This window comes from Tenrec ecaudatus, chromosome 7 (genome assembly GCF_050624435.1).
Source record: "Tenrec ecaudatus isolate mTenEca1 chromosome 7, mTenEca1.hap1, whole genome shotgun sequence".
In the NCBI taxonomy this organism is placed as follows: domain Eukaryota; kingdom Metazoa; phylum Chordata; class Mammalia; order Afrosoricida; family Tenrecidae; genus Tenrec; species Tenrec ecaudatus.
In genome coordinates this window covers 111,000,569-111,072,657 of record NC_134536.1, presented here as the reverse complement: position 1 = coordinate 111,072,657, position 72,089 = coordinate 111,000,569, and the positions used below count along the sequence as shown (strand labels likewise).

The window sequence follows — 72,089 nt, the reverse complement described above, 5'->3', positions numbered from 1 at the left end:
TTTTGTTTTTGTTTTTTACATTTTATTAGGGACTCATACAACTCTTATCACCATCCATACATATACATACATCAATTGTATAAAGCACATCCATACATTCCCTGCCCCAATCATTCTAAAAGCATTTGCTCTCCACTTAAGCCCTTTGCATCAGGTCCTCTTTTTTTCCCCCTCCCTCCCCTTTCCCCACTCCCTCATGTGCCCTTGGTAATTTATACATCGTTATTTTGTCATATCTTGCTCTATCCGGAGTCTCCCTTCCCCCCCTTCTCTGTCGTCCCTCTCCCAGGGAGGAGGTCACATGTGGATCCTTGTAATCAGTTCCCCCTTTCCAACCCACTCACCCTCCACTCTCCCAGCATCACCCCTCACACGCTTGGTCTTAAAGGTATCATCCACCCTGGATTCCCTGTGCCTCCAGCCCTCATATGTACCAGTGTACAACCTCTGCCCTATCCAGCCCTGCAAGGTAGAATTCGGATCATGGTAGTTGGGGGGAGGAAGCATCCAGGATCTGGGGGAAAGCTGTGTTCTTCATCGGTACTACCTCACACCCTAATTAACCCATCTCCTCTCCTAAACCCCTCTATGAGGGGATCTCCATTGGCCGACACTTGGGCCTTGGGTCTCCACTCTGCACTTCCCCCTTCATTTAATATGGTATATATATAGATATACATATACACATATATACACATACATACACACACTTATATCGTTTTTTTTGCATGATGCCTTATACCTGGTCCCTTGGCACCTCGTGATCGCACTGGCCGGTGTGCTTCTTCCATGTGGGCTTTTTTGCTTCTGAGATAGATGGCCGCTTGTTCGCCTTCAAGCCTTTAAGACCCCAGACACTATCTCTTTTGATAGCCGGGCACCATCAGCTTTCTTCACCACATTTGCTTATGCACCCATTTGTCTTCAGCGATCCTATCATGGAGGTGTGCAGTCAATGATATGATTTTTTGTTCTTTGATGCCTGACAACTGATCCCTTCGGGACCACTTGATCACACAGGCTGGTGTGTTCTTCCATGTGGACTTTGTTGCTTCTGAGCTAGATGGCCGCTTGTTTATCTTCAAGCCTTTAAGACCCCAGTCACTATCTCTTTTGATAACCGGGCACCATCAGCTTTCTTCACCACATTTACTTGTTCACCCACTTTGGCTCCAGCCGTTGTGTTGGGAGAGTGAGCATCATAGAGTTCCAATTTAATAAGAGAAAATATTCATGCATTGAGGGAGTGCTTGAGTAGAGTCCCAAGGTCCTTCCGCCACCTTAATACTTGACCTATAAATATAGACACATAGATCTATTTCCCCATCCTCCTACATATATATGCATGTACATGTCTTTGTCTAGACCTCCATGAATGCCCTTTGACTCCTAGCTCTTTCCTCCATCTCCCTTGACTTTCCTCCTGCCCTACTACCATGCTTTGTAGCCACCTGGGCTAGATTATAATTTCTTATCTACTTTCACAGTATTACTTTTCAACTTGAAGTCATTTCTCTAATATCTTCATAGAACAGTTATTGTCCTGTTTTATAATAACCATGAAAACTAATGTTCATTATAAACCACAACATTTATTCTCATCTAAATTATTGTATTTAAAGTGTGAATGACTGGAGGTATATACCGTAAGTGCAACAAAGAAAGCCTAATAACACAAATGGCAAAAAATTACATATTCTGCTAACATTCTTTTTTGCATCTAATGGTCAACATTATCTAAGGTTGACTTTTATATTCTTGATAAAATGAGTTAATTATCTTCAAAGGCAAACCTCTTTTAAAACTAATAAAATCTAGTGCTCGCTTCAGCAGCACATATACTGAAACTATTATAATCTATATCAAGGGGGCCACAAGCTATGACTTTTAGTAACTTTTCAGGTCTGGGACTGAACTACTCACCTCTCAACAATTTAAGATCAAAAGGGTGGCTATGGGTGACCGTGGAAGCTCAAAATACATTTGCAGGATCTACACTGGGAATAAACTTGCGGTGATTTCCCTCCAGCCATAACTGAGGGGCGAAAATACCTGGTTATGAGGCAGAGAGTACTGGGGAGACACCAGGGCAGGATAAAGTGATACATCTGACTTGAATGGTTAAAACGTCATCATGTGATCTCCCTTTTGATGAACTTTGTGCTTGATCTGGTTTTGAATGTTTTCTGTGTGGGATTTTTTTTTCTGTTGTATTTGTCATTGTTGGTAGCCTTCTTGACTCCATGTTATGTGTTTTGGTTTTGGTTTTTTCAGGAGGGGTGAAGCTGTAGACACAATGGCCAGACTAAGGGTCCCCGGGTGGATACAGCAGGGAGATGAGACCAGCGGTAATTCAAGGGAAGCCGGTGTCGAGGAGTGCAGGAGGGAAGCAAGGTTCCCAGCCTGATTGAGCTACTGATTGCACAACACTGCTTGACGAATTGAACTGTGGAATGGCATGATGTCTGGCTTTAGATGAGGTCCTAATAAAAATGGTTTGAAAGAGGGAAAATACTAGGTTTTATTCAAAGACAGGGGTTTAGGGTTTTCTGTGTTTCTTTACACATTCCCTTGACAATGGATTACAGAATTGTTGCCGAGACTGGTACCCAGTGGTTCATGGACTTGGTATCCTTGTGCTTGGATGTCAGAGGCCTAGCAGTTTATAGCCTAACCAGTCTGTTTGGCAAGATGTTAACATAGACAGCAAGATGTTGAGGATATACGTAATTGGAACTCCATTCTTCCTAATACTTTATAGAAATTAGGATTTATCTGGCATCCCCACCACTGGAAGTCTTATGAGAAAGAACCCAGATTTAAATGTTTAGCATTGGCATTGATGGTCCCAACACAAACACTGACCACATGGCATGTCAAGCCAGAAAAAGAGCAAACATCGTAGTGCACGTCTTGTCGCCGACTGGCTCGATGGTGAGACTGTCTCCAGGCACACTGAAGTATTTCTGAATAATGGAGAACACACTAAAAGGAGTGTGTGCTCAGCAACTCAAATAGATGGGAGCTCGTGGAATCCTGATTCGGGTATTTAAAATGTGCATTTTGTTTTGTAAACATAGACTATGACTGACCCTTCATTGCCCTTTTCTGACAAATAACTTAAGTTACAACGGACTCAATATCTTTATTCCCTTTTCTATCCTGAAACACAGGAATAAATATAATTTAAGAAATTACCTGGGTCAATTTTTTTTGCCTTCCACCTGAAGTGTACTTAGAAACTGACATGTATATTCTACCACTACGAACTTTTGCACAAAATTGCAAAAGATAGTGGTCCTGTCCAATAAATGTTTGTGTACAAAGAAAACCATTTTCACAATGTACTTCATCTTCCATAGTGTTGTTATTAGAAGTCATCATGCCACTCCCAACATACGAGGGGTACCCCCCAAAAAATGGAGTTTTTCCCCCAAAGCTTGTATTTACATCTTTTTAAAAACAAAACAACTTTATCACCTTCAATTACACCTTCTATTACACTTAATACATTTGTCAAATCTGTGATTCCATTCTGAGAAATATTTTCAAACTCATCTGCTTGGATGACTGACAGCAACTCCCTCATTTCTTTTCTTCGCCTTTTCTATGTCATCAAATTGCTGCCCTTTTGTGTCCTTTTTTTGGACACAGGTGAGTAAGATATGTGGAGCAAGGTCAGGTGAGTAAGATGCGTGGGGCAAAAAAGGCATACTGTGTTTTGCCAAAAACTGGTGCACTAAGATGGCTGTGTGCGCAGGTGAATTGTCGTGGTGGCAAAACCAGTCCCATCTGCCACAAATTGGGTCCTTTCTGTCACACACCGTTATGCCAAAAAATAAATTTTAAAAATGCCACCGTTTCAAAACCTCCAAATAAAAGGATTGGTTAACAGTGTGACCTGGTGGAATTAACTCTAAATGCATGATCCTCCTCACATAAAAAAAATGAGCATCATCTTGATTTTTTATTTCACTTGAGCTTTTGTGGGATGAAGTGACAGTGGTGCCTTCCACTGGCTTGATTGATCTTTGATTTTAGGATGGTAAAAACAGCACCATGTCTTGCTGCCAAAAATGGCCTTGGGGGGAAAGTCAGGATTGCTTCGGAGCTGTTCATTCAAAGCACGCGATGTTTACAGTTGTTGCTCTTTCTGCTGGTTGGTCAGAACCTGAGGCTCAAATTTTGGAGCGAGCCAAATTTCTCATTCCCAAATCTCCCATTAATATTCCTTGAACTGAGAGCCAAGATAGTCCAGATAACTTCCCCATCTCTTCACTGGTCCGTCACCAGTCTTCGAGAGAAGTGCACAAATATTGTTGACAGTTTGGTGTATTCAGGAAATTGACAGACATTCATAAGGTTTGTCACCAAACATCATTTCACATTTTTTAAAATGCGAAAACCACTCATACACTTGAGTTTTCCCCATAGCGCTGTCCTTGTAAGCTGTGTTCAACATCACAACAGTTTCTGTGACATTTTTCATGAGTAGGAAATAAAATTTCACAGCTGCACCCTGTTCTAAATTGGCCATCACCAAAGGCGAGTTTCAAACAACACTGCTTTTAAGAAAAAATTTCACTATGACCAGAGAGAACCTTCCCAGGTGACACCACTGGGTGCACTGACTCAGAATGAGTTGCATGATGCCCACAGAATGGGGGAAAGCTTACTATAAAAGCTTGCCCAATGGAGCTTTTCTCCCTTTTATTTTGAGGTGGAGGGTACCCTATATACAACACAATAAAACACTGCCCAGTCCAATGCCACCTTCATTTGTTGCCGTTTGAACCCATTGCTGCAGCCACTGTCGATTCTTCTCATTGCGTGGCATTCTTTTCTTTGTTGACCCACTCCTTAATGAAGCATAATGTCCATCTTCCAGTACTGCTCCCTCCTGATAGCTTGCCCAAACTGCAAGACTCAGTCTTGCGATCCTTGCCTGAAAAGAATATTCTGTCTATACTTCCTTCAAGACAGATGCTCTAATTTTTCTGGAACACATGGGATATTTAATATTCTTCACCAATATTGTATTTCAAAGGTAAGCAATTCCTTATGTAAGTCATGGATTTTATAATAAATCAAATTGCATAGACAAAATTTTAATGTATTGTTATTGAATATTTTGAAGTGTTTTTGGGGAAAATCGAATAGCAAATTAGATTCCTATTTGAAGATCTCCATTAATTGTATTTGGTGATGTTTATTAAATCTTCCACAATAGTCAGTGTATCTTCATTAATCAAAAAGAGTTCAAAATGGAAAACAGAATTTAAAAATAATAATTTAGAAAACCTACAACGAACGCCCCATTCAAATAGGGAACTAACAACAATGAGCTCAAGAAAGAAAAGATGGAGCCGCCGAGGCTCACTCGGCTCCCAAAGAGAGGCTCTCGCCCGGCCTGGAGCCTGGGGTGCTGTGCCCGCTGACCGCGCCCTGCCCCTTCCTGGCGCCCTGGCCAACGAAATGGCCCTTAAGAAATAGATACTCGGCTGGAACAGTGATGAGACAGTCAATATGTCATAAAGTAAGATGCAGCTGTGGCTTTTCAACCAGACTAGAACATCTTCAGCTTTGGCTGTGAATGGGCATCTGGCAAGTGCAAATGGGGTGTCGGGTAGATGTGGAAAGTATGAATTTCTGTCTGCAAACATGTGCAAGTGTTCTTTCACAGAAATTATCATCATAGTCCTGTTATCTGGGTCAATGTCATGTTCCTCAAAGAAAGCAGATAAGTGGTGAGGAAGTCAGAGAGCATTTCTGAGGCATCTGTGTTCCAAAGGCAAAAGTAGGACACCACAGCCTATTAATGGATTGTGTTCATTCCAGGAGTGCTTTGGTTAAATCAGCAAGCAAATCAAACATGGTATTTTGAAGTATGATTAAACTCCTGAGGCTGCAGCAGAGACTAAGAATATTAATGGCCAGATCTAGAGCTCACATGGTCCTCTGAAGAAGCCATGGGTAGCTGTCCAGATAAAGACACCATCCCAGATAACCATCGAAACAAGTTTAAGGTCATCAATGTGGATGATGATGGAAATGAGTTAGGTTCTGGCATAATGGAGCTTACAGACACAGAACTGATTTTGTGTACACGCAAACGTGACTCGGTAATTGGCACTACCTCTGCCTCTGACACTATGGCTATGACTCATATCTGCTCTCTTTTGAAAGTGGCCAAAGGTGTCAAACGGGACAAGGAATCTTTGCCTTTAAGTGTGCTCATGCAGAAGAATTTATTATGCAAAATAATAGTATAAATGTGGTGGAGGAGCCAGTGGTAGAAAGGACCAACCCTCAGGCAGAATTGGAGGTTCCCAGAACACCTCGAACCTCTACAACTCCAGGGTTTGCTGCTCAGAATTTACCTAATGGATATCCCCGATATCCCTCATTTGGAGATGGCTCATCTCATCCTTCAAGCAGACATCCTTCTGTGGGAAATGCACGCCTGCCTTCATTAGGTAAAGAATCGACACACCCTTTCCTTGTATCAAGTACATACCTATGTCAACACTACAGGTGTTCAAAAAGAGTGAAAAAACCGAACCAGTGTGCATGTCCCATTGGAGGCAAGGGTGTCTGATGCTGAAAGCACTACCCCCAAAGAGGAACGAAGTAGTATTGAAGACAGGGACCCTCAGGTTCCTCTTGAGCCTGAAGGAGTCAAATTTGTTTTAGGACCAACTCCTGTTCAGAAGCAATTAATGGAAAAAGAGAAACTGGAGCAACTTGGAAGAGATCAAGTTAGCGCAAGTGGAGCAAGTAACACAGAATGGGACACTGGATATGACAGTGATGAACGAAGAGATGGACCCTCTGTTAACAAACTAGTGTATGAAAATATAAATGGGCTATCCATCCCTAGTGCCTCAGGGATCAGGAGAGGTCGTCTGACATCCACCAGAACCTCAGATACCCAGAACATCAACAACTCAGCGCAGAGGAGAACTGCATTATTAAATGATGAAAACCTGCCCTCGTTGCCTCCTGTTTGGGAAGCCCGCAAGCTTAGTAGAGATGAAGATGACAACTTAGGACCAAAGACCCCATCTCTGAATGGCTATCATAATCATCTAGATGCAATACATAACTATGTAAATACAGAGAATGTAACCGTGCCAGCCAGCGTCACAGAACGGAGCATGCCAGGTGTCGGGACTGCGCACCAACCATCTTTAACTTTGACATTAGACGCCCGAGTTTGGAACACAGGCAGCTCAATTACATACAAGTTGACTTGGAAGGTGGCAGTGATTCTGACAACCCTCAGACTCCAAAAACGCCTACCGCGTCGCTGCCACAAACCCCTACCAGGCACACCGAGTTGTATGCTGTGATAGACATTGAGAAAACTGCTGCTATGTCAAATTTGCAGAAAGCACTGCCACGAGATGATGGTACATCTAGGAAGACTAGGCATAATAGTACTGATCTTCCCATGTGAGCCTGGAAAGCATTACATTGTTTGCACCTTTGTGAAGTTCTAAAAAATGAAGATGCAAGTGCTTCATTTTCATTTCTAAACACTAACTTTTTATAGACTGATAAAATTTTGTTTCCTGACTATTCCATGTGCTTCTTTAAAGGGAATTAATGTAGAGCAGGTAGTCATTAAAGAACATTAATTTCATTTTAAAAAAAGAAAGAAAAGATGTTTAAAATAGATTGTGGTAATGATTGAACAACATTTTACACTATGATCACACTATTAAATTGCATGATTTGTGAATTAGAGGTCAATAAAACTGTAAAAAATCACAATTTAGAATGTTCAGCATGTGACAATTCTAAATTCTAATACTGGAGCTTTGACATTTGAATCCAGATTAAATATTTAGTTTAGAAACTGTTTCCCCTTAGTATAGCACACTCAGGAAGATTTTTTTGAAATTAACATTACCATCAAAATATCATCAAGAAATCCAGAAAATCTTATCAGTAAGCTATGGCATCCATATAGCATCTATTGAACCTCTAACAATTTTATGTGCTGATGAAGTGTAGATTCACTGCTATCTTAATTATATAACCTTTTCTTCTTAGGTCCTTCCTCTCCTGCTAGCAACTGGAGTTCTCTGAGGATTACACAGATATATGCAAGTTTTCTTAGCACAGACATATCTATGAATAAATTTCAAAAGCATCATTCTTATGTCCTAGTAATTGCTAATCCTCTCAATTTCTCATCTTTGAAATCCTGTAATTTTTAATATTCATGAAGAATAAGCCACTGAAATTCTATAAAAATTAGATTCCCAATTTTAGTATTACTCATGCTTTCTTTTTCTTGATTTACTTAGGAGTCTAAATACAGCACACCCCGAGACTTACGTAGTCTAGCCGCATGGCAGTGCTATGATGAGATGTTGTCTCTGCTGTTGCATTTTTTAAATTTCTGAGAGAAAAAAATATATAAATGTGTCATTAGTTAAGCTCTATCAAGGAGAGAATCAACCATGACCTATGAGATTCCTTCAAATAGTTTGTCAAAAATTGAATTTTTTAAAAATGGATTTTTTTTTCACAAACTTGTTAAGCATCTTCATTTGAGTGCTCTGAGTCGATATCAGATGGATAAAATGAGTGTGTCTCCAAACTACTCGGTCATAAACCGAACTGATAAATGAGCAAGCACGAATTTGAACTCAGGCTTGAGTCCATTGGAACCGATAATTATGAAGCTCAAGTTACCATCCTTAGCCATCTCCGAGTGCAGCAAGGTTGCAGTGAAAGGGGTCAGCCAAGTCAAACAGCATTAACTCTTGCTCATTACAGCGTCCACTGCGCGTCTTTAAAGCTACTGCAGGAGCGAGAAGAAGCTTGCTCACAGGCCTGCATAATTTCAGGCCAGAAACATGGAGAGGCTCAGGGGAAATTTTCAGCCAGTGGGGTCCAGGTGTGGTAAATAATTGCATCCCATTTTTTTTTTTCCTGATGGTTAATTCTGGGAGGATTTCTCTGCTTCTCGGGAAATTAAAAAAAAAAATGGAGCTCTCATTCCTCAGAGTCATGGCTTTGAAAAATGCACCCTAATATTTGCTCTATCTTCTGTCTGGTCTCACTTCCCTCTACCTCTCACTGGCTTCTTTGGATCATTTCTCCCAAATAAACAAAGACTTGACTTTGGGAGCAGTGCAAACTGAGACCCCATGTGTGTGTCATCAAATTAGTGAGTTCCTCGGTGGCGTAACCAGTGAACATGTTAGCTGAAAGGTTCACTGTTAGCTGAAAGGTTGTGGGTTCAAGTTCACCCATATGTGCTTCCGAAGAAAAGCCTGGTAATGTACCTCTGAAAAGTCAGCCATGGAAAACCCTGTGGAGAACACGTCTACTGTTACACACATGGCGTGGTCACAGGGTCAGTCAACTCAATGGCAACTGGTTAGTGGTTTGGGAGTTGTGTTAATGTAGTTTAGGAAGCAAGATCTGGGTCGCCCAGCAGGTAAAGAACCGCGGCCATCTGAGGTGCTGGCAGAGGCAAAGGTAGTACAGAATAGGATGTGGAAGAAGGCAGTTCCACCTGAGTTACAGCCACGTGATCAAAAAGCGAGATTTGTGTCAATATTTCTTCTTTCTACAGTCGTCCTCCAGTACTCGACCGCAGCAGTACTCGGCACAAGCGGATTTCGACTCTAAAAGTCGAGAACCTTTGCATCAGAGCTCGAACTAAACATCAGAATTCGACCCGACGCACGTGAGTTTTGTAAACAAAAGCAGTTCATGTTTCGGTCATTCAGCTTAATTGGCATTGATACGGGTTGTTTAAACCTTTTGCGGCTGTGTTCCAAGCGTTTTGCTCTAATTTTGTTAATTTTTGTGGCTTTCTTTATTGTTTTTAGATAAAAAATATAGGTCCTAAGAAAGGGTTTTTTTAAAAAAAGAATCATGATGAAGTACTGGTTAACCGTGTTATTGACATTGTTGATGATAATTTAGTAAATCCTTTTAGAAAACAGTTAAGGACATGCCACCAGCAGACCATATCGGACAGATTTTTTTTTTTAAGAGAAACTCAGCCAAAAGGAAGGGGATTTTTATGGAAGGGGATTCCCCTTCTAAACATGACCATCTCTCCATCCCTCCTCTCCACATCCGTGTCAACAGATCCAGCTCCTCATCTCAAGGTATGGGCCATACTCTAGTGGTTAAAACATTTTTAATATTGTGTTTATTTAAGTGTATTGCTTAACTATGAACTTAGTTACTTTGAAATTTCTGTGTAATATTTTGTATAAAAGGCAAGGCTAGGGTAAAAACTTGGTGGGATTTTTTTTCAGTTATTTCTTATGGGAAAAATTGATTCAGAACTCCACTGCTCGCATATCGACATTCCTTCTACAACAGACTAGCTTTGGGGTCCGGGATTCTACTATATGTGCTTATTGAACATCTTTGCTTTGTTTTTGTATAATATACCAGAACAAGCAGATTCCATGTATTTTCATTTATATGTATCATAGATGTATGATGTTAGGTGTGTGATTTCATTAATGTCTGGACATTATATATGGCTAAAGAATTGTGTACAAGTGCCAAGTTGACAAGTGGTGGTCGGTGATAGGCTTTTTGTGCCAACTAGGCCAATAGGAACATGTGGGTGGAGTTTAATCAGGTCACAACTTGATTGGAGGAAACCAAAATAGAGACAGCCAACATCCCACCCTCTCTCTCCCTGCCTGGTGATCAGACCAGCGTACTGCTGCTTGAGCTAGTGTGCTACACTACCTGTGGGCCAAACCACGTGGATCATGTCACAGAGCTTATGGTTCCTTTGAGACCTGCTTTGCTGCTGGTGCATACATCGCTTGAACTTGAGGCCGGGCAGATGCTGTCACTGTGCATCGATTGAGTTCCAGATCCCATGAGGGCTTGCTTTGCTAATATCCTGTGCTACTGACCCACCCTGCTGTCTGCTGCTTGGGAAAAGACTCTGCCTGTCTTGCCTGAGGAACTGTCTGCTTCCTTGACCTTGGGTTGGCAGCCCACATAAGTTGAAGGACTTCCAGTGTATGTATTAACTGTTCCACAAAAGTTGAAATGGGCCCTATGTAATGCTGTGTGGATTAATATTCCCTCTTGCTATGTGTGTATGTGTGTGTGTATATATATAAATCATAAGTCTCCTGGGCCCTATGTAATGCTGTGTGGATTAATATTCCCTCTTGCTGTGTGTGTGTGTGTGTGTGTGTGTGTGTGGGTGTATATATATATAAATCATAAGTCTCCTGGTTTTGATTCTCTAGAGAACCCTGCCCAACACAAACCTCAAATAGCAGAGGGAAATCAGAGCACAATGGAAAGCGTGCACAACAGCAAAGTGAATAGTCTGTGAATAATGAGTTAAGCATCCTTGGACCAATCAATCAGCATTTTGTTCCCAGTTTCCTCATCAAAAATGATATAGCTACACAATGTGTAATGACAACCTTCCAAGAACTTAAATCATTTTGAAATCCTTTAAAGAAGCAAGAGATATTTGGTTAAACAACAGGTGCAATCTTTATAATTACTAAATTAGTTTTAACCAGAATGATGAAATAAAGTTAGGTCCTCTTAATGCTTAATGATATGACATGATGATACATTCGTTATAATCAAACAGCTTTTCTGAGGGCATTTACCCTCTTCTTTGTCTACCACAAGAGAACCTAGGAGGCTGTTCGTGCTGTAGTAATTGCCTAAGAGAATCGCCAGTCACCAAAGTAAAGAAATGCCACAATGAGATGACATACTGAAGCCCAGCTTGAGACAAGGTTAAGGTTAACAGGATATTTATTTATTCCTGCTGAGGCAACGCTTGCTGATTATTAGGATGGCAAAGCAGGGTAAGGGGTGGCATTATTCCTGTAACCTCCTTATTTTAATCACGTGTTGTCTAGGGGAATCCTAAGCCAGTTACAGTTTAAAATAGAGAGGAGGCCTAGGGGACAGCCAGTAACCTCGTTGTCATCTACTTCTCATTAATGCACCCCAAGTGACTAAGATGTAGGTCTTAGTTCAAGAAGGAAAACTCTTGATGAACTGGAGAAATTGTAATGGTCCCTTTTAGGCTACAGCTTTGATGATAAATCTAAAATATGTTCCGTGTTATCAGGATTCTACATAGGAATTGTCTTTTCCATTTTGAAATATGGTTGTCTCATAATAATATTTCTTATAACTCATATTTATTGTGTCCCAATTTTGAATTATCTCTGGGATTTATATCTCTATTTCAAGTAACTTTCCCCTGTCCCACATCCATATACATACCCAACTAAATACCAAACATCTCCATTTGAAGACTTTAAATGCATTGACAGCTCACTGCAGTCCAGTCCTGGAGAATCCATCTTTGCTCTGCAAACCACTCCTTCTTGCCTCACATTATTATTTTTTCTGACAATCCTCTTCCGGGAATGGCACCACTCCTCTTTGGTGAGTGTGTGTGTGTGTGTGTGTGTTTCTTGCACAACAACATTGTCGGCCTCTCAGGTTGTTGAGAATGTAGTATCCCAGTTGTAGTATGTGCAGGAATGTGTACATCTGTGGGAACCTGAAGAAATGAGACACTGTCCAACAATCCAACCACCAGAACCAGCTCAGGACACACGTGTCCTCTATAACTACATTAAAGTCCACATTGCCTTCCATCATTGAAAACACATGGTATGAACAACAACAAAAATGTCAGCAGAATAATATTTGGTCACAAATGGCTTAGATGTTCAGCCATCAAGAGTCCTCGCCATATTCATCTTCTCATTATGCATTTAAGCAGCAAGTTCAAATGCTCGGCCTCTGAAATCTGCCTGAAGTCCTTGCACTTCGCACCATCCACACCAAGGCCATTTGAGATGTAAATTATTTTTCATTTATTGTCTAGAAAAAAGTAAAATCCAGTCTAGCTCTGTCTCTATAACCAAACATTTCCAGAAACATCTTCCTAAAATACAAATTGATCTCTATAGTCTTTTCCACATGCCATGCCAGTCACGTCTACTCTTCTTCAGTCTAACCTTTCTTTTCAGGTGAGCCTGTGTTTTCTTCAGTGTGCAAAGGTAGTTGATGGTGAGGATTATAATGAATAATTGAGAATATTGTTGAGATAGTTAAAGTTTATGGTGCCAGCCTGGCCAATAAACTCATGTGGGGTTCATTGAAAGGTGGAGAGATAAATGGCTCAGTGAGCCTCACCTTTCGAGTTCTCGGGTCTCTTGCTTCCTGATGGTCGGACCAGGGTGCAGCTGCCTTAGCCAGTTCCCTATTTCAGCTGGCAAGGCTCACTTTCTGCAAGACATCCCCAAGGTGAAGCTGCGTGGACCTGCACCAGTGCAGCCCTGGGTGCTGGAGCAGCCGTGTGGAGACCCCTGCCAGCGCTGAGACGCTTACACACTCACTGATTCAGCTTTCCTCCTGCAGTCGGCATCATGGGAGTGCTTTGTGAGATGGAGGAGGATTTTGTGGATTGCTATCAGACGTGTGGGTTAATGTTGGACTTGGGAAGTACTGGGGTTGGGATGCTTTCTTGATGTGCACTTACCCTTTATGTAAAATTCTCTCTTATACATATGAGTTTCTGTGGATTGTTTCTCTAAAGTACCCAGACTGACACAATTGTGAAGAATGAGAGTTCCAAAATATGCAAAAGGGCTCATGTGGAACCTATGTACAGATCCAGTTAATTATTCAAACAGACCAGGAGACGCTGTGTGGTTTAAAATTTCCTTCAACTTTCTAACGTCTTGGGAAAAGGTAATGATGTTTTTCACAACTCACATTAAGTGAATTAAACTTTCAGCCCTGGTCATTCTGAAAGGTATAAAATAAGTTATCTACTAGCGTAAATTCTCTGAGGTGGGAGACCCAAGAAAGACGTGCATTCGGGGGTATGTAACCATTAGAAAGTTCTGGTACTCAAAACCTCTTCACAGGTGGGCATAGGCATTAGCATGTCCCATCCTGCCTCTTGCAGCTCTACATGGAAGGAAATAGAAAATTGTGTTGTATAACCTCCCATCCTAAGCCAGGGTCATTATATCATGGGTACACAAAATATACAGTATGTATTTAAGTTTAAAATATGTTAATTCCTCATCACGAATGTAAGCAGTTCAGCTCTTTCGTTCTTTACAGACTATCATTCTGAATGGTGGGATCCTTCCTCAATTTCCCATTCATATATCATCTAAAGGAGCCCTGGTTTGTAGTGATTACAAGTTGGGCCACTGACTTCAAGGTCAGCAGTTGAAAACCACCAACTGCTCTGTGGAAGAGAAACTGGGCTTTCTACTCCTGTAAAGACTTGCAGGGTCAGAAACTCATACCTGCCCTATGAGTTAGGGTTACTATGAGTCAGAATCGACTAAACCGCAGTGAGTTTAGGTTGTTTTTGTTTATTTGTTTTATCTCATGTAAAAAAATAAAAATGATTGACACCATTACAATGTACTATGGAGAATATTTCATCAGTTGACAAATGCGTTGTTTTATATTATGAATGATTCTTAAAAGAAACAAATACTGATTTTCCAATTTTGTTAAAGAGCACTGAAACACGTAAGGTTATTTAAAATACAGAGTGTGCATTTGCAAGCACTTGTTTATTTTATTCAAAAATGCAAGCAGTACTTTCCTCCATAACGGTTTTCTTTATTTTCAGCTAACTCCAAGTCTGCAAATAGACACCATGTTAGTTTAGGACCTTCAAGAAGCAGATAATAGTGTGATTAGTGTGGCAAACATTTTATGAATAGACACTCCTATGGAAGGGAAGGGAAAACAGAATAAAGCTGGGGATCTGTGCGAGCATGACACAATGCTGACAGCTGTGAGGAGAGAGGCGGAGGGGCAGAGCGGGTGGGAAGAGCTGCACCCTGAGAGGCTGCTCTTTGAAGGTCTCAGCAGGACCGACGAGCAGTCCTCAAGAAATGTGCCAGGAAAGGAACCCTGTCTTGACCAGAAACCGCCCAGATATAGTATTTTCAAGAAATCCAAAGGTGTGGCAACTGAAGGTTATCGGTAACTACGGCAAGTTCTCTTGGGGGGAGATGTGACCAGTAGGTGAGCAGGAGTTCCGCTCACACTGCAAATGACCTCACGGCCGAGACGAGAACGCAGCATCTCCTCCTCCGTCGCTGTTGTTAGTTGCGATTAAGCCAATCCCGACTCAGGATGACTGTGCGTGCAGGAAACCGCTCCATCGCATTTTCCAGGCTGAGATCTTCAGCACAGGATCATCCACACCTTCACTCCAGAGGGAATCCACTTATTGGCAGCCAAGCCAAGGTTTACAATAGCACGCACCGGTTTATTAAGAACTCCAACCCTGATCACTGCCAAAGTCAGCCATGGATTTCAGAAGAGAGGGACCACCTACCTCAGCGATGCCAGGGCCCTTTCATCGGCACTTTCAGGACCATATTGGTGGTTGCTGTGTTCTTTGGGTCCTGCTGTGGAACATAACTTCCTGATGGAACTTCTGATCTCATAGCCCTCTCTGCTCGCTCCCTACCTTTACCCCTTTACTCCTTCTTTGCTATCTTTAAAGCGATTTTGCATAGAGATGGTCATCTTTTTCTGAAGCATCCAGAGCTTTCTTAGAAGTGAACTCTCTCTCTCCCTTAGATTTTGTGTTAAGTCCAATGTCCCGAGAAAGTGCCTCTCAAGTCAATGAAATCTTGTTTATCCAAGCTACGTTCTGTCCATTTTGATCACCATTAAAACCCAATGCAGAGCCATTCTCCTGACTCCTGCAGAGCTGTGTTGCCGAAGCTGTAAACTTTGCTCAAAACACTCAGATATTTCTTCTCTTCTCAGGAAACTTCTGATGAGATTTAATCAAACAAGCACCCTGGTGGCGATGTTGGCTTGCTAACCGCAGGTTGACGAATCAAAGCTATCAGCGGCTACTGGGGAAAAAAACAAGGCTATTTGCTCCGGCAGAGATTTACAAAACCTTGGAACCCCTAGACAGGGTCAGTCTGGGTCAAAAGGACCTCAGTAGTAGTGGGTTTAACAGCCTGCCCGCCAGAGGAGCTGCCTTGTTGGAGGAAGGCCGCTACAGTGTCTTTCTGCGTATTCGCTTGGAGAGCCAGTGCATTTGAACGCTTAAGGAATTTGAGGTTTGGGATATACGCCAAGCCAAAATACAGAGTCAAATTCCTCAAAGGCATGATTAAGGACTTAATTGTGTTCTCAGTTCCAATACCTGTGGATGTGCAGGCAGTTCCTGGATTCGAAATTTAAAATATACGTGTACCCTGTAACTATGAACCAGCCCTGTCAAAGCTATTGCAAGGAGACTTCCCCCGGGAAGAACTCGAGGCCCACATTTCTTGATCAGATCTTATGTTTTCCCGGGTCTGCCTGCTGCTCGGTCTCTAGGCTTTGGGGCAGTTGAGTGTGGAGCTACTCAGGGTCAGGTACAGTCCTTTGCTCTTCCCATCATCGGTTCCATTCCAGATTTACATGTGCGTTCCCAAGCCTGGGTGGTGGGTGAGAAGATGCACTCCAATGTGGCTGAAATTCCAGGATAGCAAACTGGTACTAATTTTTGACATGAATCCAACCATTGTTGGTATTATTGCCTACTTATGTCAAAGATATTTTAGAGTATCACTAAGTTATTTTCTAATAGTTTTTAAGCATGGGAAGGTATACAGTATACTATATACTAGGGCAACTATTTGACTAACATTATATAAAAATTATGCCTACGGGTTCTGATTTATACAAAAATCAATTTGATGACAGATTTTCCTAATCTAGGGACTGCCTATAATCTTGTTTGGGATAAGGTTTTATCTTATGCTAATGAGGGCACATCAATTTAGTGTCCCAGTGATAATCCTTTCCAACTTACCAAAAAGAAAAGACAGACACAGAAGCCAGCACTAATTCGGGGAAGCGGATGGCATCAGGGTCCTTTACCAGCCAAAGAACATTGAGACCTACAGGGAAAGTGCTGACAGCTTTTGAATCTGTAGTTCCCAGAACTGTGAGAAAATAAATTTCTGTTCTTTAAAATCACCCACTTGCGATATTTTTGTTACAGAAGCACTGGAACACTATGGTAGACATCTCCCCTATTTACCAAGATTATATTTCAGGCCCCAGGCTTTCCCGACCAAGGTCCTTACTGTCGCACAAGCAGCCCTGTCTTTCCAAAGATTGAAGTGTGACTGGAGCTCTGTGACTAAGCATCAAATCCTGAATGTGTTCTCTCTCTCTCTAGTCTTCTGAAGACGGTGCAGGCCTATTTGTAATTCACTAACTACATCCTTGAGCACCCACACTTAAATCCTTACCAGTGTGTCAACCACCTTCAGATTCAATATCCTTCTGCAAGACAACAGTATAATGTACGAATATCTAGTCAAATTCTATCACTCTTGAGGGCTTTGTTGCCTCCTCTCCACCTGCTCTAATCACCCTAGCAAGAAATTCCCCTCTCCTGGGAAAGCCTTGATGGCCAGACCATAAGGGATACAGGTTAGAAAACATCTCAGACAGACTGATGGTGAGCCTCTAAGTACAATATTCTCTTGGAGGAGCCCCATACTGAGCATAAGTGGCCCACCTCTAAAATCCCCCGCATGCTCTGTCAATACTGGTATCAGTACAGGAATAACTAGCACTGGTTGTGAGTGCCACGGTGAATCCAAAGGTGTGACAGCTGTCCAAGTCGTCAGTCAAATGTGTTGTCTGCATCATATTCTTTGGAAAGGAGAACTTGCAGGGAGCATAACTCCCTGCCACATCCACCATGACAGCCACCATAAAAGTTGACTCTACTTGTTCTACTTCCATAGAGGTCCCTAAAGCAGATGTCTTAAAAGCAAATGTCTCCAGGCAGCCAGCAGCGATCATGTCATTACAATAGTGAAACAGAGCGCACATATTTCTAAAATGAGTACAGACTGTTCAGCTCTAGCTAACGGTAGATCCTGGAAATGCTGTGCTAGTGTGGCCAGCGCTTCCAATTCCTCAAGAGAAGACAGATTTAAAATGTTAGGCTGCGTTGACTAGAGAAACAAATCCAGTGCCATTCATATATGTATAGGAAAGGGATTTATATCAAGAAGTAATTAAATATCAAGAAAGCATCCTAGCCCAATCCAACTCAGGTCCATAAATATAAAACTAAGCCATAAGTCTCTTTTCAAACTCATACAGCAACATGTAATGAAGCAGAATGCAGGAAGATCACATGTCAAAGTCATGAGAATTGAAGGTCAGTTGAAAAAAATGGCAGGGCTCCAGTGCTAGAGGCCAGAGTGAGAAGATGGTTCCCAGGGTTTTCTTTATGAAAAGGCTGCCCCCCAAGGTCGAGGAGGAACCATGAAACTGTGATCTGCTTGGCAACACGTTCATACATCTTCAAGTCAGCATAAAATCATATAGCTATCACAGAAAAGTTAGTAGAAAATTGTTAATTTTAAAATAAGATCAATAACTTAGTCTTCATGCAAGCATTTTTATACATGTTTGTTTTGAAGTCAGTTATAAGATTTTTCACAAATTATTTATTAGTGATAGAGAATCAAAATGTGTATATTTTTATTATTTAAAAAATAATGGTTTTTTTCTGGATAGAATTTCAAAACAATTTTTTTAATTGATAGAAAAATCATATTGGGTTTAAAGCACCTCCAAGAGTTGTTAATGCAAAGGAATTTAAAATAATGAAATTCTAAAATGAGACAAGACATTTTTAGGTGAAAAGAACTTTCCTATTTTAGGGTATTTGTTAAATTTGAACATAGACTGGCAACAGCTTTTCAAAATGTGAGGAAATCTAGTGGGATAAAGGAAGACTGGAAGGGTTTTTAATGCCACGTCGTTTGGCATAAGGTCTATAATGTGGGAGAAAGCCATACTGGAGAGCAGTTCTCCCTGCGTGACTGTGGCTGATGTCAGGGATACTGTGTTAGGTTGGGTTGTCTAGAGAAACAAAACTAGTGACATTCATATATGTATAAGAAAGAAGATTTTATCTAGAAGTAACTTTATATCCATAAGACATATCAACCAGATCCAACTTAATTAAGCCCATGGCTCTGAGTTCCCTTCAAACTCATAGAGCCAAAGACCAATGACTCAGAAAGGTGAAGCAAGAAGCAGGGAGAGCCCAAGCCGGTTGATTCAGAGTTCAAGGGCTCCAAGATCAGTAGGACGACAGCAGGGCAGTAGCTCTGCTCCCAGGGTTGGCTCCCAGAGTCAGCAGCCCACAGGGGGCTTCCCCCAGAGGCAGACACAGTGTCCTAGCAACCTAGAGAGCCAATGGGCAAAAGGAGGAGAAGTTCCCAGTGCCCCAGTTATAGAGAGTCACTGAGTTTTACTGGTGACTCTCTGGGGTGCTTGGGGACACTGTGTAACTCGAAACGCTGGGACGGTGGTCATATGTTTTCCCACATTCTGAGATGCCCTGTGTACACTGAGGACACAGCTGCATAAGATAAGATTAATCCCAAGGACTTGGTTGTTCTTGGAGCAATTTTATCATGATGTTATTGTATCACTATGCAAGCTATGTACCCTTGCCTCATTGTATATAAAGCTGTACTTGAGAAATAAAATTTGCCTTTGGATCCTCAGTCCACTGGCCTCTCTTTTTCTTCAGGTCGTCTCTCACTGCAGGTCCATACTGCTGGACCCTAACACCGGTTATCAAAAGGCCACACCCACAAGGAGGCATCACTAGGCTGTGACCTGATTTACAGGTTGGATTCCACCCTACACTTTCTCCCAGGTGCAAGTTGACATAAAATCTCACTGCTACAGCTACATTACTAGGTGCCGAACTGGAAAGACAAGGAACATATCACAAAAGTGATTTGTTCATAGAAGGAACTCTTTTTTAATAAGCTCAAGAAAACTCTTTCTATTAAGACATTTAAAACAAGAGAGTTAATGAAAACTAATGATAATTGCAACCCAGTACTAATCCAGCTCAACATGTGATTAGATCCAAATAATCAAGCCTCACTGTAGCTTCCTAATAAAGGGGTCTCTTAGAGGAAAAATAATATCTACTTCAGTATCAACGATTCTTCTATGCCATGTCTGACTAACAATAAGAAATCATAAAATTAAACCTATAATCAGAAAAAATTATTAATAAAAGTAGACCCGATGTTAGAAATATCCGGAAAATTACTTTAAAATATCTACCATAAAAATGTTTAAAAATAAAGAACATGACTAACTAAATTGAAGAAAAATGAAAACTTTAATTGAAACATGGAAAATTTTAAAAGACCAGATAGTGGAAATAGTAAATCTGAAATAAAAGGGAGGGGACATTAACATCAAAATAAGCAAAGCAGAAGAGATTATGAGTAAACTTGAAATACATCATAGAATTGGAGAAGATGATTAAAAGTAATTTATAGCAGATGAAGTATTCTGTCACTCACTTTCACTGTTTGCTTAGCTAAGGTAAAAAGAGGAAAGCTGCACTTCATTGCCAGATATTTGGAATAATTAGTCAAATCCAATTAATGTAAAAATCAAAGCAAGCAGCTAAAAAGACCAACTTACTGCCATTGAGTCAATGCCAACTCATAGTGACGTTCTAGGCAAGGGTAGAGCTGCCACCGTGGATTTCCAAGATTGTAGCTCTTTGTGGAGTAGAAAGCCCCATCTTTGTCCCACAAAAGAGGCTGGTGGTTTTGAACTGCTGAACTTGCAGTTACAGTCAAACGCAAAACCTCTGCAACACCAGAGCTCCACACGTAGCCATGATAACATAAGCAAGCAAACAAACAAAAACTTTTGAGAACTTTTGGTAAACACTAGTCCACATACAACTACACTATTTCGAACATCAACTCTGGCACTACCTAGCGTGTAAAACTCTTCCCATCTCAGTCTCCAGATTTATAAAACATGCTGTTGGTGGTGGTTTCCATCTAGTCATGCCAACCGACAATGACCCGATGTTCAACAGAACCGAACACCACCCAGTTCTATGCCGTCCTCAAAACTGCTGTTAGCCGGGAACCCACTGTGGTAGCCCCTGTGTCAATCCATCTCCCTCATCCAGTCTTCCTCCTTTTCTCGGCCCTTCGATTTGACCAAGCATGAGACCCTTTTCCCGAGACTGGTCTCTCCTGAGAGCATGTCTATAGCCAAAGTACGTGAGACAAGTCTCAATCTCCTCACTTCTAAGGAGCACTCTGGTCATACTTCTCGGCTTGAGCAGGCAACATGCAGATCTAGTCACACTGGTTCTAGCTCTGTTTCATAATAGCCTTTCTTTTACTTAGCATTTTAAAAAGTGAACATCTTATCTACCTCCTCTCTTACTTCAGAGCATTGCATGAGCTGAGTAAGGAGAGTTGAGAAATATCCAGAACAAGGAGATAAAAAAAAAAGAAAAGTCAAATACTATTGTATATCTGAACTCTACTGGCTATATAAGAAATCTATTTGCTGGTCAGGTGATTTCCATTCCTTGATAAGCAAGAAAATTGAAAGATAATCTACTAAAAGCATCCCATCTTTAAAAAGAATTGCTATCATTCATCATGACGTGATTTTATTCATGTAACTCAGAGTACTGAAAATTGAGTGGCCTTTCTCAGTCATATTGATTTTTTATAAACAATTTTGTTCAGTCCTTACATCTATAAAAATAAAATAGTGTTGTCATTACGTGTCAAGTTGGCTCCTACTCATATGACAAAACAAACACCACCTACTCTTGCACCACCCTTACCATTGCAGTTAGGTTTGAGCCCCTTGTTGCAGCCACTGGGTCAATCTATCTCACTGGGAGAAGTCCTCCTTTTTGATGATCCTCTAATCTACAAGATGATACCTTTTCCAGGAATGGGTCTCTTATAAGACCATGTACAAAGTAGGTGAGACTAGATCTTGCCATTCTTATTTCTAAGAAGCATTCTCGCCATCTTCTGTCAAGACAGATTTGTTTGTTCTTCTGCCAGCCCATGGTATATTCAATACTTTTTGCCAAATCTATAATCCAAATTCATCCATTCTTCTCAAGTCTTCCTCACCCGTTACCCAGCTTTCACATGCATCTGAAGTGACTGAAAGCACTATGATGTGATTCATTCAGCCTCACGGTCCTCAAATTGACCTCTTTGCACTTTAACTTTTTAAAGGCGTCGTTTGTCGCAGCTTTTCCCAGCGAAACATATCATCTGATTTCTTGACTGTTGCAACCATGACTGATGATTGAGAAGCCGAGTGAAATTCTTTAACAATTTCAATATTTTCTGTGCCTGTCATGATATTTTATTGGTCCATTTGTGAGGATTTTTTTGTCTTCACATTGAGTTGCAATCCGTACCGAACACTGTATTCTTAGATGTTCACAATGAGTGCTTCAAGTCCTCTTGGCTTCTAGGAAGCAAAATTGCATCATATGCACATTGCAGGTTGCTAATGAACCTTCCTCCAATCCTGACACTGCGTTCTTCCTCCGCTTCTGTTCTCTACTCAGCACACCGATTGAATAAGCAGGATGAAAGAATACAACCTGACACACCCCTTTCCTGATTTTCAGCCATGCAATATACCCTTGTTCTGTTTGAACAGCTGCACATTGATCTAGGTACAGGTTGTACATGATCACAATTCAGTGTTTGGGAATTCCCATTCTTCTGTGTTGTTCATAGTGTGTAAGAACCCACACCATTTAATATGTTCCCATAGGCAATAAAGCACCAGTAAACACCTTTCTGATGTGCTCTGCTTTCAGCCAAGATCCATTTGAAGGTAGCAATGATACCCTTCAGTCCACATCCTCTCCTGGATCCAATTTCTGATAGCTCATTGTTGCAACCATTTCTGAATTATCTTCAGCAAATTTGAGTTGCGTGTGATATTCAGGATTCATATTAAGTTTATTTCAATGATTTCAATCAATTTTGTCAGAATAATTGCTTGATCACTTCCATATTCTACTGGATCACCTTTCTTTGTAATAGGCACAAATGTGGATTCCTTCCGTTGATTGGCCAGGTAGCAGTTTCCCGGTTTCTCAGGTTAGCTGAGAGTCCCTCTAGAGCTGCTTCCGTTGGCTGAAACCTTTCAGCTGGCCTCTGTCTACTCCGTGTCTTACTTTTCACCAGTGCTTTCGGTGCAGCCTTCTTCATTCAGTTTCATCAGCCTTCATCATATGCTACTTCTGGAAATGGATGGACATCAATGAGGTCTTTTTGGTCCAGTGACTGTACATTTCTTCCATCTTCTTTTGATGCTTTCTGAATCATTTAATATTTTGTCCAGAAACCCAGCCTACTGCCATCGAGTCGAGTCTGATTCATAGAAACCTTGGCTAGGTTTGAACCACTGACTTTGCAGTTTGCTGTTAGCAGCCCAATACTTGCCCAACAGTGCCCAGAGGTTCATGAATCCTTTAATATTTCAACTCAAGCCTTAAAAGTGTAATGATAACATGACTGAACAGGAAACATCAGTGTGCTCTTATATTTTAAAATAATTGATAACATAAACCAAACTCAGTGCCATCAAGTTAACGCTGATTCACGGTAACCCTTATATCCAAGGGGCCCTACTGGTGCACTGGATTGTGTGTTAGGCTGTTAGCCACAAGGTCAGCAGTTCTAATCCACAGGAGAACAATAAGACTTTGTACGACAGTAAAGATTTACAGCACTTGAAACCCTGGGGTCACTATGAGTCTGAATTGACTTAACAGAGGTGAGTTTGGAGTTTGTGGACCTGAATAGACCTGTGGGGAGGTCACATCTGCCATTTCCACCCTCTTTCTTTACCAACCACTGACACCAAACCCTTTTACATCTTGTCTGCTGGATTCAACAACCCCTGGAAATCATCATACAGAACTGAGACAATACTCGGAATTAAGGGGACTTATTTGGAAAATTAACAAATTACCACCTGTCAGGTCAGACAACATTAAGGTTACAGGGCCAGAAAAGCGACCTGCTGCTCTGCCTCACAGTCTCATCATTTTGATATTGTTTCTCTGTCTGTCTCATGGTCTCCTTGTCTGGGTCTCCTATCTCCTGGCTCCTTTTCTTTGTCCCATTGTCTGTGCTGGAGGCTCTGGTGACCCTGGTCTCAACCTCCCCCACTTCAGACAGAGAACTTAACATGCTCCACTGGTGGCTCTTCTTCCTTGATGATTCTGGGATGTCTCTGCTCCTGTTTCTGAGAGGGCTCCCTTATAGGCTGTGGAATGGCAGCTAAAATGGACCGATCCCCTCTATTAGTATTTTAAGTACCCTATTTGCATATCCCCACACAATCATTTGGTGAGAGTTATAGAGACATGGATAAAACTCACAATCAAACTCATTGCCAACAAGTCAACTCCAACTCAAAGCAACTGTAAATGACAGAGACTGGCTCTGTGGGCCTCTGAGATTCTAAATCTTCGTGAGAGTAGATACACGTCATCTTTCTCCCAAGGAGGTTTTGGTGGTTTCAAACTGCTGACCTTGCAATTAGCACCAGGGCTTCTCAAGTGTATTAGCACCATATTTAGAGATTTTGCTTCACTAAAGAACCCTTAAATCACTAAGGAAGTCCTGTTGGTGCAATAGTTAAGGATTCAAATTCAAATCTGTTAACCAATAGGTCAGCAACGTAAACACACCAGCTCCTCCACCCATCAGAGAAAAGATCAGGGGTCTCTGTCCCCCTCCAGAGCACAGCCTCAGAAACCCTGTGGGCCAGTCCTACTCTATCACGCGGGTCCTGGCAGTGGGATCCACTGGATGACAGCCAACAGTATCAGATCACTACAGACTTTGGACTCCACTATAGGAGAGGGTTTTATTGTAAGATGTCATCATTTACAAACTATTCGAAATCATAGCCTCACCTATATCTGAACTTGTGAGAACATTGAAAGGTATATTAAAAGATTTTGTTTTAAAAGTTTCTTAAAGGATTTTGACACTTAAATACTTCCTCTCTTCTGATATATTAACCCCTAAATACCCATAATTGTTCTATAATACCAATCCTCATCTTTTAGCTCCTGGCAGGAAGAGGGATCTAAAATTCCAGTCAATTAATTATGAGGTGAAGAGGTCGAGAATGGAGAAAGTGTTCTTAATCCTTCTTAGCTTCAGCACATTCCCATTTCTCCAATATTAGTAAAAATAAATTTTTCCCTCTTTCTTTTTATATTTTTATTTTTTAGTCATTTTATTAGGGACTCATACAACTCTTATCACAGTCCATACATACATCAGTTGTGTAAAGCACATTTGTACATTCATTGCCCTCATTATTCTTAAAACATTTGCTCTCTACTTAAGCCCCTGGCATCAGGTCCTCATTTTTCCCCTCCCTCCCTGCTCCCCACTGCTTCATGAACCCTTGATAATTTATAATTTATTATTTTGTCATATCTTTCCCTGTCCGACATCTCCCTTCACCCACTTTTCTGCTGTCTGTCCCCCAGGGAGGAGGTCACATGTAGATCCTTGTAATTGGTTCCCCCTTTCCAATCCACCCTCCCTATACCCTCTCAGTATTGCCACTCACACCCCTGGTCCTGAAGGGATCATCCACCCCGGGTTCCCTGTGTTTCCAGTTCCTATCTGTACCAGTGTACATCCTCTGGTCTAGCCAGACTTACAAGGTAGAATTGGGATCATGATATTCGGTAGGGGTGGGGGGGAAGTATTTAGGAACTAGAGGAAAATGGTATTTTTCATCATTGCTACATCGCACCCTGGCTGGCTCGTCTCTTCCTGAGACCCTTCTAAGGGAATATCCAGTGGCCTACAAATGGGGTTTGAGTCTCCACTCCACACTCCCCTCCTCAGTCACTATGGTAAGATTTTTTTGTTCTGATGATGCCTGATACCTGATCCCTTTGATACCTCATGATCATACAGGCTGGTGCGCTTCTTCCATGTGGGCTTTGTTGCTTCTGAGCTAGATGGAAAAATAAATTTTGAAAAAGCACTCTAATAAAATGGTTTAAGATATCCAAGTAAGTGTAAAACAAATGCCCTCTGCCATGTACACATGATTTTTTTCCTTAGTCCATAAAAGATGAATATTTTATATAGGAAGTAATTTTCCTCATCCAGAATCAGCAGTTGTTTTTGTTTCAAATAGCACTTTATTTATTTATTTTCATGTTTAAAGTGTTTCTTAATGAAGTTAACAAATTAATGCCAGTGAGAAAAACTCAGGGTTCAGTTCTTTATCAGGGCCTGTAACAAAGGTCTGTCACGTGTGCTAATAAATGCCTGAAAAGGATACCCTTTGCCATAATCCTCAACCAAAAGGCATTCAGTTTAAGCGCTGTGGATCAGCAAATTCAACTTCCTGAATTAAGTGCCCAGAGGTAGCCCACTGCAGTCAGCCTCAGCCGAGAGGCACTCAGCTCCACTTCCACGGGCCAGCAGGCATCCCACTCCACAAGCCAGTCTCCGCACAAAAGCACTCAGCTTTACTTGCTTTGTGGGTTGGGAAAGAGCCCATCACTTGTTTTCAGTCTCTGGCTCCTGGTTCTCCTGCTCCCCTGATGTTGTAGCTGTCATCTGGATCCAGGAGGTTCGCTGTGCAGGGATCTCAAGTCCAGAGGATGTGCTCCACTCCTGGCTCTTAGCAAGTTTTTCTTAACAAAGTGTTTTCTGGTTTGGGGGCTCTTTTCCCCCTCTTCCTTTTCTTTTTCACTTAGAAAGAGGTGAGAGTGGTGGAGGAGGTGGTGGCCAGGGTTTTTCTGAACTACCACATCTGTAGGAGGTTCCACCAACCCCGGGATTCAAATAGTTGACATAAGAATGAGTAAATTCAAACGCAGGAGGCTGAGTGAGCTGCGCGCCCTGGAGTGTGGCACATCCACAGTATGTTAGTGATTAGCATGTGGGCTTCACGATGCCAAGCGGCCCCGTAGGGCCTTTACTGACTTCCCTGTGTGGAACTCAAGTTCTACAAGTGCTCTGTGAGAAAGGAAAGCCAATGGTATTGGAGCTGTGCCCAACGTACCTGGGCCATTATAGGCAGAGGAGAAAAGAAGTTTATGGAAGAAGATTTAGTCGTTTTGGGCATCACTGCCAGCTGATCAAACATTGTTCCCCCAGCCTCTTCTGGGGTGCCCTTCTTCAAGTAGAAATGGAAGAGGAGAAAGAACTGGCCGAGCCACACTTCAGTTGTGGGGAGATCCCTGTGTGACAACCACATCTTGGATCACCTGGAATTTGTTCCCAGAACGAGCTAAAAGCAGTGAGGATGAGTGCCTGTGTGAATGGTGACTGTGATGATGAGGATGATGATGATGATGATGATGATGACGATGATGATGACAATGACGACGATGATTAGACGAATGAATCCTGTGCCTTTCTTTGTGCGCTCCATTCTTTGCAATACTGCCATCAACAGAATTTTGCGTCGCAGATGTCGCATTTCTTTATCTCCTCTGGCTTTGAAGAGGCGACTTTCTCTCCTCCTGTGCCTGGGGTTCTCATGATGAGAGCCCTTTTGTCAGACTTTTCTAGAAAAAGAGTGCTCCGGGCTTCCAGAGCCCTCTGAGGGCATGTTCAGAATGACAGAGGCCTGGCTGTCACCAGGGGACAAAAGACGCTGGGCAGCATATGTGTACTGTGACCCTTCCTGGGCAGCAAGGTGTTCGCTCAGAGACTCTAGCTGATGGCGCCCTCTCACTACTCTGCTGCTGGGACAGAAAGGAGTTTGAATCATCCTGTTGCAAGGCTACGCAACTCTCATGGGTGCTACAGTCTCCCTAGTCCGAAGGCCCTGAGCAGGTTCCTATTTCAGACAAAGCTGAGCACTTGGCCCACACGCACCCTGCCCCATCCCCACACTGTCCAAGTTGCTGGCTGACTCTTCAGTGGTTAAAGGGAAAACACAGCGTTCATGGTAGAAGAAGCTGACATGCTCCTTGAACCTACAAGAGCTCTAGGAAATCAGAGTGGGGATTGTCTGCTCCAAAATAGATGCATCGGCTCCTCGGTCATCTGTTTTTTGTTTTTTTTTTCTTGGCAGCTTGTGTTCCCTCCAATTCCAAATGTGTTTGGGGCCTACTGGGCATCATGGCCAGAATCTTTAGATATCCATGTGTCGGTTCTCTGTGTTGTCATGAAGTAAGAAGTCTGTGATTAAGAACACTTAATCACATGTGCTTGCCGATGATCAAGTTCAAAACCTAAAGTCTCCAGAATAATATTTTCTAATATCACCAGATCTTGAGCTAGTTGTAAGTAAGCCTCCCTCTGAGAATCAGGAAATGATTCTTTTTTCCCTCAATAGTTTTATTGGCATCTAATTCATATACCATACAATGCAAAAGTTCAATTGCATCAAGAAGAGGTGTGAAATCATCACTATAATCAGTTTTAGACATTTTCTTGTACTCATTGTTACTAGCTCCCCATTTCCCCAACTTCCCCTGTCAGACCCCCAAGAGACCTTTAATCTAGTTAATGTCTCTATAGATTTACCTAGGCTGGATTTTCATATATTGAAAAACATTTGAAAACAAACAAATGACAGAAACAACTAAACTAACAAAAATAACAAAGTAAAACAAATACAAAACCTCAATCAAAAAGAAAGAAGAAATATCAAAAAGTAGAACAAAATTAAATATATCATAAGGAAGGTCAAATGATAGGGTGCTAAATTTTAACCTAACTGGCCAGAGGGGATTCACCAGAGGCTTAATCCATGTATGATTTCACTCACTTGTATTCCCTAACAGTTTTATTGGCATATAATTTACATATCATACAATCGAATAATTCAATCATATCAAGGGGAGTTGTACAATCACCGCCACATCTATCTTAGAGCCCCGCTCCCTCCCCATGGTTAAATCAACTTTAAATGCTGAGTTGTGCAACCATAATCAGTTCTTATGTTCCCCCACCCCACCTTCATTATTTACTCCTGAAATCCCCTTTCTCTCCCTATCACCCTTCCTTCCCTCACCCTAGCATTCCTGACAACACCTGTCTCTGTTATTATCAGTATACACCCACTTCTGTCTTCACAGCTGGGAAACCCAACAGAAAACATTGAAAAACAAAGCTCACTAAGGTGGGAAGGATAAGATCATGCTAGTATAAAGACAAAAATACAAATAATACATAAGGGGGAGAAGAACCCATTCATACTCAAAAAGCCAAGGCAGAAATTCCAGTCATGGAACAGCTAAGAGGCACTTGCACCAAGTCCAAATTCAGGCCATGTCTATAGGGAGGTCAACTGGCCAAGAATCGAGTTCAGTCCAGCATAATAAGATTACAGTGGTCTCTGCCTGATCGTAAGGCTGTTTGTCCTTCTTGCCTTTGGCTTAGGCAGATCTGCCAGCAGCCCAGGCTGACCCGATATTCTGAAGAGGGTTTAGGGCTCCCACTGTCCTCCTTAACTTTCTCCAAATTAGTTCCGATACTGTTCTCTGCACCATATTCTAATTTTGTCATTGTTATCTTTGGATCATACTAGCTGATGTGCATTCTCCATGTGGACTTAGTTGACTCCTTGCTTAGATGGCTGCTTGTTTGAATACAAGCCTTTAAGAGCCCAGACACCATTCTGATTGATGGCCAGGCACATCTGCTCTCTTCATCACACTTTGCTGTAGCACTCTCATCTTCAGTGATCACTTCATGAAGGTGGAGTATTGAGCAGGGCCATGATGGGAGAATTACTTGTTCTGAAATCGCCTCTGCCCCCAAATCTGTATTATGTTTTCTCGCCCCATGTCCTGAAGCAGACTGGCCACTTGCTGGTGATAAGAGAGTTATTTTTCAGGGTCTGAGACAAACGAGGGATGGGCTGTGTTCTAATTGTTCCTGGGTAAAGCACCGTCAGCTGCTTTGTTCTTCCACTCTCCTTCCAAAGGGTTGGAGACATGGCTTGGGCACAAATAAGCAAACTTTTTAAACTCACCGAGCTAAATTCTATCTAAGATCATTTCTAGGACTATGATATTCCATCCTCTGGAATATGAAAAAACATAACAATGATGTTTGCTACTGTTCACCTATAGATTTTTTGACTAAAGAATTATCCATTTTTCCCCTCAAAATCACTTGGGAGTTAATACAGGTATCATATTCCATCATTCAATCACGTCAAGCAATAGTGTGCAATTGCCACCACAGCCAGTTTCAAACATTAGTTTCCTTCCTGAACTCCTAGATATAAGGCCCCTTTTCCATCCCCCCCCCCCCAACCACCACCACTGTACTCCCAGAAACCCTTACTCTCTTGGATGTCTCTAGAGAGTCATCCACCCTGGTTCTTTAATGAGGAGCTGTTGGCAAAAAACAAACGGTCCTTAGGGTGTGTTTTCAGCTTGTGATGCATCATGTTCAACCAGTTTCTATAGTGCAGGGCTGACAAAGCTCATGTTGATCATTTCAAGGAAGTAAAGGCCTAATTCGAGCTCCATCAGTAGCCAGCAGGAGTTTTGGAGAAAGCGAAGATGACGTCTCTGGAACTAAGTTGTTTAAAATTCTAATGTCGCTAAGCCACATTAGCTACTTCTCTGTTTTCTGCTTTCCTTCTCCCTTCTAGATCTTCCCTGAGGAAAATATAAAACTACATATTCCCAGTATTTGCATTCCAAAGAGCCAGTAAATTCCATCAGTTTTTTGAATGTCCAGGTTTTTTAATATTGTGTTTGTAATATTTGCCTACCTAAAACAGGTACACATTTCCCACATTCCAAACCTTTCAACAGGTTGGAGACCATGACTAGTTTTAGAGGAAAAGAGAAGCCCACCTCTTTTTCCTAAACAGATGCCACGTTTTTCATCATATTGTTCAATGTACGATATTATAATACTTTTTACATGTTTTACTTATTAAAAGAAAACATGGTGAGCAGGGTATTTTTGCAAAGCATGGTTTCAAAAATCACAGAAGAGATGAACGTCTGGGAGTTTAACTTAAATTATAATTTACTTTCTTTGTGCTCTTAAGTGTTTAATAGAAAGTCAACCATTTAGATCATTCAATTATATTTGCTGTATTTTCCTCAAGTTTTTGTTGCTTTTTGTAATTTGATTTTTTTAAGTCTACTGTGTCTCCTCTTAATAAAGGAGTTTAAAACACAATGAAAGCATAGTATCAAAGGAATTCAAAGGCGAGGATGTTGGTGATATCCAATCATATGTGCCCAGAGCTCTCGTCAATCATAAAATGCATGAGATCTATAATTCCAGCATTGATGCGTGACTGTGGACGTTCGGAGATTAAAAAGCCTCCAGGTAGTGCTGAGTTCATTACAGAAAGCTGGCCGTGCTTCTTTCACCAGATAAAAGGAATATAATTATTGACCTCTTGAGGAGACAGCTGTGTCTACTTTGAATGTTATAAGTGTGATGCTTGGGTTCAGATTATTTTTTTAATAACCTCGCTGACTACTAATTCAGCATGGTAACGTAGTTCTCCAAATCAATCTATTTCAGCTATCTTTTCAAAAACCAATCACCTTAGAAAAATGTGTGTGTTTCGCTCTTTTTCTGTTTCTGTATCACATAATAAATATGAACTGCCTCTTCAAAGGCTACTCCAGACTGATGTCAGAATTTCAAAGACTTTTATTCATTTTTGTTATACCATCAAAGCTGTAACTATGGTGCTTCACTGGCTTTTCCATAAAATGCTGAGAAGAACAGAACTGAAGCCCCTGAGAAATGCTGACTTTTATTTTTGATGTTTATAGAGACATTTAAATAAAAATGATCATGTGAGTTTTAAATGAATGCTTTTTGCTTTCTTTCCCCACCCAACACCCCCTCCGCCTTTTGAAAGATAGTCTCATAGAATTAAAAACCGAATGCCTGATAAAAACATCATTATTTAATAAATATATCCTTTGTTCAAGGAAACCAAATTATTTTGATAGTTGGTAGTTACATAATCTGGTGGCAATTTGGGATGTGAGAGGATTAAGAGTAAAGGGGTGGAGTCTAGTCTGACAATCAGGTCATAGCCAATGAAGCCTCTGTGTGGACATGGCCTTCTCCTGAGAATGCTGAGAAAACTGGTATTTCCTCCTTGGAGGCAGGAAACACCTCTCTCTCTCTTTGCTGACTTCCCTGGGAGACATTGCAGCTGACAAGACACATGGAACTACCCTAGTGCCCTGAGTTGGAGAAGCTACATAGACCAACCCTGATGCAGCTCTGGGAAATGGAGAAGCCACATAGAGACCCCTGCCAACACTGAGATGTTTACACCACTGGATCCAAAGACTTTCTACCCACTGGCCTTCAATCATCTTGCATTCGGCCTCATTGCATGTATTTGGTGAGTCTGAAGAGGATTTTATATATTGGTATCAGACATATGGGCTAATATTGGACTAATGGGGCTTGGACTGGAATGGGTTTCTTTCTTAATTTCTAAAATAATTACCCTTTATAAAACTCTCTCTTCTACACATATGAGTTTCTATGGATTTGTTTCTCTGTCTACCTGGACTAAGACAAATGGCATATACTTTAACTTCATTATGCACTTTCTAGACTATAAGCATAATTAATAGACATTTAATTACTTTGTATTATCAAGGAAAATTCTACACTCAAAGGTAAATTACTTATAGCCCTCTCAAGTAATTAAAATAATCCCCACATCAGAAAAAGAAAACAAAACCACCTCCACTGAGTCGATTCTATGAGAAGGTCACTCTGAGTAGACTCCACTCAGTGGCAGTGGGTTTGGATTGGGGTATGGTGTAGTCCATAACCACTTAAAATTAGATGGCATCAAACTCTCTGGTCAAAGCAAAAAATAAAACTATCTTGGGAATGCAATGTGAATAAACTCTTGATTAGTGGTAAATATAGTGTTCCCTTTTCCATGAATGTCCCCATTTCTAGATTGCCTGTGCACTTTCAAAAATCATTGCATTTGAGGCTCACGTTCACCAGGAAGAGGCACATAATGGAAGCTAGGTCATTCCTATTCAGGAGATGAGGAGAAATTGCCTGCTAACCAAACGCTTGGCAGCTCAAAGCTGCCCAGCAGCTCCACGGAAGAAAGATCGGCAATCTGCATTCATAAAAGCTGCAGCCTTGGAAACCCTCTGAGGCAATCCTGCTCTACCTGTACAGAGGCTATGACCCTGAAGTCACTCCTCAGAACATAACGACAGCAACGAGGGCATTTAGCACGTTAAGCGAGGCGTTACACAACTCTGCTTTCCACTTCATTCCCATTTGTCTCACACATTTTGAGATTTTTCCATTATCGATTAATAACCAAGCTAGTAAGTAGAAAGCTCTATGAAATTATTGGTTTTTCATCTTGAAAAAATAAAATAAGTGCTTTTGATAGATTATAATCAAGGCACCTCATTCATGAAAAGATTGATGGGAGGATAAATAAATCTATACACTCATTGAAAAGAATATAAACATGTGTCAAGAAACACCCAGGGTGTCTTCCACAGTTCTGCCACCAACACAGCATTTAATTTACGTAGATATTTGCTCCTCCATCATTAAAAATCCCTCACTCACTGATATGCAGTTGATTCCAACTCACAGAGGCCCTATGAGCTCTATAGAACAAAGCAGAGTAGTCTTTATGGGTTTCTGGGGTTATAAATCTTTACAAGAACAGAAAGCCTCATCTTCTCTCTCAGGGAAGCTGGTGGTTTTGAGTTTCTGACCTTGCAATTAGCAGTTCAACTCATAACCCACCATGCTATCATTAAAAGTAGTCTACCAAATCATAGAAATTTGATGACATGCCATCTTCACTAGTCCCCAGAACTGACACTGGAAGATGCATAATTACTAGATGTCCCCTTTTCACAAGGGCTATAGCTGCTATCAGTGTTTCCTACTGTGACGGCTTGCCTGTTGCTCTGACGCAGGAAGCCATGCCATCGGGGGACAAGTGTCAGTGGGGTTTCCAGACTGAGGCATACAGAGAAGAATGAACAGCAGCTCACTTCTGAAAACATATCCATTTTATTATTAACCTTATAAATAACAGAGGAACACTCACAGATATATAGATCTGATATATATATATCTATATATATATAATCACCAGAAGATAAGTCCCTCGTGTTGAAAGGCGTCCAAATACTGCTGGGAAAGAGCTGTTTCCTCAAAGGAGAATCAACTTTAATGACATAGATGTAGCAAAGTTTTCAGGAACTTAATTTGCTGATGTGACATAACTCAAAATGAAAAACAGCTGCAAACAGCCATTAATAATCAGAATGTGCAATGTATGAAGTCTAAATCCAGAAAAAAAACAGCAATCATCAAAATGAAATAGAACACATAATGATTGATATCTTAGGCATTAGTGAACTGAAATGGACTGATATTAGCCATTGTGTTTTGGACAGTAATATGTTCTATCATTAATTGCTCATATGTAAGTTCAAGTTGAAGCTGAAGAAAATTGAAACAAGTCCATCCATGGGGGCCAAAATGTACCCTTGAGTATAACCTAACTCTTGAGACCACCTTAAGAATATATTTGACACCTTGTACATTAGTAACCAAAGACCAGGTGAGTTGTTGGACCATACAAAGACATCTTACATGAAAAAAAGTCATTAAAAAAGACATGAGAGATAATAAAAGACTGAAGTGATATCAGAAGATACTTACTGAGATCTGCTTTTGAAAATAGATTAGCTAAAGTGAATGGAGCACATAATGAAGTTTAAAAAAAAACTTAAGAGAAGATGTTAGCATCTCCCGAAGACAAAGAAAAGTAATATCATGAAATGTGCAAAGACCTAGAGTTAGGAAGCTAAATGGGTAACACATGCTTGATATTTCTCAAGCTGAAGGAATTTAAAGGGAAAGATGAGCCTTGAGATGCAATATTGCAGGGTTCTATGGATAAAATATTGAACAACTTGGGCAGCATCAAAAGAAGATGGAAAGAATGCAAAGACGTGGTCTGAGAAAGAGTTGATTGATGTTCAAGCATTTCAGGAGGAAGTGTCTGATCATGAAAGAATGCAGTGCCTGCTGCCCTGGCAGGCATTTGTGGAAAACAAAGCTTTACCACGTTCAACAAACAGATGCAGCGCTGCAGGAACTTTCTCCTTTATGCCAAGAATAATGGACAGCTATCTGGCCAGCCTGTTAGAAGAGATCCATATCCATCCCCATTATCCAAAAGGAAATAAGCGAACAACAGCATTAATATAACATGCAAGTAAATTTTACTGCAGATCATTCAAAAAGGTTGCAGCAATACATGGGCATAGAACTTTCAGAAATTCAAGCTAGATTCATAAGAGAAGTGAGGGATATTATTGCCAATAGAAAATACATGTTGGCTATAAACAGAGAATACTAGAAATATGCTTACCCGTGTTTCTTTGACTATGCAAAATCATAGTTCTTCAATATATATACTGAACAAATAATCTAAGAAGCTAGACTATATGACGAAGACGCAGCGTCGAGATTGGAGCTTCTTTAACAACCTGTGTTATTTAGATGACACAACCTTTCTCACTGGAAAGGGAGATTTGAAGTACTTACTGATGTAAAGCAAAGAATGTGTATGTCATACACTCTATATGATTCACCATAGCAAAACAACAATCATCACTCTGGACTGATAAACAACTGTATTATAAGCCACATTTTTTTGACATTTTAAAGAAAATTATTTTAGTTGGATCCACAATCAATGCCCATGGAAACAGTAGTCAAGAAACGTAATGATTTGTTGCATTGAGCCAACCTGTAGCATGGGAACTCTTTGATGTGTTAAAAAACAACGATGCCACTTGGAAGGGGTACCTGGCTCAAGCCATGGTATTTCCAACATCCTCGTTGGTATATGGTGGCTGGACAATGAATAAGGAAGACTTAAGAAGGTTTGAATTATGGTGTTGGATAAGAATCTTAACTATACCATGGACGGACATAAATACAAATATGTCTTGGGAGAAGGGCAGCCAGAATGCTTCATGAAAGCAAGGATGGTGACTTTTAGTTTCACTTACTCATCAACAGAACCAGTCTGTAGAGAAGAGAATCATGCTTGGTAAAAAATATCGTCTGAAAAAAATGATAAAGACTCTCAATGAGGTGGATTGACACTGTGGCTTTATCAATGGGCAGAAAGACAGGAACGGTTGTAAGGATGGCAGAGAACCAGGCAGTGTGGGGTTCTTTTGTGCACTGGTTGTTATGAGTCAGAACCAATTTGAAGATAACTAACAATAATAACAACGTGATTGCTAAGTAGAGGGCCTGGTAGTGCAGCGGTTTAAGCTCTCATCTGCTACCCAAAAGGTCAGCAGTCCAAATCCACCATCAGCCACTTGGGAGAGATGTCAGTCTGGTTCCATAAAGTTGAAACCTAAATCCCAAAGCCATTGCTGCTGAGTTGATTCTGACTCATGGGGACTCTCTAGGCCAGAGTAGGACTGTCACACAGGGTTTCCAAGCCTGTAATCGTATGGAAGCAGACTGCTGTGTCGTTCTCCTGTGGAGCAGGAGATTTCAACCACTGTGGATTTGAACCGCTGACCTTCAGGTTAGTAGCATATCACATAATCACTGCACCATAAGGATGACTTTCCATAAATGTTACTGCTTTTGAAACTCTCTGAGGCAGTTCTACTCTATCTTATAGAATCTCTAATCAACAGGACTGACACCGCAGCATTAAGTTTGGTTTTTATCAGAGAGTGGACACAGAGGAAGGATAAAGCCAGGATTCTGGGACATTGGTTCAAGAAAAGATCAGAGGGCATGCAGAAGGATACGGAGAGGCGGATGAGAAGGGTTTTTCCTTCCATCTTCTCCTACACCAGTTTCCCAAACTGGGTCCTTGAAAGAAGTTTCGAGAAACTTCTAGATTTCTGGAAAAACTGTCATGTAGCCAGACCAATCCAAAGCAAAACCAAATCTCGGCCATTGAGTACATTCTGGCTCTTAGCGACCCTGTAAGACAGAGTAGCCCTTTACCTGTACGTTTCCAAGACTAACTCTCTAGGAGTAGAATGCTTCCTCTCTCTCTCACAGAGCGTCCTGGTGATTTCGAACTGCTGACCTTGTAGTTAGCAGCCCAACACTTGCCAGAGTTGGTAGCCCGCTTCCAAAGCCCCAGTCAATAACCAAACCCAAAGCAAACTCATTGTCACAGACATGCGGACACATAAAGACCCTATAGGGCAGGGTAAAACTGCCCCTGTGGGTTTCTTTCCAAGACTGTAACTCTTCATGGGAGTAGGATTTCCTGTCTTTCTCCCACAGGGAGGCTGGTGGTTTTGAACTGCTGACCTTACCAGTTAGCAGCCAAAGGGTAACCACTATACCCTCTCAGAAATCTCTAGCAGATACATCGGCAATGTTGGATAATTGCCACTAGGTGGGGCCAAAATACAGCAAATATTGGGCGTATTTGTCTCCTGTAGCCAGATTCCCAGAACTCAGTCACAGAGCTGTAGCCGCTGTTCATTTCATCGATCTCATGACTTTATTTTTAGAGAACACTTATTTCATTCACTGGTATATGTAGTTGGAAAAAATAAGTGACACACAAGAATGAATTAAGGATAAGTTACAATGGAATGTTTTCGTTAAATATGTGCCATAGAACACTTACATTCTGAGATAAGTATATACTATATTTCCTAGTTTAGAGATTCAAATTACGAAAAATATATTACAGAACTTTAGGATTCTAAAGGGAATTCTAAAAGTGCTTTAACTCTTTTAAATCTTTATAAAATCAAGTTTTACTAATTAATGTGTTTAATACCAATTTATACAGAAAAGTACTTAAGATGATGCTTAGACACATTTTAAAAGTTATAACCATTTAAAGGCAAGAAAAAGGTCAGCAGGCTGTGTAAGTGAGAGAGCTACCCAATGTCTAACCTTCCTCACCTTTCCACCCTTCTATGGCTCAAGAGAGACTTTGTCATATCTCCTGAAATATCCAGGTCAAAACACCTATTTTTTAAGAGCAACTTTACTAGTTTGTGAGGATATGAGAAAAATATTATTGTCACATTATCACAGAGTAAAACCTTAAAGATTCCCTCTTAGACATTAGATTTCCCTCTCTCCCTTTTAAGGTTCTTCTCCCAACCTGGTCACTTAATTTCTTCCCTTCTCTTTCCTCCACAAAACTTCTAATAAACACAATTGTTCTGAGTAGCTCCACTCCTCTTTCAGCTAGCTTAACATACTCTAGAAAATTAAAAGTCAGCAATTGCTCAGACAGTGGACAGGTTCTCAATCAAGCACTGTCAAGCTTCCATTTTCCTCTGCAAACATATTGTCAAAGCAGCTGCTTTAAAGGTCTCTTCTTAGCGATAAAAAAGAATCTATTACTAAAATCAAAACAGATGCCCTCCATATATAAATATATATCTATGGGAAAAGTTTCCGTTTTTTCACCTGAAGACCAGGACACCACCACCACCACCATCTTGCCCCGCTCCCGCTAAATGGAATTATTTGAGAGCAAATGGACTGGGCTGATGAGGAGAGCAGAATTCAGTCATGATCAAAAAGTGTGTGGAAGATTTCCATTATCTTTTAATTCTACTTAATACCACCTTTTTGAAACCCTATGTGTTAGTCCAGGTAGACTAGAGAAACAAATCCATAAACTCACATATATGCATAAGAAAGAGTTTTATATATGAGAACAATTGAATATTGAGAAAACGTCCCAGCGCAGACCAGATCAAGTTCCTAAGTCTGATTTTAGCCCCTATGTCCTATACCAGTCTATAAGTTCCTCTTCAGACTCACGCACCACAAGCAATGGCTCTGAGTACAGGAAGCTCACAGGCCAGTGGGTGGAAAGTCTTGTGGATCCAGTTGCAGTGGAAGCATCTTTGCACTGACAAGGGTCTCTACATGGCTTCTCCAGCCCCAGGGCTCTAGCACAGCTACACGGGTCTTCTAAACAGGAATATCTAGCAGGGAATGTGCATATGTCCTGCCTCCAGCAAGCTATTTAGCTCCTTAGTGCCTCCAAATGAGATCATTAAGCTGCGACCTGATTGATAAGCTAAACTCCACCCTGTTCACTCTTAAGTCCCAAATTGACAACAGATTATGTAATTACCACACCCTACTTAAAACTATTTAGCAAATACTCATATATACCATGATGTGTTAGACATTATTACAAAAGGCTTTACCGACTATTATTTAAAAAATCAAGAGCAGCCTATATTAAGGGTTCAAGTAGAAGGCAAATGTTTTGAGAATGAAGATGGCAACAAATGTACATATGTGTGTGACACAATGGATGTATGTTGGGATTGTGATAAGAATTGTATGAGCCCCTCTAGCTCAGAAGCAATAAAGCCCACATGGAAGAAGCACACCAGTCGGTGTGATCACGAGGTGCCAAAGGGACCAGGTATAAGGCATCATGCAAAAAAAAAAAAAAGAATATATATATATATATATATGTGTGTGTGTGTGTGTATGTATGTGTGTGTGTGTGTGTGTGTATACCATAGTGAATGAAGGGGGAAGTGCAGAGTGGAGACCCGAGGCCCAAGTGTCAACCACTGGAGATCCCCTCACAGAGGGGTTTAGGAGAGGAGACGGGTCAGTCAGGGTGCGATGTAGTACCGATGAAGAACACAGCTCTCCCCCAGATCCTGGATGCTTCCTCCCCCCAACTACCATGTTCTGAATTCTACCTTGCAGGACTGGATAGGGCAGAGATTGTACACTGGTGCATACGGGAGCTGGAGGCACAGGGAATCCAGGGTGGGCGATACCTTCAGGACCAGGGGTATGAGGGGCGAGGCTGGGAGAGTGGAGGGTGAGTGGGTTGGAAAGGGGGAACTGATTAAAAGGATCCACATGTGACCTCCTCCCTGGGAGATGGACGGCAGAGAAGGGGGGGAAGGGAGACTCCGGATAGGACAAGATATGACAAAATAACAATCTGTGGATTATCAAGGGCTAATGAGGGAGGGGGAGTGGGGAGGGAGGGGAAAAAAAAAAGAGGACCTGATGCAGAGGGCTTAAGTGGAGAGCAAATGCTTTGAGAATGTACGGATGTGCTTTATACAATTGATGTATGTATACGTGTGGATTGTGATAAGAGTTGTATGAGCCCCTAATAAAATGTAAAAAAAGAAAAGGAAAAAGAAAATGATTAGGGCAAAGAATGTACAGATGTGCTTTATACAATTGATGTATGTGTATGCATGGATTGTGATAAAAGTCGTATGAGCCCCTAATAAAATGTTTTTTTAAAAAAAGAATTGTATGAGCCCCAATAAAAGGATTTTTTTTAATCAAGAAAAGGTTCTTCTACAAACAGAAACATTCTTTGATGGTGACTAGAAATGGGTGGGAAAATTACCAGAAATAGGAACTAGGCATTAGGTCTAGGAAAGAGAGTTTACAGTAAGGTGGAGTTCATCACAATCTGACTATGCAAAAGGAAAACAGAGAGGAACGTTAGAGAACACAACAGTAAATACTATCGCATACACCATCCTGCAACAGCACTAAAAACAATCAACAATCTACAAACGGATATGTAAGTCGGCACACAAGCTTAAAGGTATGCACATTGGAACTGAATCCTTGACCATATATCAATGTTATGGAGGACACTTCTACATTCTTATTTGCATGTGCTAGCAACATAGGCATGTATGTGAGAGAAAAAACAGGGGGGCAAAGTTATAAAATTTCTCAACCATAACCCAACACCTGAGTGGGGAATGCGTCAGTGGATCTGGGGACCACAGGATCAGGGAGAGCTAGATCAATGCCATACCGTGGTCACTCTGGCCAACCTCATGTGCTGTGCACTAACTGGGGTCTTAAATGTCAGTGGATGGTCGTCCAAGATGCAACTCTTAGTGTCTTCCCAACCGGGAGAAGAAACGCAAAGACACAAGGAAATAATTGATCCACAGATCTGATGGGCCATCTGAACTATAACATCCCTACCACGAGGCCAGAACGAGATGGTGTCTGACTGCCACGACTGACTGTCCAGAAAAGAATGGGAGAAAAATGTAAAACAAAACTCAAAATCATAGAATGACCAGATTTATAGATCTAATGGAGACTAGTGGAACCCACAGAACCTTTAAACATCCTTTAAACCTGGAACCAAATGCATCCCTGGGACTCGCCTTACAGACAGACAGACAGACAGGCCTATAAATGTGAACAATCACACTCCTGAGGAAGGTACTTCTTAGCATAATCAACCACACAGCCCAGAAAGCCAAAAGGGGCAAGAAAAAAAATGGTGAATGAAAATTGGAAACCCAAGGAGGAAGCAGAAAGTGATCATCTTAAAATGTAAATCGTCACTGTCTACTCACGGTCCCGTTTACCTCTCTGACTTTACCTCCTTAGACCACCCTCTTCTTAACGCTGGCCTGGCACTTACCACTGACTGTTCCTTCTTTCTTAAACACTCTGCCTACAGATACGCAAATGCTCCCTCTGTTCTTTTCCAGTCTTGTATCTCCTTGAGGTTTGACCAGGTTACCAGCCGTATCCCTTTTCACCTGCTCCATATTTCCATAGTTCTCATACCTTCAAACCCACTTTGTAATTTACTGGCTTGTTGTGGTTACTGTCTAACACCCTCTCAAAAGGCAAGCTCTGAATGAACAAGAAGCTTGGTTCACTTAGTTCCTTGGGAATTTGAAGGAAAATACTTGCAAATTTTGTTTTTTTCCATTTCTTGTGGTTTCACAGCCATCATCATGGAGTCTTTAGAGAAAGAAGTCAACAGCTGGCAGCACCCTGGATGATCTGTAGATAGAAAGGTCATCACATGATCGTTTTTACCAGGGAAGGTAAATTTTGCAAGTGCAATTAACCAATCAAAGTCAGATTCACAAATTGCGTCTCTTTCTTTCTTTTCCCTAGACAAATTATTCAATCACACAGAGAATGTCTTCCATGTTTCTAAATACAGCGAGCAGTTTATTCTAGCAGCAACCGAAGTATCATTATGACCTCATATACTGCATTATGGTACTTTGTCTCGGGAGATTTCACAGGCTGCACTTTAAGCCCCGTGAGTTGGGGATGGAAAATTCAGGCTTGTTTCTAAAATTTTCCAAAACTGAAAAGTTGTTTTCTGAATCAATGCACTAAAGTCATTGAACAACAAGATACTCTGGAATTGCTGGAGTCTGAAATTTGAAACTCAACCGGTAGTAATGAGAGTGGATGATAAAAGACACAATTTGCTCTATAATAGACCAACTGAGTGTGTGTTGTGAAACCTAATCAGGCAAGCATTCAGTACATCTCAGACAACAAACTTCCCAAATTAAAATTATTTCAATCAAAATGATAAAATAGTTTTATTATATTCAAAAGTCAATTTCTCTGAAGGACCATTAAACTTGATGGAAACAGTACTTTGACATTAAAAAACAATATACTTGAGGGTTTTTAAAATATGTCCTTCAAATAAGCTGTGCCTCAAAAGCTTTATGAAATGAAAAAAACAATTAAATAATACAATGGATAATCATATAAATCATGTAAAGCAGTACAACACCATTACACAATGAATAAATTTGTGTCATTCATTCACCCAACCAATTATGAGAGAAGACTATTAAGGGAATACAATGGAGTGTTTCAGATTCGATTGAAAGACAAAATAGCAAGTTGACAAAATGTGCTTAGCATCTTCCTGGTGTCAATATGGAAACCCCTCTGCACCTCCAGATGGTCATGCACAAAACATAGGAATACTCAGATTAGGTTTCCCCCATGATAAAGAAAGTATTCCTCAGGATATCTAATCTAAAGAGTTTAGTAAACCTCAATTTTCTTTCAATCTAATTCTTTTCTTGTACATATATTTTTCTTTTAGTGCCCCTTTTATGTAGCATTTTAATATAATTACTTGCTCTCTGATCTCTCATTTTGTCTTCTTTCCTCTATTATTTTGCTTCTCCCACCTTAAACCCATTCTTCAAATTAGCAAATAAAACCCATTACGATCAAGTCAATTCTGGCTCATAGCAACCACGTGGGACTGAGAAGAACTGCTCCTTAAGGTTCTCAGAGACTAAATCTTTAAGGGAACACGGAGCTTCATCATTCTCCGGAGAAGTAACTGGTAGGTTTGACCCAATCACCTTAAGATTAGCACCCTAGAAGACAAAGCGGGTGCATAAGTAAATGTGATGAAGAAAGCTGATGGTGCCTGGCTATCAAAAGATATAGCATCTGGGGTCTTAAAAATTCGAAGTCAAACAAGCGGCCATCTAGCTGAGAAACAACAAAGCCCACGTGGAAGAAGCAAACTAGCCTGTGTGATCACAGGTGTCAATGAGATCAGGTGTGAGGCATCAAAGAACAAAAGATCATATTATTGTGAATGAGGGGGAGTGCAGAGTAGCAACCCATCTGTAGGCAACTGGACATCCCTTAAAGATGGGTTGTGGGGAGGAAATGAGCCAGTCAGAGTGCAGTATAGCACCAATGAAACATAAAACTTTCCTCTAGTTCTTTAATGCTTCCTCCCCACCACTATCATGATCCAAATTCTACCTTAAAAATCCAGCTATACCAGAGGATGTACATGGGTACAGATAAGAACTGGAAACACAGGGAATCCAGGACAGATAAACCCCTCAGGACCAATAATGAGAGTAGCGATACCAGGAGGATAAGGGAAGCTAGGGTAGAAAGGGGCTACTGATCACAAGGATCTACATATAACCTCCTCCCTGAGGGATGGATAACAGAAAAGTAGGTGAAGGGAGATGTCAGACAATGTAAGGCATGACAAAATAATAATAGTTTATAAATTATCAGGGGGTTGTGATGTGGGGCGGAAGGAGGGAGGGAGGGAGGGAGGGGAAAATGAGGAGCTGATACCAAGAGCTCAAGTAGAAAGCAAATGTTTTGAGAATAATGATGGCAACAAATGTACAAATGTGCTTCACACAATGGATGTTTGTGTGGGCTGTTATAAGAGTTATATGATCCCCCAATAAAATGGTTTTAAAAAAATTGGCAGCCCAACAATTAGCCCACGATGTTTTTAAGTTTTTTTAAAGTTGTCCAAAGATTATATTAAAGGAAAACTCTTAAAAGGTGCTTCTACGTTTTAATGCTTGTTTTGAAATATTTATTAACAAAATTACATAAAATGTCATGCATTTAATTTCATTACTCAATTTAAATGTTTTCATTGGGACGTAGCTAAAATCGCTCTAAAAACACATGGAATATCTCCTTGAATCATGGATTTCTTATGCCTGTGATTGGCCAGTTACCAAAACAGAGTTTGTCTTAAAAATAAAAATAATAAAATATTTATTAAAATGTCAAAGTTTCACATGTATAAATATTACAACCATTATAACTCAACCACATATAAAATGTTTAGCTGATATGCCTTTGTTCTCGTTGTATTTTAGAGAAATGTTAAGTCTTCAAAGATCCACTCTTCAGAAGGGAAGTAGATGCCTAACAATGTAACTTGGATGAACTGTACCCCTGGAGTTGTCGTGGTTACTCATTGAACTAACTACAAGATCAGCAGTTCAAACCCAACATCCGTTCTGCCCTGTAGAGAGTTATAGCTTCAGAAACACACAAGGGCAGTTCTACTCTGTCCTATACAGTCACTTGCAATCACAATTGACCAGGTGACAGTGAGTTTTAGGCTTATAAAATAAAAATAATTCACAGCATTGCAAAATCAGCATTGAACCTTTCTAACTCAGTGGTATGCATATTAAAACATTATGTCATTTCTAAAGGAACTTCTTCATGCTTAATAAAGGAAAAAGGCTTGACTCTTAGAAAATTTAATCAGATAAATTTGAACATCACAAGTCTTAATACTAAAAACCATATTATTAATTGTGAAGCTGTGTAATTAGTTTCTTTATGGGCCTTCGTTTTTTGCTTGCTAAAATTAAAACTGCCACCAAAATTTGAGGCCATTATGAACATGACAGGTCATTTGCTGAGAAAAAGGTTATGTAGAAATAGCATCTGATAATTTGCTAGAAATATTAGCATATAGATGGCTATGGAGTATATGAGGTATTATCAGAAGAATTCCAATCAAACATTTTTGCAATGTAAGTCAAATATAGTTCTATTCCAAATGTCATTAGAACTGTAGCTCTAGTGGGACGCACAAGCTACATGAATATACTTAATTGTAAGATAAAATTCCTCTATTAAAAAAATAAGTAAAAGTACACAAGTATAACATCTACAGCAGCAAAGAATAAAAATGTATTATCTTTCCACCAAGAAAGAGTTAAGTAAATATTCTTCAAGAACACTAATGGCTTACCTGAAATTTTCTTGATTGGCCTAGTGTATTCCATCACAAAAGAGACTGAATTAGATATCTGAAGGCAGATGGTCTACTGAGTCTATTTCTTTCCCTACAAACCAGACTCCAATCACCTTACAGCCTTTCCGTTAACAAAAACCATGACAAAACACACAACAAGAGTAACATGAAGGTGAATCTATATCCTAAGCACTAAACAACTCTGAAATTTATGCCCTGTCATTTTTTATTTAACTTACAGCTTCATCTCTCTAGACTGGAACTTTGGGTAGAAACTTCACAGTAGGGGTTACAGGAATCACAGCACCTGACAGCACACTGAGTTTAAGTTTCAGTGGTTCATTGTTAGATTTAACTCCAAAAATATAAACACAATGTTAATAATTGTGGGGTCCAGTCCCACAGTTGAAAGGTTCAACAGAGCAAAGTACGCAATTAAAGAAGACAAGGCAGAAAGGGAAGGGCAGGGGACTCCACTCCATTCTGGGGAGAAACACGAAGAAGGGAAGAGTGTGGAGTTTGTGTAACAATGGGTTTCTCCAGCTCCTGAGGCATGCAGATCTCACAGCAATCAAATGGGCAACATACTAATCCTGATTATTAGATTAGTTGAGCCCTCCAGGGGAACACTTCAAAGGAAGTGCCAAGCATGGAAGGGACCAGAGGTGCCAATCACTCCTTAAGAATAAGAGACCAAGGGAGCCAATGCTCTTAGAGATAGGCATGTTTTAACTGCTTACCTCTGTAGGAGACAGCTTTACAGTAGCACAGATGGTGGGTCGATGTGAGGTGCAGGAACATCCTACTTGGAATATTTATATCGCAGCGTTTTCCTATATTTCACACTGTGGAGTCGTGCCTCACACTAAGGCTGGCATGCCAGGCTCTTGGTACACTTCCTCCCAGGTCCTCAGTTTCCCACAAATAAAAAAAAATTGTTGCATTTCCCAAAATACAGGGAAAAAATAATTCTATTTACATGGTCTAAGAAGCCCTGGTGGTGGTATGGGGTAAGCCTTGGGCTGCTGCTTATAAGCTTTGAAGTTAAACCTACCAGCCACCACACAGGAGAAAGAGGAAGCTGTCTTTTCCGGGTGAAGATTGATAGTACTGGAAACTCAACATGGGGTCTCTATGGGTGACCATGACACAGTCTTGCTTGCTGAAAATGAAGAGGACTTGAAGCACTTGCTATGGAAGTTCGAGGATTACAGCCTTCGATGTGGATTACAATTTAATGGAAAAGCAACAAAAATTCTCACAAGTTAATCACATCATGATTAACGAGAAAAGATGAAAGTTGTCATGGATTTTGTGTAATTTAGATCCACAGTCAATGTTCATGGAAGCAGCAGGCAATGATGCATTTCCTTTACAAATCTGCCACACAAAACCTCTTCACAGGGTTGAAAAGGAGAGATGATTCTTTGAGGACTAGAGTGTACCTGTCCCAAGCCGTGGCATTTTTAATGGTCTCATATGCGTATGAAAGTTGGAGATTGAATACAGAAGAGTTACAAATAGAGCACTCCAGGAGATCACGAAAGAGATGAAGGAAAACCCCAACAAATGAAGGAAAACACAACTCTAGAATAATTCAACAAAATAAGATGACAAACCAGAATATTTGAATGGATTGAACTTTCCTTATGCTGGACATAGAAAAGGGGTTTAGGAATTTGCTATTTTGATAAAATAAATCTATCAGTATAGGCATTATACAACATTTATAAAAATCAGATTTTGTTCTCTATCTATCTATCTATCTATCTATCTATCTATCTATCTATCTATCTATCTATCTGAGTCTATAGTAGACACAGCTTAGAAAGATATAAGCTAAAAAAATCAAAAGATTGAAAAAATCCATCAAGCAAACAGCAATTAAAAAAGAGCAGGTAGCAATATTAATCTCTCACAAAATTAACTTTGAGACCAAATACAACACAAAGACAAAGAAAGTCACTCTATAATGATTAAAGGGATAACTCACCTGGAGGGCATAACCATAACCATACTTTGGTCTCATGATCAGGAAAGATCAGTCCCCGGAAAAGGACATCCTATTTGGTGAAGTGCAGGGGCAGTGAAAGAGATGGATTAATAATGCCCTCAAGCACACCAACTGTGAGGATTGGCATGGGAGCAGGCAATGGCTCGTTCTCTCATAGGGTTGCAATGAGTCAGAACCTAACAACGACACCAGAATGACAGTAGGTTATTGGTTTTAAATGACCAGCTCAAGAAACTGGGTCACTGTGTGATCATGAGGTGTTGATGGGATCAGGTATCAGGCATCTAAGACTCAGAACAAAATCATATCAATGTGAATGGGGGTGGGGGGTACTGAGTAGGGACCCAAAGCCCATCTGTAAACAATTGGACATCCCCTTACAGAAGGGTCACAAGGAAGAGATGAGCTAGTCCGGGTGCAGTATAGCACCGGTGAAACAAACCACTTTCCTCCAGTTCTTTAATACTTCCTTCCCCTCCCTCCCACTCTCATGACCTCGATTCTACCTTAAATATCTGATTAGTCCAGAACATGTACACTGCTACAGATAAGAGCCCACAACACAGGGAATCCAGAACAGATATACCCCTCAGGACCAATTTTGAGAATAAAGATATCAAGAGGATAAGCAGAAGGTATGGGGAGGAAGGGGGAATCAATCACAAGGATCGATATATAACCCCCTCCCAGGGGGACGAACAACAGAAAAGTGGGTGAAGGGAGACAGAGGATGATGTAAGATATGAAAATAATAATCTATAATTTATCAAGGGTTCATGAGGTAGGGAGGATGGGGGAGGGAGGGAAAAAAATGAGGAGCTGATACCAAAGGCTCAAATAGAAAGAAAATGCTTAGAAAAGGATGATGGCCACATATGTACCAATGTGCTTGACACAATGGATGAATGTATGAATTGTGGTAAGAGCTGTAAGAGCCCCAATAAAAGTATTTAATAATTTTTTTAAAAAGAAACTTGCTCAGTGGTACTAACATAGTCCTTTCAAAAGTTGAAAAGATGGTATGACTTTCCAGCCAAATAATTTTTATCATGAAGAGGGGTAATGTGGCTTATCTTATAGATCCCTCTATAAATGATCTGACTTAAACCATTGATTTCTGCATTTTTAGTTTCAATTACCCAACACCCTATTTAAATTAAATGCCTGCAGTTATAAGACTTCTTAATTCATATTCTAGCAGTTTCAAGTTATGCTTTATTGATCTTCAACTCTTTAGAATGCATATGTAATCATAAATGGAATGTTAATTTTTTTAAAGGTGGGGAATATGTTTATGTGGTAGATTGTTACCCCCAAAGTCTGTTATCCTCTCTTGCCATGGTAATAACATTTACTTACATTATTTACACCAATAATGGGCCAGAAAAAAGCTACATTTCCCAGGTTCCCTAAGAGCTACAGCTGGCCCTAGGGCTAAGTCCTCACCAACACACTGCATAGGTAAGTGAAATGCAATTCCAACATTTTTGCTTTTAAAGGTAGATTGCTTCTCCACCTTTTTCCTCTTTACTGTTGCCTTCAGCTGAAAATAACTGCAAAACTTCCAACACTTTCATTTCTAACCGGAAGGGCGAATCAGCCAGCCTTATACCTTAGTTGGCTTCAAGGAAGAGAGCCCACCTGCCCACCCTTGACTTCTAATTGCAAGAGGACTAATGTGCTGCCTTGTTTGAGGCCCTTGTCTTTGGGGACCTCCTGATATCACAGCTAAGCCCGCTCCTACTAACCAATATGCTTTGGCATAATGAACAGGCTCCTCTTTTCTATGTTGTCCTTTTACATGAATTGCTTTACAAATTATTGTGAAAGTTTGACACACACTGTTCTCTACTGTTTGTTTTAAATTTGTTGGGGAGACTACTCATGTTTCTATCACTATTATTCACCAATTTTCTCAAATGTCGAAATTATGAGACTTCCATCTGAAGGAACAAAATGAATTGATGATGCTTAAAAGCAAAAGATTATTCCTGAATCTGTAGCTGAGTCTTATTTCTACATTTCTAATTCTTCTGTTGGATTGCAGAGTTGCATGATAAATAGGAGAATGATCGTGTATGAATTATACAGAAGGGGGAAAAAAGGAAAAGAAATGGCAAGAAACAATTACCCTTTCGGTTTAAGAAATGTTAGTACATATTCCGGAGCTGATGAAGCACTTTGGTGTAAGGCTCTTGAACCTGACTGAATGCCCTACATCAAATGCATCATCTCAAAATGAGTAAGAGGAGACACCTGGTGTCAGAGGCAAAGGACACCTGTAACTCTTAGGTCACCTGCTTTGCCCTCTGAGTGACAGCCAAACCTTCCAGCCCCCTAGGCACGTTGTTCTATTTGACTGCTACAAGACCTTAGACTAATTCTAAAGGCTAATTTGTTTTAAGTGTTGTCCTTTTTAAAGGGAAAAGGCACAAATCTGTGTCTATTTTGTTTTTCATTAAGAGACTAGGAAAGAGATGCAAATAAAATAGAGTGATAAATGCAAAAACGACTCTCCATTTTGCTTGAATATACATGCCGTCCTCCATGGAAGTTATGCTCACATTCTGAGATTGAAACTCGATGCAAGTGAATGGCTTTGGCCACTTGCATACCTTCGGTTTATCCTAATGTTTTCTTCCATGAACTGTATAGCTTTAGGTGAGACATTTAGGTCTTTGATCCAGTGTGAGTTAGTTTGTGTAGGATGTGAGATAGGGATACGGCTTCTATTTTGATCTTTTTCTTTGCTTTTCTTTTGCAAATTAATATCCATTTTCACCAAGACCATTTAGAGAAAAGACTATCTCTTCCCCTTTGTTAAAGGGGATTTTCAGCTCAGTTCCATGGGTCTGTGTCTCCGTCACTGAGCTAATATCACGTTGTTTTGACCACTGTGGCTGCATAGCGGGCTCTTAGTTTAAAAAGTATGAGGCTTGATGTTCCTTGTTCTTTTTCAATCGTGGGCCTCATGCTTTTCCATATAAAGTTGGCAATTTTTTCCCATAACGTTAAAGAGTGCTATTAGTACCTAGATAAAATTGTCTTATTGCTATTCAATGCTTTGGGAAATATTGATATGTTTATAATGTTAAGTCTGAGAATTGTATGTTTTCCCATGTAGAGCTTTTTGGTTTTTATGGGTTTATAGGTTGATTTTGGTGTGGTGTGGTTTTGTTGTCTAAATCTTTCCCTGGGTAGATTTATTCCTAAGTATTTGTTAGAGGGGAGAAGTGGAGCTATTTGGGCAGCACAGGGCAAGGCAATGTTCTATCGCACATATTGTCATTATGAGTCTGAAATACTTGATACCCTCTAATAACAACTAAAAATAATACTGTTTTCTTTGTTATTGTAAAGAAACTGACTGATTTTTCCTTCTTTATTTAATACTTTTGAATTGAGGGCTCTTACATCTCTTATCACAATCCACACATTCCTCCAGTGTGTCATGCGCATGTGCACATATGTCACCATCATCATGTTCAAAGAATTCTCTTCTCACTTGAGTCCCTGATATGCGCTCCCCATTTACTAACTGATTTTTTTATGCTGATCTTGTATCCTGCCACTTTGCTGAATCCTTCCAAGAACTTTCTTGTGAAACTTCTGAGATTTTATATATAAAGGATCATATAACACCATTAAAGAAAGTTTAACTTCTGGTCAACTTGGATGATCTTTATGCCCCCCTCTTGCTGTACAGCTAGAACTTACAATTCAATGTTGGAAGAGATTGGTAGTAGAAAGCATCCTTCCCTTCTCCAAATGGAGAATAATACTGGTAGTTTGTTTTATGTATGCATACAGTCCCTTAATTATTTTTGAGAAATTTCTCTTCTATCCCTATTTTACTGAAAATTTTAATAAGAAAGGGGTTTGGGATTTTATCAAAGGCCTTTTTCTGCATCCATTAAACCATCATGCTATTATTTTCCTTTGACTTATTTAAGTGATGAATAACCTCATCGATTGACTGTTGTTAACCCATATTTACGTATCTGGTGTGAATCCCACTGATCATGATGTATTTTTTGTGTGCGTGCTATTGAATTCTACTGACTAAAATTTTGTTGAGAATTTTTGTGCCTATGGTCATGAGGGATATTTATCTAATACTATTTTCATTTTTGCAAGTGTATTTACTTTTGATATTGGATGTTGTGCTTTCTTGGAATCAATGTGTAGTATTCCTTTTCTATGTTCTGTAATAATGTTTAGGTGTGTGTATGTATGTGCGTTAAGTGTTTCTTTAGACTTTGCTATTTATTAGTTTTTAGTTATAGTACTGTTCAAATTCTTTTCACTATAGTTTGGGTTAATTTAGATAGTGTATTTCCAGAAATTTTTCCATTTCTTGTAAGTTTTCAAATTTATTGGCACACAAATCATCATGACATTCTCTGTTGCCTTTTTTTCTATTATTTTTGGTTATTTGCATCCGTGTTTTTTTCTTTGTTGATTTGGCCACTGATTAAAAATTCTGTTGAAACTTTAAAGAACCAACTTTTGATCTTAGTGACTTTTTCTATGTCCTGTTTCATCTATTTCTGCTCTCATCTTTATTGTTTCCTTCCTTCTGGTGACTGCGAGCTTCTTTTGCAGCTCTTTTTTATATCTGTTCGAATTTTATGGTTAAGGTACTTTTTTGTTGTTGCTGTTTTTGAATGTGTGTATTTATTGCTATGAATTCACCTCAGAACATTGTTTTGTTATGCTGTGTTTTCTTTCTCATTTAGTTATAGGAATCCTTAAAATGTTTATTATTGATTTCTTCCACTATCTATTGATTTTCATTAGGGTGGATTCATTTCCCATATATTAGATTTTTCCTTATTCTTCCTGTTACTGATTTCTAAATGTATAAATTTGCCATCAGAGAAGATTGTATTGTTTCGATGTGCTTTATTTTGTAGGTTTTCTTTGTAGCCTAAAACATGCTGTGTTCTAGAGAATGATCCATTGGTGTTGGGAAAGAATGTTTCTGGTGATGTTATTGCGTGAAGTGTTCTGTATACGTCTATGAGTGTGCTATTTAGATCTTCTGCGTCTTCGCTGAGTTTCCTTCTACTTGTTCTGGCCTTCGCTGATGTGCTAAAGTCTCCTGTGACTTGTGGAACGACTTCCTTGTCAAGGCTGTGAGGGTTTGTTTAAGGTGTTCTGGAACACTGTCACTAGGTTCATAAGCATTGGTTATGGTTATGCCCTCCAGGTGAGTTATCCCTTTAATCATTATAGAGTGACTTTCTTTGTCTTTGTGTTGTATTTGGTCTCAAAGTTAATTTTGTGAGAGATTAATATTGCTACCTGCTCTTTTTAAATTGCTGTTTGCTTGATGAATTTTTTCAATCTTTTGATTTTTTTAGCTTATATCTTTCTAAGCTATGTCTACTGTAGACTCAGATAGATAGATAGATAGATAGATAGATAGATAGATAGATAGATAGATAGATAGATAGATAGATAGATAGATAGATAGATATAGAGAGAACAAAATCTGATTTTTATAAATGTTGTATAATACCTATACTGATAGATTTATTTTATCAAAATAGCAAATTCCTAAACCCTTTTTCTATGTCCAGCATAAGGAAAGTTCAATCCATTCAAATATTCTGGTTTGTCATCTTATTTTGTTGAATTATTCTAGAGTTGTGTTTTCCTTCATTTGTTGGGGGTTTTCCTTCATCTCTTTCGTGATCTCCTGGAGTGCTCTATTTGTAACTCTTTTGATATCTTCTCAGGGCTTCTGTTTCCATTTATTCTCTGATAAGAGTTCTGGCTCTTTGGTCACTTGTTTGAACCCTTTTGATTTTGCCTTTCTGTGATTTGACATTGTCTGTTGCTTCTGAGGCATTAAGGTATTATTTGGTTTATCTAATGAGTACATGTGTGTTTTATCCTGATTCTGTTATTTTGCTTGAATATATCTCGGTGGATGGGGTAAGCACGCTATATTGGTCACCAGTCTGGAAGCAGGAGAGCACTTAACCCTGTCTCTAGGTGGATGGGGCAGTGAATGGCCGTTTGAGCATGAGTTTATATTTCCTGGCGTGGCTGAGGATGGCCTGGGTAACTAGATATTGTCTGTTGTCTGTCTGGTTGGTGGGGATGGGGAGGATTGGCAAGGTCACTGGGGTGGGTGTGTGTGATGGCAAGTGGAGGTACAGGAGAACATTCTCCTCTACTGTCCATGTCAGTTGACAGGCAGGTGGAGATGACAGTCTAGGAAAGTCTGTAATTTGCTCTTTCACTAGTTGAGTTGGGATAAGGGTGGTGGGCAGATTTGCAGGCTTATGATTGATTCAACTTGCTACGCCAGGGCAGAGGGTGAATGGCAGGTGCACAAGTATACAGAAGCATGGATGACGCGCTGCTTGGGTTTTGGAAGAACAGGAAGCAGGGCAGCACACGGGAGCATATAATTATTCCTGCTTTCTGGGTCCATGGAGGTGGGAGTTAAAATAGTGGGATGCAAACTGGAAAGCCCACAGGACCATGAGTGTATCTGTTTTTCAAACCAGAGGGATGTAAGGCATGCACATGAGCACGCAGGAGCACTGTCTCTGCTTTCCCCTAGGTTGGGAGTAGCGGGTCAGTAGATCAACGGGGACATGCCCTCTGCCACTTGCAGAATTGGAGGTGAGTATTACTGGACTGTGGAGTGGGTGCGTGGGATCTGCCCTGACAAAATGCAGGGGGCGGGGAGTACTATTGGAGGGCCTCCCAATGACGCCATGGATCTATTGCTTCATGCACACCACCTACCTTCTACCCTACCTTCTCTCCATCCTCCGGTTATCACCACTCTCCCCACTGGTCCCTAAGGGGTCATCTGTCCTGGATTTGCTGTGCAATTAAAAAAAAATGTCCTGATACAACGAGCAACTTTGCCAGTCTGAGGCTCTAGTTGGCCGCAAGGAGCAGAACTTACTTGCCTACTATTAATACATCTCTAAACATACAAGCAGCTAGGAAAAAAACTAGCATATCTGAAATATTTTATTACCAGTCAGCTGTAGAAGGAGCCCTGGTGGTGCTGTTGGGTATGCCTCAGGCTGCTAACCCAGATTAGCAGTTCAAACCCACCACCTGCTCCATAGGAGACAGAGACTATCTGCCAAGTTTGACAGCCTCTGAAACGCCCCTGAGTCAGAACCCCGCTCAGAGTCAGACCCAGCCTGAGGGCCGTGGGATTCAGTCAGCTGCCGATTAATGAAAGTATCCTTCTGAACAGGATGTGGACACTATTATCCCTTCAAGCTATTATTTACTGCATATAAATAATTTGAGTTACAGATAAACTAATGAAAATTCCATGGTTTGCATTTTACCAAAAACTTCAGATCATGACCATAAGGCTGGATCTAAAAGCGACCATATAGAAATTGGTTACGATGGCTAGAGTTAAGTGAACCTAAAATTTTCTTGCAAGCCTTTATTATTTATTCTTGATTTAATGAGGATTAGAGCAATATAACTTGGTTCATGACAGGAGACAGATGCTCAGCCCATAGAAATTAAAACCAAATGCTTCAAACAGCTAAAGTTTTATAGCCATCATTATTTATATTTTCCAAAAGTCACAACAAAACTGCTATGTTTCAGCAATCTGCAGAAAGACCCAAGTAGTTTATTCACATAAATTATCAGACTATGTGACAACGTAGGACAAATAAAACATATCATTAATTCACACAAAAAATTGAGGAAAAGTTCTTACATCCTTTGTGTGATACAGTAAAGAAATGCAATACATACAATCATATTTGAAGACTCAGGCCTATGTAAAAGCGCATTTGTGTATGCATGGTAGGGTGGCTGATTTTTAATCAGTATCGATGTCTGGTATTCAGAGGGGCCTATCAGTTACAAGAATGTTCTACCTACCTAAAAACTGAACATAGTGACCATGTGTTCTCTAAACAGTTCATCTGAGTTTTCAGACTTTAAAAACAGCCAGATCATGTCATATTAATGCTGTTTCAAAAAGCTTCCTGTCCAGTAATATAAAATGAGCGCGCTGTTAATTCTCATTTATTTTTCATATTCCCCCTCCCCTCCAACCCCTGTCCCCCTGTTTTCTTTCTTTCCTACTTCCCCTGGTGAACAGGAATTAGCTCTTTCTGATACAGAGAACAATCTGAGCCCTGGCGACTGTGTAAATCATGAAGCCCCAAAGGCTTAAAATTGTGCTTGTGCATTTCTCAATGTAGCTGTGTTCCCAGCAGATGCTGGCCTAGCAGCTATCTAACAGCCATTAAGAACACAAAGAGCAGCAGCAGCCAGTGACTATTGAAAAACAAACCTTAGGACGGCCAGCTGTTGTAGCTTGGGCACTGCTGAAAGACAGGAGAGGCAGGGCGACATCGGATTCCAAGAACATTCACACACAGCCTGCATGCTTGGCATGGAGACTTTGGCTCTTTGATCCCATTGATCCCATATGGCAAAGGCTTATAGTAAAGGGTGGAGCAGGTATGGAGCACAGTCCTGTGAATGACAAGAAGTGATAACTCTTAGTAATTGAAGATTGATTGCAATCTACTAATTAGCCAAATATTCAAATTATTCCCAGGATTGCTGCATTTTGGAAAAGCTGGCAAAAATATTAGTTTGAAAAATGTTTAAAATATTATGTATTATGCATGATTTATTTCAGTACAATAAAACTTCTTTGCTTTAATTCATGTTTTCTATTTTTTTATAAATCATTTTATTGGGGGCTCTTACACCTCTAACAAGTCATACATCAATTGTATCAAGCATATTTGTACATATGTTGTCTTCATCATTTTCAAGACATTTTCTTTCTACTTGAGCCCTTAGTATCAGTTCCTCTCTTTTCCTCCCTCCCCCATCCTCCCACCCTCATGAACTCTTGATAAATTATTATTATTTTCATATCTTACACCATCGTCTGTCTCCCTTCACCCACATTTCTGTTGTTTGTCCCCCTGGGGGCAGTACGGGGTGAGGGGTTATACATGGATCATTGCAATCAGTTCCCTGGTTCTCCCCCTTCCCTGCCCCCACCTTCCCGCTACCCTCATGAAATCTCTACTCCCATTGTTGTTCTTTAGGGGCTTGGGCTTACCTGTCCTAGGTTCCATGTGTCGAGAGTTCTTATCTGTACCAGTGTACATGCTCTGCTCCAGCTGGATTTGTAAGATAGAATCAGGATTATGATAGTGGGAAGCATTAGAGAAATAGATGAATGTTGTGTGTTTTCATCTGTGATAAACTGCACCCTGGCTGACTCGTCCTTTCCTTGTGACTCTTCTGTGAGGGGATATCCAGTTGTCTACAGATGGGCTTTGGGTCTCCATTTGACCCTCCTCTATTTATATCAATATTATTGTTTGTTTGGGGTCTTCTGATGCCTGACACCTGACTCCCATCAACACCTCATAATCACACAGGCTGGTGTGCTTTTTCCATGTGGGCTTTGCTGTTTCTCAGCTAGATGGCCACTTGTTTATCTTCAAGCCTTTAAGAACCCAGATGCTATATCTTTTGATAGCAGGGCACCATCAGCTTTCTTCACCACATTTGCTTATGTACCCATTTTGTCTTCAGTGATCATGTCGGGAAATTGAGCATCACAGAAAATCAGATTATTAGAACAAAATTGCTCTTTCATTCAGGAAGGACTTGAGCCCAATGTCTGTCTGCTACCTTAATAGTTAACCTATCGGTATATGTACATAGACCTATATCCCTATCGTTATATATTAATATATTTACATATAAACATGCCTATATTTCGACCTCTGTAAATGTCTTTTGCCTCCTAGTTCTTTCCTCTCTTTACTTTTACTTTCCTCCTGTCCTGCCATCATGTTCGACCTTCATGTGGCCCTCAGTTGTTCCTCTTAGTAAACTTCACTTGATCAAATCCCACCAGACATTCTATGCCCTCCTTGCCATTAATTTTAGATCACTTTTTGTTTCCTTTCCCCTGGGTTTGTTGGCTCCTCCCTTCCTCTCCCTCACCTCCTCCTCTCCCATGTCCTCCCAGAACTGTGAGCCATTGTTTTTTCCTCGGAATTGTAACCAGTCCTACCTATCTTATATAGATAGACATCGGAGGAGAGGGAGTGGGCAAGAATCCTATAAATAGTTCTAGGTCTGTCTGCTGACCTTTATGAATGTTTTCTGATCGGGTCTGATGAGGAGCCAAGTCCTGCCCTTCTAGTCAGAAATCTGTTTAGGGGATTTTTCAGGGACTCGGATGCTTTACTCCCCTTGCTGCTCTGTTGCACTCCCTTTGAGGAGTCACTCCCATAAGGGGGGGGCGGAAAGGAGGGGTCAGGGGTCAGACTAGGCCCAGTTCCTGCAATGTGTTTCCAGTGCTGTCCCTCATAGCTCTGTGGATCAGTGAGGGGACATCGTGTCTCATGGTGGGGCCAGCCCTATGGTCCTGTCTGTGCATGGTTGCTCTGAGCAGAAATGTTGTCCTAGAATCTTAGTGGGCCAGGATGTGGTGTTCTCTCTCTCTCTCTCTGTTTGCTCCCCTGTGGTCTGGGCAGTCCCACCACTCTCCCCAGGGTATTTCTTCAGTGCTGTCCACTGTAGTGCATTCTTCTGGGGAGAGGGTCAGGTAGCTGGGATTGGGGTCCGCACTGCAGTCCTCTCTGTTAGTTCACTGCTCTGTGCCTGTACGTTGCCCTCAAGGCTTGGTGCCCCAGGATGAGGTCTGGTTCCTCTTTCCCTTTTCTGTGGAGACATAGACAATCTCCTCCCTGTGGATGGGTTAGTGCCCTGCTCCCTCACTACCCTCGGCCTTTTTTATTCCCCCATCCTTTTATTTGGCTGCCATATGCATCCCTGACTTGGGTCTGACCCCTGCCAGTGTGCCTGACCTCGCCATGGGAATTTATGCATTTAGTATATTTTCCCCTCTGCCCATTGTGTTTTTTAAGCTTACATCAGAGAACTCATGTTGTACTTGTCCTTTGGAGGATCTTAGTTTAAGTGAAGTAAGCCAAGCATATATTCTTTTCACGATTGTTCAACATTTTCAAGGAATTGAGTTGCTGAAGAGAGAAATATTCCATAGCCCAGATTTTTTTTATTATAAGAATTAATATACCAGCCAAGAGCCCTGACCTTCCCTGTCCTTGTGTTCTCTTCTCTTCTGTAGCTGTCTGTCCTCCCTCCACCCCACCCCTTGATGTCTGTGTAGAACTCTTATCTCAAGCTGTAGTGTCATTTCTGTTGTGTTTGTTTTTTAAATTAAGTCTCCATTTGCACCCTGTGATGATTGTATTAAATAAATAACATTTGGGGTTAAAAAAAAGAATTAATATAATAGTGTCTCTAAGGTTAAAATAAGAAAGCTTGGTGAAGCTGTAGCATAAGTATTGGGCTGTTAACAATTAAGTAAGTTGTTCAAATCCACCAGCCACTCTGCATGAAAAAGAAGAGGCTGGCTGTTTTCATTCTTAGAAACCCATATTGGACTGCAGTCCGTAGAATCTACTGGATTACAGTGCTTTAAAAAAAACACTTACCAGCCTACCCAGATTAAAGGCTCCAAAGATGTATAAATTCTTTCATTTTGGCTATTCTCTGATGTGATAATGACATGCAAATCCAACACTGGCTAACACATGAAACACCAGTTTTGTTAAACAACTAGTCATTTAAAGGATGCCTGTATTGATTGAGTAATTAAATGTGCAGTAGCATATCATATTCATCAAAGTAATAAAACTAATTGAGAATTAAAGACAAGATCTATGGATAACTTTCACTGTCATGGCATAGTAATTCTGCCACATTTTCAGAAGCATCCATTTTTATAACAAGGTTCCTGATTCCATAACACAGTTACTTACTTAGAATAAATTACTTTTTAGATAATTAATTTTCTGTAACATTATAGCTCGTCTGTTAATTTTCCAACCCTCCATTTTCCCTGTTGGTCAACAGGATGTGCTATGCTTCACTAGTCATGTATTACCTCTGAGGCAAATGTTTTTTATTTACAACCTGGAACCTAAAGGGGACAGGAAGCCAACATGACAGCCTATGTTCCCTAAAATGAGTTCCAGCTCTGAAACTTTGGTATTCTCTTCAATTTTGAATTTATATTTTTGAATAGTTTGGTCAATAATCTATAAAGCAAATTTGGTTTTGCTTTTTAATTACATCATGTTTTCTATTTAACATATGCAGGTATCTTGAAATGATTTGAGAAATTTTTTATGTTTTTCTATGGTCTGCAATAATTTGGAGAATATTAGTATTAGAATTATGTGGTTTAAAATGTTATAGCTATCTGGTGCATTGTTAAAGAGTTGATCATATTTGAGAGAAGGCTGCTTTCAGAAGGCAAAGATCCTCAGCGGATTGAGACAAGTGGTGAAAAGCCCTCTGCTCAGAAGGGAGCCAAAGGAGCCCTCCTTTTCAGTGTCGCTCTAATTTCCCCAAATGGAAGCCAGAGAGTATGGTGACTGCTGATACGTGTTGTACAGACCGTCCGTGTTGCAAGCGAGTGGGGAAGAGAAATTGGAGAAGACTGTGGGACAAATAGAAGATAGTCCACAAAATAAAATTTAACTATGATCACTATAGAGCCAAGAGTTCTTATTCACTGCTGATGGACTTGTAAATATGTACAGTCACTGTGGAAAGAGATATGGTGATTCCTAAAACAGATAGCAATTGAAATACCACGTGACCCAGCAATACCATAGTTGGCATAGACCTCAAAGAAATAAGAAACAGAGCACAAACAGACGTTTGCTCGCCCATGTTTATTACAGCACACTTCCCAGTAACAAGTTGGAAACATCCTAGACGAATGGGTTTTTTAAAACCTATGATTTATACACAAAATGAAATACTACGCATCCCTCAACAGCACCAAAGAAACTATGAAAACATCTCAAGACATGGAGGGATCTGGAAGACACTGCTCAGTGAGGTTAGTCAACCACAAAAGGAGAAATACTGTGGGGCTCCTGCTGTAGGAATAAGTGGCAGGAAGGACGTAGCTCAGGCTTCTCGGGCATCAAATCAAGTGGCCAGGCAGCCAGATAGCCTGTTAGGGAGCCTGACTGGCACCAATGAACCATACATCATTTGTTCTGGGTAAGTTCTTTTTGTCCCAACAGTTTTATTCGAAAGTAATTTACATATCATATAATTCAATAGTTCAATCATATCGTGGGGAGTTTTACACTCACCCCTACATAAATTTTAGAACATTCCCCCTCCCCCATGGTCAACTCACCTTTAAGATTATTCATGCAATTACAATCTGTTCTAGTGCTCCCTCCCGGGCTTCGTTAGTTACTCCCCAAGTCTCCTTTCCCTCCCTATCTCCTCAATGCCCTGTCCCTCCTTCATCACTTACTATCATTACGCTTCCACTCCTCCTGTGCTTCGAGCTCGGAGACCTAATGGAAAACAACAGAAAACAAAATCTTCCAAAGGTGGTGGAGGTGAAAACATAATACAAACAAAATACTAATAACTCATAAGAATGAAAAGACCTCCAACAACACACAAAAAGCCAGGGGAGAAATTTCTGTCATGGAACCAGTAAGAGATACTAGCACCCAGAACAATCTCAGGGCACATCCATAGGGTGGTCAGCTGGCCAAGTGTTGAGTTCAATCCAGCATAATCAAGATTACAATGGTCTCTGCCTGATAGTAAGGCTGATGGGGACTCTTACCAGTTCCTAGAGCAGATCTACCATTGACTCAGTCTGCAGGGGCTTTGGGCTCTCACTGTCCCCCATAACCCTCCACAATTGGGTGTTCATAATTTTTACTCTCATGCTTTTCTCCTCACCATATTCAAGATTTGTAATTGTCATCTTTGGATCACACAAACTGGTGTGCTTCTTTTGTGTGGACTTAGTTGATTCCTGGCTTAGATGTTTGCTTGTTTAAATACAAGCCTTTCAAACCACAGACACTATTCTGATTGCTAACTGGTACCATCTGCTTTCTGCCCCATGCTTTGCTGTAGCACCCATACCTTCAGTGATCATTTGATGAAGGTGAGTATGCAGCAGGGCCATGATGGAAGAACTGATTGGTCTTAAGTTGGAGCTAAGATCTAGTGCTAATCCAAAATCCATTCCTGGATCTATTCTTTTTTTTTTGCTGTAACTTGGAAACCAACACATATGTCATATCCTTCCATAATTCAGCCATGTAAAATATAATTGTGTAATTTCTTCCATGATCATACATGTTTTCCAAAACATACTTTTTCTTCCTGGATTTCTTGACATCATTTGCCTCGTATCTCCCCCACATTTCTATATCCTCCTTCCCCAAATCCCCTGATACAGCATCATTCCTTGTAGGCTTAACACCCCTGGGTTTCATTTACCAAACCATAAGACAACAAAAGCACAATTTCAAGGTAAGCCTAATGGCCACACACCTCTGAGGTACATCCTAATATAAACGAGCATAAAAGGAATATGACAGAGTAGCAACCACAAGATTGCCAGAATAATACATATCTTACTACAGCATACAGGGCATTGATGCACCAAGGCCTTGTTTGTTCACCAACCAACAGTACACCGCTCTTGGTACAGATGCCTTCTTCTACCTCAGACACCTTGTGTTTTCTAGCTTATGTCTTCAGATTACAAGTGTGTCTGGGTAATTCCAGTTCAAATAGTGGTGTTCCCAGTTGGGGTCTCACAGAGGCAGCTTCTGGGGCATGACGGGCACTCCAAAGATCCAATATTCAGTGTCCCAATGTTCTGCGGCATCCAGCCTGGGTTCCCGGAATACCCCAGACGCCTTAGGTAAATTCTGCCCTCACGCTGCACAACATTAAAGATCCTCCCTGCCTCGTGATCCCAAGGGCCTCCTTAGACTCTCCTCCCTGACCTGGTGGTCAGCCCTCCCTCCTCTCCCTGCAGTAGACATGCGCCTATGTTCGCCCTGACTTGACCATTCCCTCTCCTGTGCTGCCCCTCCCATCAGTAAGCCTCATCCCTCTGACAGAGTCGCCTTCCTCTCCAGAGGACCTCACCCAAGATCCACATGGCTACCACTCAGCAGACTGCATTCCCCGCTCTCCCGTGACCATTTGATCCCAGCTGTCGTGAGGTGTCCTCCAGCCAGGTGACTACACTCTAGTTACCTGGTGAGGATGATTTGAGCTTCATTGACACTGGTCCAGCTCTTTACCAAGCTGTCTGGTCTCCCACCAGAAGACTGACGGGATGCTGGCTGGAGCTTGTGCCCATTCTGCGGCTTGTTCCTACTGCAGCAGACTCACAGTACTTGTCCTTTTGTGCTTGACTAACTTCACTCCGCATAATACCGTGCAGATCCCTCCATGTCTTGAGGTGTTTCATAGCTTCATTACTGCTTTTTAAGGATGTGTAGTATTCCACTGTGTGTATGCACCAGAGTTTCCTTATCCACTTTTCTATCGATAAGAATTTTAGGCTGTTTCCAGCATTTTGCTCTGTGAACTGTGCTGCAAAGTAACAGGGGAACAAATGTCTTTTCATGTTCTGCTTCTGATTTCTTTTGGGCATATGCCGAGTAATGGTATTGCTGCTTCATATGGTAGTTCAAATTCCATCTGCCTACGTATAGCAATATTGCCTTCCATAGTGACAGTACATAATGACAGGCCCACCAGCAGTGGATAAGAGTTCCTATCTCACCACACCCTCTCCAACATTTGTTGCTGCCAATGCTTTTTAATTGAGCTAATGTACTGGGCATTAGGTGATATCTCATCGTTTTGATTTGCATGTCTGAGATGGCTGTGACCTGGAGCATTTCCTCATGTATTTATCAGCCATTCAAGTGTTCTCCTTCCTGAGTCGTTGATTCAGGTCTTTTGCTCACCTTCTCAGCGGGCTATTAGTTTTTCTCTTGTTGCAAGCTTGTAATAGTCTGTAGATCTTAGCAATTATTCCCTTTGCCTGTTATGTCATTACTAAATATCTTTCCCCAAACTGAAGATTCTCCTTTTACTCTTTCAATAAAATCTTTCTGTGTACACAAGAGCTTTAATTTAATAGGTCCCCTTCATCTATTTTATCTTCCAGGGATTGTGTTTCCTTGGTTAGTTCTGCTAACCCGTGTATTCCGGGCACTAGGGCTCCTAGCTTCGTCCTTATTTTCTCATTGATGATCCTGTAGCCTTGGATTTTACCAGTAGGTCTTTACTCCATCTTGGGTTTGTTTTGTGCATGAAGTGAGATATGGGTCTTGTTTCAGGCTTCCACACATATATATCCAGATTTTCCAAGACCATTTATTGAAGAGGGCATCTGCTTTCATTTAATGGTTTTGGGGCCTTTGTTAAAAATCATTTGTGTGTATGTGGATGTTTTTATTTCTGGGTTTTCTGCCCTAATCCATTGGTCTGGGTGTCTACTGCTATGCCAGTACCAGGCTGTTTTGACAACTTGCTGTATAATGGGTTTGGGGGTCAGGTAGTGCAAGGCCATCTACTTTATTCTTCTTCGGAAGGGGTTCCTTTCCATATGAGGTTGGCAATTGGTTTTTCCATTTCTTTGAAGAATGATACTGGAATTGTGATCGAGACTGCAGTGAATTTATACATTGCTTTAGGTAGTACTGACATTTTCACTATATTGAATCTTTCAATCCATGAGCATGGAATATTCATCCATTTGTGTATATCCCTTTTGGTTTCTTGTACTAATGTTCTATAGTCAGGTTGGTTGCTTTGTTTTGCTTTTTTAGATGTCTTTTCTTTTTTTTTTGTTAGGTTTATTCTGAGGTACTTTAGCTTTTGTGTGGCAAGTGTGATTGGTCTGATTCCTTGATATCTTTTTCTGTCTTCCCATCACTAGTAAATAGAAATCCAATTGATTTCTGCTTGTTACTCTTGCATCCTGCTACTCTACTAAAGTCCTCTATTGTTTCCAGCAATCCTATAGGGGACCCCTTAGGATTCTCAGTATATAAGATCATATCAGCTGCAAATAGCGAAAGTTTCACTCCTTCTTTACGCAGTTGTACACTTTGGTATCCTGTCATTGTCTTGTGGCATAGGTTAGGACTTCCAGCACAATGTTGACTAGAATTAGGTATAAGGGGCAACCTTGTTGGGTTCCATTGTTCAGTGAAAATGTTTTCAGCTTTTCTCCAATGAGTATATTTGCCATTGGTTTTTCATAGATGGCTTTTATTTCAATGAGGAGTTTCCTTTCTATCTCTATTTTCTTGGGAGTCTTCATTAGGAATGGGTGTTGGATGTTATCAAATGCTTGTTCTGCATTAATTAATATAATCATATGTTTCCTGTCCTTTTTCTTGATTTGATGGATTACATTAATTTTTTTGAATATTGAACCATCCCTGCCTCCCTGGTATAAACCCCACTTGGTCATGATGAATTATTTTTTTGATATGCTGTTGGATTCTATTGGCCAGGATTGTGCTGAGGATTTTTGCATCAATGTTCATGAGACATATCAGTCTGTAGTTCTGTCCTTGTGTGGTCTTTGCCTGGTTACGGTCTCAGGGCTATGCTGGCATCATAGAATGAGTGTGGGAGTTTGCTATCTCTTTTGTAGTCTGGAAGAGTTTGTGTAGGATTGGTGTCAGCTCTTCCCTGAGCGCTTCGTAGAATTCTCCTGTGAAGCCATCTGCATCAGAACTATTTTTGGTTGGGAATTTCTTGATGAGCTTATCTATTTCTTTCTTTTGCTATGGGTATGTTCAAGTTCTTATTGTCCATGTGCTTTAATTCAGGGAGAGAGTTCTTTTCCAAGTATTTGGCCATGTCCTCCTAATTATTGAATTTGTTGGAATATAGTCTCTTGTAGTATTGCACAATTAATCTTTTTGTTTCATTGGGGTCTGTTGTAACTTCCCCTGTTTCATCCCTAATTCTAAACAATGATGTCTGGTACATCTCCTGTGTTAAGTTTACTGGCATTTGTCAATTTTGTTAATCCTTTCAAAAAACCAACTGTTTGCTCTATTGATTCTTTCCATTGCCCTTCTGCTTTCCAGTTCATTTATCTCCACCCTAATTTTTATGTTTTGTTTTCTTTTGTTGTTGGAAGAATTACGTTGTTGAGTCTGTTCTAGCTGCTGAAGGTGCCAAGTTTAAGGTGCTGCCCATAATGCTCTCTTCTTTTGTCACGTGTGGAGTTATTGCAATAAAGTGACCTCCCATAACAGCCTTTGCTGTGTCCCATAGGTTTTGGATTATTGTACTGCCATTCTCATTAGTTTCTAGGAACTTCTTAATTTCCTCTGTTATTTGGATTAATACCCATTGTTTTTAAGAAGTGTGTGATTAACCCTCCAGGTGTTTGTCTTTGAGTTTCTGTTCTTTCTATTGTATATTTTCCAATGTTAAAGCACTATGGTCAGAGAAGGTGGTCTGAATGACCTCTGTGTGTTTGAATTTTCTCAAGCTTCCCTTGTGTTCCAGTGTGTGGTCTATTTTCAAGTATGAGCCCCATGCATTGACAAGAATGTGTGTTTTCTGGATGTTGGATGGAGAGCTTTCAAAGTGTTTATTAGGTCAATTTATTTGATTGTATTTTTCAGGTCTCCACTTTCTTTATAGAGTTTCTTACCTGGTGATCGATCTTTCCTTGAGAATGGTTGTGTTTGTCCAGATAGACTAGAGAAACAAATCTAGAGACACTCATATATGTGAAATACAGAGCTTTATATCAAAAAATAATTATATATTAAGAAAATATCAAGTGCGATATTACCCCCATATGTCTGATACCAGTCTATAAATTCCTCAGACTCACGCATGCAAAAAATGCAAAAAGAATATCACAGGCCAGTGGGTGGAAAGTCTTGTGGATACAGACAGAGGTGGTGGAAGCATCTCAGTGCTGGCATAAGTCTCCATGTGGCTCCCCAAGCTCCTGGGCTCTGGCTCCATCAGCATCATTCCATGTGGCTTGTCAACAGGAAGACAAAGCATAGAGTGTGTCATATCTCCAGGGTGGAAGACAGGAGTTGCTCAGGAGTCTATTCTCACACAGAGACTGCATTGGTTATGACCTGATTGACAGACCAGACTCCACTCCTTTACTCAAGTTGACAGATTATGTAACTGCCACACACTACCCCTTGTCAACTTGATACTTAAAAAAAACCCATTTTATTAGGGACTCATACAACTCTTATCACAATCCATACATACATCAATTGTGTAAAGCACATCTGTACATTCTTTGCCCTCATCATTTTCAAAGCACTTGCACTTTTATACAACTTTTTATCCATATATTATTTTTAAACAAAATAATAAAGTCATATCTGTATGTAACAGGATAAAACTAAAATGCATACAATTCAATATGTGCCAGCCTCATTTAAACATAATAGTCTATAAGTGAACAAAACAACACTATTCTATGCCTAACAATTGCAGTTAAGTGAACACCTATACTCTAGTCCTATAATCCTATGAATATATTCCCTCACCTATGAAAGTTTGTAAGCCAGCCACTTCATTCCTTTATCCTCCCCATTTTGGTTATCCAATTTATATGTTGCCCACTCTGCGGAGACAAGCATATTCTTTGATGTGAAGAATCTTCATTTCAGATGGAACCTTGTGAAGTCCACATCCATAAGCAAAATCAAATCAGGACAGGCTATCCATAAAGTCAGCAGCAATGTGCACCAGTTCACAGGCTCAAAAATCTTCTCTTCATCTAGTTGGGTTCTGATTAACTGAATGTGGGCTGCTTCACTTAGCCTCACCCAGGTGCCCATTGGCTGCTTCACCTTTTGACCCTATGTCCCATCACAAATTTTCAACAACCCTAGCCTCCTTGGGCTAGGTCATGAACTTCAAACCAATCAACCCACTCTCATTTTTTCCTCTAGTCCCTATGAGCCAGGTGCAGGAGTATCAGGAGCCAGTCTCAAACTCTCTTTATTGCTGCATTTCTCTCACTTCCACTCATCAAGTGGATCCAGGTGGTCACCTAGAAAGCATTTTGGCCTGCCCACAGGCTCCCTTTAACAGTTCAGTCCTAGAATGGCGAGTTCCTTCCATGGCTCCAAATTTTTCCAGCTTCTGACCCAAACCACTAGTTCAAAATTTAAAAATACAAAGGGTTCCTTCTTTGCTTCAATCTGTCAAGAGCCCCCTAGGCAAGTCTCTTTACCTTTGAATGTCCTGAGCACTCAAGACACTGGGTGGGGCTTGGTTTTTCAGCACCTTCTTAGTAGATTTGTTTTACACCTATTTAAAGATTCAAATTGGTGGATGAAACAGTGAGCTTACAAACTCTCTATACTTTGCAATAATCATCTCTATCAATCATTAGATCAATAACAATGGTCAAAAGAAAAGTATTAACCTAGTACAGTCAGATCCTAAACTCAATTCTTAAAACTGTCAAGTGTAATCCTAATCTATTTTATCTTGATCCTTATCTAAACTTTTCCATTGATAGAAATAAGGACTGCGGCCTCTGACTGCATCAAGTCAGGGCCTCTGTGAGCCATTTTGAGCTTCTTTCATCCATAGTCACTAAGCGGCAAGGTCTCTAAAGATGCAAGGGGTTCTTTCGTCCCCTGAGCTCAAAATATACATTAATCACATTCATTTTCGCCATTTTAAACAGGAATAACCAAAGATGACAACCAAATTAATCAAACTTTAACTTCCTATAATCTTTCCAGAAAGCAATCAAGTAAACAGTATAGCTTTATCTGACCCCTGGCTAACCAAAAAAGAAATACTTCCATGAAGCAGAGCTCAAACAAGCATCCACTCTCCATCCTTATGATTTTTTTCTCTAGTATGCCACTCCCAGTGTACCATGATGTATTAGATCAGGTAGGCTAAAGAAACAAATCCAGAGACACTCATATATGTGTAAAGAGAGATTTATATAAAAGAGTATTGTATGTTAAAAAATATGCCAGTCCAGATCATAAGTCCAATATTAGTCCACATATCCCATTCTAGTCCATAAATTCCTATTTAGACTCACACAAGACATGCAATGGAAGATCACAGGCCAGTGGGTGGAAGGTATTATGGATCCAATGGCATTGGAAGCATCTCAGTGCTGGCGTAGGTCTCCACATGGTTCCTCCAGCTCCTGGGCTCTGATTATCAGCATAGCTCCATGTGGCTGTCTACAGGCAGGTCTCCCAAGGAGGGTGTGTGGCACCTCCAGGGAAGAAGACAAGAGTTCCCAGAATCCTCAAGAGAAGGCCTCATTGGCTATCACTTGATTGACAGGCTGAACTCCACCCCTTTGCTCAAGTTGACCAGGTGATTTCTCTTTTCATCTCTTTGAGAATTTGGTTGATGAATTTCGAGGGTCTTTTGTTGGGTACATCGATGCTTTTCATGTTTATGGGTTCTTGTTCTACTAATCCCTTGAGCATTATGTAATGCCCATACCTTGAGGTTTATTTTGTTCACGATTAGTATTGCCACCACTGCTTTTTTTTAAATTGCCATTTTCATGGTTAATTTTTCATCATCCTTTGACTCTCATTCTATTTTTGTCTGTGGGTTTGAGATGTGTCTCTTGAAGGGCACAGATTGCTGTATTTTGTTGTCTAATTCACTCTGCTACTCTGTCTTTTGATACATGCATTCAAACAATTTACATTCAGTGTAATTAAAGCTAAATGTAGATTGGTTGCTGCTGTCTCATACTATTTGTGTTTATTATTTTTCCTTTCTTCTCCTTTATAAGTAGTGTGTGTGAGGAGCTTATTCTTGTCTTCTTATCTACAATGGCTTTGTAATGTTTTGGGTACTATTTTCAGTGTGTTAGTTTCTAGGTTGTGTTACATCCTGTGGTGGTCCCTTGTTTGTGTTCTGTGGTTGTTGTTTTAATGCCTATAAAGAACTGGAAAGTATTTTTTTGTAATGCTGCTTTTGTTTTTATGAATGCTCTAAATATTTCCTTACCAGATAAGACGTTAATACCTCCTTCAAATTTGATGGAGGGCTTTGGTGGATAAAGAATTCTTGGGTTGCAGTTATTGTCCTTCATTTTTCAGAACCAGTTGTACCAGTTTTTTCTTTCCTGCATAGTCTCAGCAGAGAGATCTGAGCTTATTCTTATCTGTTTACCTTTATCTGTGACTGCTTTTTTCTCTGTTGCTGCTCTCATGGTTCTCTCCTTTTCCTTGAAATTGGATAGTTTAGCTACTATATGTCTTAGTGTGTTTTTTATTTGGTTTGTTTTGTTTGGGGGTGCGTGGTGATAATCTAATTGGTGTTCTCTCTGCTTCCAGAATTGTCATCATCCCCTCCTTTGTAATGTTGGGAAATTTTTCTTCTAAGAATTCCCTTACTATTTTAACTGTAGGCCTAATTTTATCTTCTTGCTCCACGGCCCCAATAGTTCAAATAATTGTTTTATTTCATGGAGTCCCATATCCTTCTAGGCTTTCTTCAGATTATTTTGCTTTTTGCTTGACTATTTCTCTCGTTTGCTGAATTCTACCAGGTTATCTTTGAGATAGCTGATACAATTCTTCATCTCAGTCATTCTCTTATTGATATCCATCTGCTTATTTCTGCTATGTTGTTCCTTAATTCTTGTACTTCCCTTCGGTGTGAGGATTCTAGTATTTCTATTTTTTCATTTGTTTTCAGGACTGATCCCCTCATTTCCTAGACAACACTAAGCGACATCTTCAGTAATTGACTTCTTTTGCTCTACATTTTGTTGCTTGCCTGGCATGTTGGATAAGCTGATCAATGATGGCGTGTTATCTTCTGGGATGTGTAGTGGAGGCTGCATCTTTAGGTTAGGGGAGGATTGGGTGCTGTTAAAACGTGTTGTCCATAGATGAGGTTTGTTGTGTGAGAGGATAATTAGAGTTTAGGTGCTCTGGAGTATAGGTCTTAAGTGGTAGCCTTCCCCTAAGTATATTAATTTTTAATGAGCATAGGGTTTTGGATGATGTGATTTTACTTGGTAAGTTACAGGAATGTAAGGAGTCGAGAGGCACCAGAAACCGAATTAGCCGAATTTTTCAGCAAACAGGCTTTATTAGGGTAAAAAAAACCTGTCTGGGCAAAGTCCCACAATGGCAATGTCCGGGATGGGAGAGTCGCACCCCAGGCTATAGGAATGACCCTTTTATTGCTGGGAGATATGTGGCGGGGCTGGCCCTAGGCCCTATCTAGTAAGGTGGTCAGGGATTGGAAGACACCCGCACATCCGAGGAAGGCTGCTGGTGATTGGCAGATGCAGGCACGTCCACGCCCCTAGCCAAATGAGGAAGGCTGCTGGTGACTGGTGGGCTCAGGCACGTCATTGCCCCTAGTCAGATGAGGAAGGCTGCTGGTGATTGGTGGACGCAAACACGTCATTGCCCCTAGCCAGATGAGAAGGCTGCTGGTGATTGGTGAGCGCAGGCACGTCATTGCCCCTAGCCAGATGAGGGAGCACTTCCTAGTTCCCGGTAGAGCGGCACACGCGACTGAGTGCAAGGTACGTAGAGAATTGCATAAGCCAACTCTAACCAGCTGTGCTTGGGGTGGGGGTTTATTTATTTGGCCAGACAAGGAAGTTGTGTGTTGCTTATGTGAAGGGACAGGTTCCAGAGGCTTTCGTGGTTGGTGTAAAGGAGGTTTCGACCTTGCGTATTATGTAGGGACATTGCTAAGTGGCATGATGTTTTACTACCTTGTGATCTTGTAAGGTGTCAGAGAGGGAGTGAGACTTAGGCTAGGGAGATGATTTGGTGTCTGGTATGGCTGCAAGAGCTGTCTTCTTGTGATTTGAGTTGACTGTCTTGAGAGAATGTACCTCTGGTGAATCAGGTCAGATGGGATGAGTTGGCTCTTTTTGCATGGTGGAGGTGGCCAAGTGGGGGTGGGAGGACAGGGTCTATTCCTGTCACCTACCTTTGTAGCCTAGGTAGGGAGCATAGCAATGTCCTCCTCAGGCTGGTGTCTTACATGGAAGGCTTGTCTTACTGACTTGCTGTTGTGAGGTCTATTAGCAGTCTCTCAAAGAATCCCTTAGGATTGTTAATCAAGCCCAACCTAGTCAAACCTGTTGTCAGCCCTGGCTTTTAAGAACCTGGTATTTCTCCATGCTTTGTTATGTTAAAGCTTTGTTAATGAACCAGGTGCATAGTGGTTGCAATCAGGTAAGTTAAGGAAGGGGACACAGCCTTAGAATAACTGCGGGGTTGTTTTTTTTTAGGTTATTATTGTTGGTTTTTAAAGGTTTCCAGGGTGTCTCCCCCAGGGATGTGGGATTAGATTGGCCTAGTGGTTTGGGGGTTCACTGGGTCTGTGTTCCCCACCATGCCTGCTCTCAGCTGCCCTGTTGCTTCAATCCTGTGTGGCTCAGTAGGCTGTGTTCCAGGGATCTGTGATATGCCACAGGTAAAAGACCCAGGGGCTTCTAAGAAGCAGATGCACCTGCTCTCTCTCATTGTAGTAAATGTGTGTCTATCTTTGTTACCCCATGCTGGCTGTATGCAAAACTGTGGAGAAGGGGTAAAATAGTGTGAATAATGTGGTTCTTCTATTCCTGACTGGTGAAGGGTTGTGTAAAGTCCGTGAATGCACAAGCAACTAGAGGAGCTCTGGGGTGAACTCTTGGGGCTGGTTTTCGGAGGCTCTCTGTGGGCCTGGGATTATGACCCAGACCTGGTCAGCAGTCTGTCTTAGGAAATTACAGCATGATGGTAGGTCTCGGATCTAGAATGCAGGAAGGGGATGGCAGATGCCATTCTACTAGTCCTGGTGAGGGGTGTGGAAACCCCACCAGCAGGTGCGGTGAAGTTAGAGTGCAGCAGAGTTCTTGAATCTCACTGTGGGTGAAAATCAACAGGGGAGGTCT

General features: G+C 40.7%; 2 pseudogenes; one reads left to right on the top strand and one right to left on the bottom strand.

Annotated features, from left to right (window-relative positions):
* The first annotated feature begins 5,512 nt into the window (after positions 1–5,512).
* Positions 5,513–7,459, top strand: LOC142452460 (fibroblast growth factor receptor substrate 2 pseudogene; annotated as a pseudogene).
* A 19,195-nt stretch (positions 7,460–26,654) lies between these two features.
* Positions 26,655–41,491, bottom strand: LOC142452459 (cyclin-T1 pseudogene; annotated as a pseudogene).
* Positions 41,492–72,089: the final 30,598 nt, after the last annotated feature.